Source organism: Ranitomeya variabilis, chromosome 3 (genome assembly GCF_051348905.1).
Source record: "Ranitomeya variabilis isolate aRanVar5 chromosome 3, aRanVar5.hap1, whole genome shotgun sequence".
In the NCBI taxonomy this organism is placed as follows: Eukaryota; Metazoa; Chordata; class Amphibia; order Anura; family Dendrobatidae; genus Ranitomeya; species Ranitomeya variabilis.
In genome coordinates this window covers 7,456,193-7,526,965 of record NC_135234.1, presented here as the reverse complement: position 1 = coordinate 7,526,965, position 70,773 = coordinate 7,456,193, and the positions used below count along the sequence as shown (strand labels likewise).

Genomic DNA, 70,773 nt, shown 5'->3' with positions numbered 1-70,773 from the left:
GGTTATAGGGGGCTGCCCCTGACCTATACTGAGGCCTGGGGTTATAGGGGGTCTGCCCCTGACCTATACTGAGGCCTGGGGTTATAGGGGGGCTGCTCCTGACCTATACTGAGGCCTGGGGTTATAGGGGGGCTGCCCCTGACCTGTACTGAGGCCTGGGGTTATAGGGGGGGGCTGCCCCTGACCTGTACTGAGGCCTGGGGTTATAGGGGGTCTGCTCCTGACCTGTATGAGGCCTGGGGTTATAGGGGGCTGCCCCTGACCTGTACTGAGGTCTGGGGTTATAGGGGGGCTTCCCCTGATCTGTACTGAGGCTTGGGGTTATAGGGGGCCGCCCCTGACCTGTACTGAGGTCTGGGGTTATAGGGGGGCTTCCCCTGATCTGTACTGAGGCCTGGGGTTATAGGGGGCTGCCCCTGACCTGTACTGAGGCCTGGGGTTATAGGGGGGCTGTACCTGACCTGTACTGAGGCCTGGGGTTATAGGGGGCCGCCACTGACCTGTACTGAGGCCTGGGGTTATAGGGAGCTGCCCCTGAGATCTACTCATGCCTGAGGTTATTGAGGGGCTGCCAAGGGCCTGATATTCTGCGTGGAGGCTCCCCTGTGTTGTTATAAATGTAACCCCTTAACGACCGCTGCAATACCTTTTCATGGCGGAAGTTAAGGGGCCTTTTTCCTCAGCACTGCTTTTTAACTGCGCTGAGAAATGAGGGTATAAAGCCCCCCAGCATTAGATAATCTCCAGCGTTTCAGCTATCAAGGGTAGCGGAGACCCCGGAGAACATGATCAGGATCAGTGTTTCCAGTTTCCTGTTACTTGATTGCAGTTATTCACCGAATAATGGCGATTGTGTAAAAAAAAAGTCCAATTTAAAATTACTTTCTTTGTCCTCTCACATGATATAACATATCAGAAGAGAGAGAAATGAGATCCCCCTAACCCCCATAGTACATTGTAGTGATAGGCAGTCCGGCTCTTTTTGGTGATCTGGCTCTCATGGCTCCGCTAAATGGATCACTGTTGAATACTGATCAGGCACCCAAAACCCCGCCCACCTACCGTGAAAACTCCGCCCACTTGCTAAGAACCTATTAAATTGAAGAGTGGGTGGAGTTTTGCTCAGGTGGGCGGAGTTACACCTGCCGAAGACCGGGATTTTAGTGGCTCTCACTGGGGTGCTGGGACCTATCGTTCACAGCAGGGAGCCGGCTCTTTGTTGGATCCTTCGCGAACGACACATCACTAGCATTGGTACCAGATCCACAGTCGTCCAGCTCCCTCCTTCCTCCGGCAACAGCAGGGATCTTTTATATTGGGTGATAAATTTTGATTACTGTGATAGACCCTATCAGACTGATGAAAAGCCCTGATGTTAGCAAATATGGCAGCACTTGGGCTGTTCCTCGCTTTCCTCTCGTAGTTGTTCTACAAGAGAAGAGAGATACACTACATACAAGTGCTGTCCTGTCGGAGAAAAAAAAAAGTTCTAGATCAGTTTATATAAATTCATTAGGGTCGCGTGTTAGGGTTTATTCAAAAGTAAAAAAATGTTAAAAGTTAGGTATTGGTATACTATTGTTAGATTAGGTTTATGTCTAGTAGTGTTAGGTAGGCGTATACAATCTATCCAACAGCTCGATGGTAGCGGAGTCTGTCGTCACTGCTGAAGGGTCAGAGACAGGTCCAAGTACCGCAGTCCCCTCTTCACTGTGCATTTCCCCCTCAAATTCCACCTTTTTCGGCATCCCCTGAAATATAATTAGATGCCACCAATTTGACCCCCTTGGAATTTTTCCAAATTTTCATTACCCCAGAAGTCTTATAATAAATGGTCCACCAAACCACTTTATATGCCCCACAATGTGTTTCCCAAAAACCTACTGCTTTTCATCTCCATTCCTGGATCGGTACAAATTTTCCTGAAATAAAAAAATGTTGAGCCTTCTCAATATTAGTTTATAAAGAAAAAAAAAGAAGCCACACTCTGCTCCTACCGGGCAACAGAATCTGTCCACAGCACCCCATATCTGCAGCCATCATGTCCCGAGCCCAATATCAAGCCCTAATGAGATTCCTTCATTTCGTGACAATTCCTAAGCCCCCTCCCCCAAGAAATGACCCCAACTACGAAGAACTAAAGAAATTGAGACCTCTTCCACAAGACTCATTTCTAAATTGATATACCCCAGAGCAAAATGTTGCAGTCAGAGTTTCGAGGACCGTCTGTCATTCCTCAAAGCGCCAACTACAGCGTCAAATGGTGCAAAATGCGCGAGAGCACAACAGGATAGACATCTATCTTCCTAATGTATGAAGGTAGGGACCACCAAATTATCCCCCCAAACTGCCCCCAGACAAATCTTCTTAATGTATGAAGGTAGGGACCGCCAAATTATCCCCCCAGACAAATTGTCATCCCGGGTAAAATTGTCTGGGAGCTATTGATGCCATTTTTACATCCAGTGTACACAGAAACTACTACACAAGTATTCTATACAAATACCTCTGATTTGCTGATTGTGGCCATTTGGTTCCTGATGCTAGCAGTCACTCCATTCATATATATTTAGTATGTCTGGGATAGGACGTATGCGGGTTCGCGTGTGCAACAGATTTTAAGTGCAACAGTTTAGAGTGCTTAGCAGTTAGAAAATGGCAGTTGGACAGGGCAGGAGACAGGTAAGGTGCATAAGTTCTATAAACAATCATGCTTTTTGGTCAGTCAAACTACATTTTGCATTAATCATATCTATCTGCTTCTTATTTGTTTTTACTTCTGCTTTCTCACAACTCGCCCGCCCTTTAACACATTCTGGACACCCTCTCTATATCCACCCCTCCCTTCTCCCCTCACCCATGTATAACTCTGAGGCTCTACTGACATTTCTTACCCACTCCAAACCAGCCACTACCGCCATGCAGCACTCAAAACATTCATACAAATCATCCCACCACCTGCTCTTTCTGTTTTTCCTCCTACTAGTCGCAGGTGACATCTCCCCGAACCCTGGCCCCCCCTCCACCAGCATACATTACTCCTCTCCAGCTGCATATAGAAACCCTGCTAATCTTATTAACATTCAGTGCATGCCTTCTCCTATCGCTTTCCACTGTGCTCTCTGGAATGCACGGTCTGTGTGTAACAAACTAACTTACATTCACAATCTTTTCCTCTCTAATTCCCTTAACCTTCTGGCTATTACAGAAACCTGGATCCAGGACTCAGACACCACCGTCGCTGCCGCTCTCTCGTTTGGTGGGCAGAAATTTTCACATACCACCAGACCTGAGAACAGACAGGGTGGAGGTGTTGATTTGCTCCTCTCATCACAATGTGCTTTCCAGGTCATCCCCCCGGTTCCCTCACTCACATTTCCTTCCTTTGAAGTCCACGCTGTCAGACTCTTTAAGCCCTTCTCCTTGCAAGTGGCGGTTGTTTATCTCCCTCCAGTCTCCTCCCGCCAGTTTCTAGACCACTTTGCCACCTGGCTTACTCACTTCCTATCCTGTGACATCCCCGCCCTCATCATGGGAGACTTTAACATCCCCATCAATGATCCCCTCTCCCAATCTGCCGCTCAACTTCTTTCTCTAACTTCTTCATTCGGCCTCTCAGTTTACTAATTCTCCTACGCATGAGGATGGGAATACTCTGGACCTGGTCTTCTCCCGTCCCGGCTCGCTGCACGACTTTACGAACTCCCCTCTCCCGCTCTCAGACCACAACCTTCTTTCATTCTCTGTCAAGAATTGTCTCCTCACCCGGGACACCCCCACTTACCACACTTATCGGAATACACGTACCATTAATACCCAGCAGCTTATGGACAATCTCCACACATCTCTAGCCCCCATCTCCTCCCTCTCCTGTCCAGACTTAGCATTGTCACACTTAAATAATACACTGAAGAATGCCCTAGATGAAGCAGCACCTTCTACACGCAGAAAGACACGACACAGACAACGGCAGCCCTGGCACACTATGCAAACACGCTTCCTGCAGCGTTGCTCAAGGTGTGCAGAGCGGCAGTGGAGAAAATCTCTCTTAGCAGAAGACTTCATCCACTATAAGTTTATGCTCAAAACCTACAACTCTGCCCTTTATCTGGCCAAACAATCCTACTTCACCACCCTCATCACCTCACTATTCAACAACCCAAAACGACTTTTTGAAACTTTAAACTCCCTCCTGAAACCTAAAGTGCAGGCCCCCATCACCAACCTCAGCGGTGAGGATCTGGCCACTTATTTCTTAGAAAAAATCAACCTCATCCATCAGGATATCTCAGCGCAATCTCCTCAGTGCCTGGATCCCCTTCCCTGCCGCACCTCAAGCTCACTAGACATCTTCGAGCCTGTTTCAGAAGAAGAAGTCTCCAAGCTCCTCGCTTCTGCTCGGCCTACAACCTGCAACAGTGACCCCATTCCTTCACATATCCTGCAGTCTCTCTCACCAGTGGTCACCACTCACCTGACTAAAATATTTAACCTCTCTCTTTCTTCAGGTATCTTTCCCTCCTCATTTAAACATGCCATCATAACCCCTTTACTTAAAAAGCCATCCCTGGACCAGAACTGCACTGCTAACTACAGACCTGTCTCTAACCTTTCCTTCATCTCTAAACTCCTGGAACGCTTGGTCCACTCCCGTCTAATCCGCTATCTCTCGGATAACTCTCTTCTCGACCCTTTACAATCTGGTTTCCGCTCTTTACACTCCACTGAAACTGCCCTCACTAAAGTCTCTAATGATCTAATAACAGCTAAATCCAAAGGTCATTGCTCTCTGCTGATTCTCCTGGATCTATCTGCCGCATTCGACACTGTGGATCACCAGCTCCTTCTCACTATGCTCAGCTCCATAGGCCTCAACGACACAGCCCTCTCCTGGTTCTCCTCCTACCTATCCGACCGCTCCTTCACTGTATCTTTTGCCGGCTCCTCTTCCTCTCCTTGTCTTGCCGGCTCCTCTTCCTCTCCTTGTCCCCTTACTATCGGGGTTCTGCAGGGCTCAGTCCTAGGCCCCCTCCTCTTCTCTCTTTACACGGCCCCTATTGGACAAATAATCAGCAGATTTGGGTTCCAGTATCATCTCTATGCTGATGACACCCAATTATACACTTCTTCCCCCGACATCACCCCTACCCTAATTCAAAATACCAAGGATTGTCTGTCTGCTGTCTCTAACATCATGTCCTCCCTCTACCTGAAACTAAATCTCTCCAAAACGGAACTTCTTGTGTTTCTCCCTTCTACTAACCTCACTCTACCCAACATCGAAATTACCCTGGAGGGTTCAACCATAACTCCCAAGCAGCATGCCCGCTGTCTTGGGGTCATATTTTACTCCGAACTTTCCTTTACTCCCTACATCCGATCACTCACTCGCTCTTGTCACCTGCATCTTAAAAACATCTCCAGAATCCGACCTTTTCTCACCGTTGAAACTGCTAAGACTCTTAAGGCCCCGTCTCACATAGCGAGATCGCTGCTGAGTCGCAAGTTTTGTGATGCAACAGCGACCTCAGTAGCGATCTCGCTATGTGTGACACGTACCAGCGACCAGGCCCCTGCTGCGAGATCGCTGGTCGTGTCAGAATGGCCTGGACCTTTTTTTGGTCGTTGAGGTCCCGCTGACATCGCTGAATCGGTGTGTGTGACACGGATCCAGCGATGTCTTCACTGGTAACCAGGGTAAACATCGGGTTACTAAGCGCAGGGCCGCGCTTAGTAACCCGATGTTTACCCTGGTTACCAGCGTAAATGTAAAAAAAACCAAACAGTACATACTCACCATCTGTTGCCCGTCAGGTCCCTTGGCGTCTGCTTCCTGCTCTGACTGAGCCGCCGTACAGTGAGAGCAGAGCGCAGCGGTGACGTCACTGCTGCGCTCTCACTTTCCGGCCGGATCAGTCAGAGCAGGAAGCAGACGCCAAGGGACCTGACGGGCAACAGATGGTGCGTATGTACTGTTTGTTTTTTTTTACATTTACGCTGGTAACCAGGGTAAACATCGGGTTACTAAGCGCGGCCCTGCGCTTAGTAACCCGATGTTTACCCTGGTTACCCGGGTGCTGCAGGGGGACTTCGGCATCGTTGAAGACAGTTTCAACGATGCCGAAGTCGTTCCCCTGATCGTTGGTCGCTGGAGAGAGCTGTCTGTGTGACAGCTCCACAGCGACGCTGCAGCGATCAGCATCGTTGTCTGTATCGCTGCAGCGTCGCTGTGTGAGACGGGGCCTTTACTGTCGCTCTTATTCATTCTCGTCTGGACTACTGCAACTCTCTTCTGATCGGTCTCCCTCTTACCAAACTTTCTCCTCTCCAATCCATCTTGAATGCTGCAGCCAGAGTCATATTTCTGTCCAGAAGCTTCACTGATGCCTCCATCTTGTGCCAGTCATTACACTGGCTACCCATTCGCTACAGGGTCCAGTATAAACTCATCTCTCTCACCCACAAAGCCCTCCACAGTTCTGCACCGCCTTATATCTCCTCTCTCATCTCTGTCTATCGCCCTACACGTGCCCTCCGTTCTACAAACGACCTAAGACTAGCATCCCCCATAATCCGAACTTCACACCTCCGTCTCCAAGACTTCTCTCGTGCTGCGCCAGCTCTCTGGAATGCACTTCCCCAGATGATCAGACTGATACCTAGCCCCGACCTATTCAAGCGCGCTTTAAAAACCCATCTCTTCAAACAAGCCTACCACATCAACTACTCAGTAAACTAACTTTGCCTGTTCCCTCCCTCCAAATATTACTCTGAATCTGCACCCTACTATTCATCTGTCTCCACACCCTCCATGCACACGATAACTGCACTTGATACTTGACTATTGCACTTAAACACACGGGCTGATGACCGGATCATGCAGCTTTATATGAAAATCCCTATGTATTATAATTGCCAGACCTGAAATAACAAGCACTTTTCACCTATTGTGTCCCCCCATTTCCTTGTAGATTGTAAGCTTGCGAGCAGGGACCTCACCCTTAATGTCACTGTTTAAATTGTCTTAACCTGTATTGAATTTATTGTTTGTACATGTCCTCGCTAATTGTAAAGTGCTGTGGAATATGTTGGCGCTATATAAATAAAAATTATTATTAAAATTATTATTATACCTCCACTCTGCAAATACAGGGGCTTGTGGAGCAATCACAAAAAACCGTAGGTTTTCCTTCACAGTTGGTGTCCAGACGTTTGGAGATGGCATCATTCTTCCTTGAAAGTGGCCAACTTCTTGCAGTGAAATAAAAGGACGTGTACATGCTGACCATACTGTATGCGGACGTGAGTGTCAGACGTGCACCACCAGAGACCAGCAAAACTCTGCCTGCATCACAGACTGCACAAGACTTTGGCCTGGTATTAAAAGGTAGCAGTCTACCTCATCCAAATTGCTACATATAAGGGCTCATTTCCACTTGCGAGAGAAAAAATGGTCCGTAATCTGGACTGAAAAAAAGGGATGAAAAGTATGCGATTGTCATGCAAGTTCAATGCGATTTTTTAATCAGTGATTTACAGGACCATTTACAGTGTTCTATGCAACTGAATGGTAAGGTATCCGTAAAAAACGGACATCATACGCATGGTGCGAGTGCTGTGTTTTTTTTCTCGCTCCCATTGACTTGCATTGGCGAGTCTCGTCCGAGAATCGCAGCAATACGCAGCATGCTGCGATTTTTTTCTCAGTCCGATTTCCGCTGAGAAAAAAAATCGCAAATGAAAAGACACCTATTGAATAACATTGGTCCGAGTGCAATCCAATTTTTTATCAGATTGCACTCTTCCATTTTCCTCGCAAGTGGAAATGAGCCCTAATAGTTTTGTCCTCCACAGCAAAAAATCCCAAGATCTCTTTCCTCCAGTTCCTGGAGAAAATTGTCTCATATTTGACTTGATGACATAGGAGGAAGCCTTTGAGTTGGAGGAGACTGGAGACTTGCCAAACTCCATTTTATTTGCCCTGTCCCTGCCACCCCCATCCAAAAGTATCCCCAAAACCAATGCCGGGTTTGTAGGAAGCAAGGTAGAAGGAGTGATTCCTAATAACTATTGCACCATGGGCCTATCACAACCAAACATTTGTATCTCCCCTTGTTTTGAGACCTACCACACATCTTACAATTATTAGGGTTTGTGTTTTTTCTTCAAATAATTTATATTTTCTGCTAAGTGGCTCCAGTACAATAATTTATAGAACAAGTAATGAAGAGAATATTTTCATCAGTAAATCACATTTTACCCCATTTCATAATCAATTCCAGGACTTGATCAATCACATACCAGACTACTATTAAGGCTGGAGTCACACTTTCGTATAAAACATCGGTCCGATTTTGACGGCCTAGAATAGCACAAATGTTCCTTGAACAGTGATCCGTATGTAATCCGAGGATGCGATTTCCTCGCATCTAGTAACAGTGTGGCATCGATATGCAATGCCATTTTAACATGAGCTTTTACATACAGCAGTTCTCTATGTAAAAGCTCACGTTAAAATCGCATTGTAAAACACAACTGTAAACATCGTTATAATACCAAATAATCTTCGGAACAGATAAATATATAGATTAAAAGCTGGCAAATTATCTGCCGCGTACAGAATAGAATAGGTTAGAATAGAATAGATATATACACGTAGAATAGGTATGTATATATATATATATATATATATATATATATATATATATATGTCAGTGACACATGTATATATATATATCTTTATATTTCATAGATAGAATAGCCGATAATTCATTTGTCAGCTTCTGCAAAATTATTGCAGAAGCCTACAGGATAGGAGACATGTTTTACATACAGTAAACCATTGCAGAACCGTTAGATTTTAGATGTCAGTGACTGTTAGTAGTATGTGTGTGTAAAATTTGGGACCTGTATGTATTTAATAAAAGCATCCGTGACATCAGCGCAGCTTCCCAGCCTAACCTGCGATGAACTCGGCAGCGTGGGAAAATGAACTGTCACTTTCCCACGCTCAAGAGTTCACCTCGGGTCAGACTGGGAGGCTGCGCTGAGGTCACTAATACTAACGCCGGCAACTTGTCATTCATTCCTCAGTGGTTTACAGCCAGGCCGGTAGCATTAGCACCTCTCCCGGTTGTAAACTATATATCACCCAGATATGGATTACGCCGTGGGACTGACTGTATGCCGGACAGGTATATTGTTGTTTTTTACTTATTACAAGAGTTCGAGGGCTTTGTTTGGATTGGCAGAAGAATAAAGATGGCAAAACTGTTGTCTTTCATTTCTTTAAAACACTTTATTCTGCATGTGTGTGTGTTTATTTAACCCTTTCCAAACTTTAGGATTAGTAATGGATAAGTGTGTTATTGACACCTCTCCATTACTAATCCAGCTTAACCCCTTCACCCCCGGAGCTTTTTCCGTTTTTCCATTTTCGTTTTTCGCTCCCCTCCTTCCCAGAGCCATAACTTTTTTATTTTTCCGTCAATTTGGCCATGTGAGGGCTTATTTTTTGCGGGACGAGTTGTACTTTTGAACGACATCATTGGTTTTAGCATGTCGTGTACTAGAAAACGGGAAAAAAATTCCAAGTGCAGTGAAATTGCAAAAAAAGTGCAATCCCACACTTGTTTTTTGCTTGCCTATTTTGCTAGGTTCACTAAATGCTAAAACTGACCTGCCATTATGATTCTCCAGGTCACTACGAGTTTATAGACACCTAACATGACTAGGTTATTTTTCACCTAAGTGGTGAAAAAAAATTCCAAACTTTGCAAAAAACAAAACAAAACAAAATTGCGCCATTTTCCGATACTCGTAGCGTCTCCATTTTTCGTGATCTGGGGTCAGGTGAGGGCTTATTTTTTGCGTGCCGAGCTGGCGTTTTTAATGATAGCATTTTGGTGTAGATACGTTCTTTTGATCGCCCGTTATTGCATTTTAATGCAATGTCGTGGCGACCAAAAAAACGTAAATCTGGCGTTTCGAATTTTTTTCTCATTACGCCATTTAGCGATCAGGTTAATGCTTTTTTTTTATTGATAGATCGGGCGATTCTGAACGCGGCGATACCAAATATGTGTAGGTTGGGTTTTTTTTTTATTGATTTATTTTGATTGGGGCGAAAGGGGGGTGATTTAAACTTTTATATTTTTTTTATTTTTTTCACATTTTTAAAAACTTTTTTTTTTTACTTTTGCCATGCTTCAATAGCCTCCATGGGAGGCTAGAAGCAGGCACAGCCCGATCGGCTCTGCTATGCAGCAGTGATCATAAGATCGCTGCTACACAGCAGATTTGCAGGTGTGCTGTGAGCGCCGACCACAGGGGGGCGCTCACAGCCACCGGCAATCAGTAACCATAGAGGTCTCAAGGACCTCTATGGTTACCTTCCTGACACATCGCCGACCCCCGATCATGTGACGGGGGTCGGCGATGCGCTCATATCCGGCCGCACGGCCGGATGCGGTAGTTAAATGCCGCTGTCTGCGCTTGACAGCGGCATTTAACTAGTTAATAGCGGCGGGTGATCGCGATTTCACCCGCCGCTATTGCGCGCACATGTCAGCTGTAAAAAACAGCTGACATGTCGCGACTTTGATGTGCGCTCACCGCCGGAGCGCACATCAAAGCGGGGGTCCCGACATGTGACGTACTATACCGTCACATGTCGGGAAGGGGTTAATGTCGCCTTATAATACAAAGGTGACAGTAACCCCCTATTACCCTATATGCCACCTCTACAGGGCAGTGGGAAGAGAGAGGCTAAGTGCCAGAGTGGGTGTATCTTACAGATGTGCCTTTTCTGGGGTGGCTGGGGGCAGATGTTTTTAGCCGGGGGGGGGGGGGGCAATAACCATGGTCCCTGTCTAGGCTATTAATATCTGACCTCAGTCACTGGCTTGCCACTCTAGCTGAGAAAATTGCGCGGGAGCCCACGCCAGTTTTTTCAGTGAAAACATTCTTTTATTAAATACAGGTCCCAAATTATACAAACACAGTACTAATAGTATTAGTCACTGACATCTATAAATCTAACTGTTCTGCAATGGTTTACTGTACGTAAACCATGTCTCCTATCCTGTAGGCTTCTGCAATGATTTTACAGAAGCCAACAAATGAATTACTGGCTATTCTGCTATCTATGAAATATAAAGATATAAACAGTATGTGTGTGTCACTGATGTCACCCACATTCTCTCACAGCTGAGCAGTGCTAATCCCAGATATATTCAAAGCCATGGGTCTGATACAGACTTTAGTCTGATTCAGGCATCTTTCAAATTACAGATTTCTAATTACATTACTCTGAATTAGACTTGAATTCTAGAATGCATTTGGCCAATCATCACTGCTTCAATATTATCACCATCTGTACCATCCAACTCAAGCTATTCTCCTCTTCCCACAGGTATGAACTGAATGTCCCCAGCTCTCCCTAGCTCCTAAATGTCTCTGTATAGTGCATTGATGTTCTATGGTATGAACTGAATGTCCCCAGCTCTCCTTAGCTCCTGAATGTCTGTAAATTGCATTGATGTTCTATGGTATGCTGTGCTTACCCCATGACTCTGTGTTCACAATATATTTCACTGCTCCTGTGTTTGCAGGCATATCTGAGAGGTCAGTGTAACACCCCCGCCCCCTGTTTTATGACCTTTGCTTAACTGTGAACATGTTTTCTGGCCCCACTCACCCACATTCTCTCACAGCTGAGCAGTGTTAATCCCAGATATATTCGAAACCATGGGTCTGATCCAGACTTTAGTCTGAGTCAGCCATCTTTCAAATTACATCTGATTCAGCCATCTTTCAAATTACATATTTCTAATTACATTACTCTGAATTAGATTTGAATTGGACTGGAATTTGACTTAAGGTAATGGAATATCAAACCACTACAATGTTTCGGTTCCTTTTCTCTTTCACACCTATACTACTCTATTTTTCCCTACCTCCTGTAATCCCCCCACCTAGTAAGGATCTAGTAATTTCACCCTCCATCCTCCCCAGCCATCTCACCTCCTCAGAACTGTTCCTCCACATACAATCCTTTTTCTCTGTTTCTACAGACACACGGCCGCATCATGTCCTATCCTACTCCCACCTTCTAATGCTCTGTCTGCTACTCATTGCTGGTGGTGTATCCCCAAATCCTGGCCCTCCTGAACATATCCCCACATTCATTTCTAATCCACTGCAACAATTTCCTACACGTTTTTCCAACCATGATAACCTCATACCAATTCATCCAGCCCCTGGTCCCCCTACCTGGAACACTATGGAAAGCACGCTCCGTCTGCAACAAACTGCCATTTATCCATGAACTCTTCATCACCAACAAACTCTCCTTCCTCGGCATTACTGAAACTTGGCTCATCCCCTGACTCAGCCTCAGTCTACTGAACCACCGCATGACCAGCTCTACCCTCTCCTAGTGTATCCTCTCCCATCCCCTGTAGACTGTGCGCCCTCGCTGGCAGGGTCCTCTCCTTCTGTACCTGTATGTGCCTTGTATTGCTCATGTTTATTGTGCTTGTCTATATTTGCCCCTTTTCACATGTAAAGCGCCATGGAATAAATGGCGCTATATTAATGAATAATAATAATGTATATAGATCTGTATACCTACTGTGTGCCTACTGCTATGGGGATATATAACAATTTCCTAAGGGTGAAATAAGACAATGGCCTATGGCTGGTGCACTAATGGCAATGATCAGAGAGATTTAAGTACCTATATTCACCAAAATTTGTTACGTAATGCGGTTAGTCTTGTGCAAGATCTGTGTCTAGTAATTACTGTATGTAATGCTATTTGTAATATTGTAATGTTTGAAATGCTGTTTGTAATGCTGCTGTAATACCATAATTTCCCTCGGGATCAATAAAGTGTATCGTATTGTATACAGTGTATGGTGTAGGTGTATACTTCCGTGCACGGTGTACTTATGGGGTGTATTTAGATCTGTATACAGTGTGTTCTGTAGGCGGTGCATACATGGTGTGTGTATATATATACAGTTGAAATCAGAAGTTTCCATACACTATATAGAAAGACACATCTGCAGGTTTTTCCCAATATCTGACTTTAAATCAGAATAAACCCTTCCCGTTTTAGGTCAATAAGGATTACCATAATTATTAATATTTGCCAAATGGCAGAATAATGAGAGAGAGAGAATGTTTTAAGCCATTTTTATTACTTAAACAATTCTGGACTGCCCATATGATGTCATGTGTTTGGAAGCTTCTGGTTATTTAGGGACACACCTTTGGTTTTATTTTAATGCAAACCTGAAACACACTGCTTCTTTGTGTTGCATAATGGGAAAGTCTCAGGAAATCAGCCAAGATATCAGGAAGAGAATTGTGGACTTGCACAAGTCTGACTCATCTTTGGGTACAATTTCAAGTTACCTGAAGGTGCCTCATTCAACTGTACAATTATACGCAAGTACAAACAAGAAGGGAATGTACAGCCATCATACAGCTCAGGAAGTAGATGGGTTCGGTGTCCAGAGATGAACGTGCATATCAACCCAATGACAAAAGCAAAAGACCTTGTGAAGATGACGGAAGATGGTAAGATTGTGTCAATATCCACAGTGAAGCAAGTATTGTCTCAACATGGGCTGAAAGGCCACTCTGCCAGGAAGAAGCCATTACTTTAAAAGAAACATAAAAAAGCCAGATTAATGTTTACAAATGCACACGGGAACAAATACCTTAATTTTTTCAGACATCCTGTGGTCTGATAAAACTAAAATGGAACTTTTTGGGCATAATGACCATCGTTACTGTGAAGAAACCAGATTGTATCTTAATTTCCCAGACAACCATTTTTTTGCAAAAACCAAAAGAACTGGCTTTTTATCTGTATATTGGCTTATGAATTTAAGTGTTTATGTCTGGTGGGTCAAGAAGACAGACTTGCCAACTGATATACTATCTAACATACTGTGTAAAGGTACCTTCACACTGAACGATATCGCTAGCGATCTGTGACGTTGCAGCGTCCTGGATAGCGATATCGTTGAGTTTGAAACGCAGCAGCGATCAGGATCCTGCTGTGCCATCGTTGGTCGGAGCAGAAAGTCCAGAACTTTATTTAGTCGCTGGACTCCCGCAGACATCGCTGAATCGGTGTGTGTGACGCCGATTCAGCGATGTCTTCACTGGTAACCAGGGTAAACATCGGGTTACTAAGCGCAGGGCCGCGCTTAGTAACCCGATGTTTACCCTGGTTACCAGTGCTAATGTAAAAAAAAGCAAACACTACATACTTACATTCCGGTGTCTGTCCCCCGGCGCTGTGCTTTCCTGCACTGTCAGCGCCGGCCAGCCGTAAAGCACATTACAGTGGTGACGTCACCGCTGTGCTTTCCGGCCGGCGCTCACAGTGCAGGAAAGCACAGCGCTGGGGGACAGACACCGGAATGTAAGTATGTAGTGTTTGGTTTTTTTTACATTAGCACTGGTAACCAGGGTAAACATCGGGTTACCAAGCGCGGCCCTGCGCTTAGTAACCTGATGTTTACCCGGGGACCGGCATCGTTGTCTATATCGCTGCAGCGTCGCTTAAGGTACCGTCACACTAAGCGACGCTGCAGCAATACAGACAACGATGCTGATCGCTGCAGCGTCGCTGTTTGGTCGCTGGAGAGCTGTCACACAGACCACTCTCCAGTGACCAACGATGCCGAGGTCCCTGAGTAACCAGGGTAAACATCGGGTTGCTAAGCGCAGTGCTGCGCTTAGTAACCCGATGTTTACCCTGGTTACCAGTGTAAAATGTAAAAAACCAAACCGTACATACTCACCTTCGCGTCCCCCGGCGTCCCCTTCCTGCACTGACTGAGCGCCGGCCCTAACAGCAGAGCGGTGACGTCACCGCTGTGCTGTGCTTTCACTTTAGGCCGGCGCTCAGTCAGTGCAGGAAGCGGACGGCGGGGGATGCGAAGGTGAGTATGTACTGTTTGATTTTTTTACATTTTACACTGGTAACCAGGGTAAACATCGGGTTACTAAGCGCAGCACTGCACTTAGTAACCCGATATTTACCCTGGTTACCAGTGTAAAACATCGCTGGTATCGTTGCTTTTGGTGTCAAACACAACGATACACAGCGATCTGACGACCAAATAAAGTTCTGAACTTTCAGCAACGACCAGCGACATCACAGCGGGATCCTGATCGCTGCTGCGTGTCAAACTCAACGATATCGCTATCCAGGACGCTGCTACGTCACGGATCGCTAGCGATATCGTTTAGTGTGACGGTACCTTCTATGTGACGGTACCTTAAGTCTGTAATGGTGACTGTACATTGAGTGTGTTAAGCTTTGTTTATTGATGTGTGCTTATATGCTAATAGTGCTACCTTGATCCCATCACCATTGTTTACCTTATCTTGATGTTGGACTGAAGGACCCTGGGTAATTCTAAAAATCGCTTACATGCCTTGGGTATAAAAAGACTCAGAGATCAGATCCTGGGGGAGGGAAGTAACACAGAGCTACCAGCCGGACATTCTGCAAACCACCCAACAGACAAGAGAAAGGACTGCAGCCAATTCATCATGGCACCATCATGAGGGACACTGATCTAGGATTCTATAGGAAACAACTGTGATGAGGGAACAGCCGCCATCTTGGATGGGCATACTAACACAGATTGGCGTGACTCCATTTTGTCTCCTGGTCACAGGTCTGCAGAGAGGAGTGCTCCTGGCCCCCACCTTTTCTAATGAACATAGTGCCTATTAGTATGGTAATCGGCTGAGCTCAGTGTAGATTGCAGAAGGTACTTCAAAGCTCAGGGAGGAAGCCACACCAGCAGGGGGCTTGGAAATGCCTGGGGGCTTAATTAAAGCACGCATGTCAAGTGGCCACTGGATACACATCTCTTATGGCTGTCCAGTCAAACCGTCTACAACAGGGAATCATGAATTATGGACGCATAATCCGAGGTACCGGCTCATAAAAATATTCCCCTCGTCCTAAAGAAATTGTGCATCTAATAGTGCGACTCCTGTGTCCGTGGGGGGTCTGAAACCCGAGATATAGAGATCAGCCTCCCACGGGGACCGAATGGGTCCAGGTTTGATCCCTGTCCAACCGGCAGAACAAACCACAGGCGCTGGTACTGCCCAGGTACTGATCCGATCATCCTGAGAGAAGTTATCCCATTTATTAGATATTGGAATAAATCTTGCAGGGAGGCAGAGGGGTGGAGATTGCTAAGCCCACCCAGCTACAGGGGGAGGGACACGGCAGGGTTAAGAGCTGGAACATGTGGAGAGTGGGACACACAGAAGATGACCAGCTAAGAAACAGGGCATGCCAGCCAGAGGGGAGCAAGCACACGCTTTCTGGGGGCTGCCCGACAACTAAAGTTTTGGACCTGCGGAACGCTGCGCCCCCCGGCTTCCACAAGCGACCTCTAACCTGGTAAAGTGACCTCCAGCTTTATACCTTAAGCCTTGTATCATTGTTGTTGTATTGTACTCTGACTGTAACTCTTGATATATTGTGATTGTATATTTCTTGTAATTACCTAGTGCGCCCTTAAGGCAATTAAATCATAAGTTAATTTTGGGCTGATCCTTTTACTCTGATTGCGAATCCTAGAATACCCAGTGTGGGTAACAGGGCAGTCTCCCCGGCGGCCATTTGCTCTAGGTGCAGTTCCCTTACTGACCTGAGAGACAAAGGGGGCGCCGGAGAGCTGTGCCTGTGTAGTGACGTCACGGATTGGTGACGTGGGAGGAACAGGGGCCTCCTTCACAGTGGTGGCAGCGTACGTGGGATCAGAGTAATAGTGTGCGTGGGACTCCTACTCCCAGACACTAAAGACTACCAGTGGTAACTTTCACTGCTGGGGTCTTAAGGTCAGCCCAGCACTAGACGGTCAGAGTGTAAATTGTTGTGAATTTGGATTCTGGGCTCCCCCGGTGGCTACTGGTGGAATTGAACTGGTGTCTTCATCTTCTCTGTTCACCTGTTCCCATCAAGATGTGGGAGTCGCTATATAACCTTGCTGCTCTGTTAGTTGCTTGCCGGTCAACAATGTTATCAGAAGCCTCTCTGTGCTTGTTCCTGCTCCTAGACAACTACTAGATAAGTTGGACTCTGGTCCATGTTTGTTTTTGCATTTTTGTTCCAGTTCACAGCTGTAGTTTCGTTACTGTGTCTGGAAAGCTCTTGTGAACAGGAATTGCCACTCTGGTGTTATGAGTTAATGCCAGAGTTTTAAAGTAATTTCTGGATGGTGTTTTGATAGGGTTTTCAGCTGACCATGAAAGTGTCCTTTCTGTCTTCTGCTATGTAGTAAGTGGACCTCAAATTTGCTAAACCTATTTTCATACTACGTTTGTTATTTCATCTTAATTCACCGCCAATACATGTGGGGGGCCTCTGTCTCCTTTCGGGGTATTTCTCTAGAGGTGAGCTAGGACTGATATTTTCCTCTGCTAGCATTATTTAGTCCTCCGGCTGGTGCTGGGCATCTAGAATCAACGTAGGCATGCTACCCGGCCACTGCTAGTTGTGCGTTAGGTTTAGTTCATGGTCAGCTCAGTTCCCATCTTCCAAGAGCTAGTTCCTATATATGCTTATGCTATGTTCTCTTGCCATTGAGATCATGACAGTTTGACCGGCCACTAAAGGGTTAAAATCCTTGGCTGAGAAAGGAGAGAAATAAGTAGTCTGCTGAAATTTTTTTTTTTTTTTTTTTCTCTCCTTCTAATCTTTGAATGGCTCTGTGTCCACCTGTTTGTAATGGATCTTCAGAGTGTAACTGCAGGTTTGAATAATCTCGCCACGAAGGTACAAAATTTGCAAGATTTTGTTTGTCATGCACCTGTATCTGAGCCGAGAATTCCTTTGCCGGAATTTTTCTCGGGGAATAGATCTGGGTTTCAGAATTTTCGAAATAATTGCAAATTATTTTTGTCCCTGAAATCTCGCTCTGCCGGAGACCCTGCACAGCAGGTCAGGATTGTGATTTCCTTGCTCCGGGGCGACCCTCAAGACTGGGCTTTTTCATTGACACCAGGGGATCCTGCGTTGCTCAATGTGGATGCGTTTTTTCTGGCCTTGGGGTTGCTTTATGACGAACCTCATTTGGAGCTTCAGGCAGAAAAAACTTTGATGTCCCTATCTCAGGGGCAAGATGAAGCGGAAATTTACTGCCAAAGATTCCGTAAATGGTCTGTGCTTACTCAGTGGAATGAGTGCGCCCTGGCGGCGACTTTCAGAGAGGGTCTCTCTGATGCCATTAAGGATGTTATGGTGGGGTTCCCTGTGCCTGCGGGTCTGAATGAGTCCATGACAATGGCTATTCAGATCGATAGGCGTTTGCGGGAGCGCAAACCAGTGCACCATCTGGCGGTGTCCACTGAGAAGTCGCCAGAGAGTATGCAGTGTGATAGAATTCTGTCCCGAAGCGAGCGGCAGAATTTTAGACGGAAAAATGGGTTGTGTTTCTATTGTGGTGATTCTACTCATGTTATATCAGCATGCTCTAAGCGCACTAAAAAGCTTGGTAAATCTGTTTCCATTTGCACCTTACCGTCTAAGTTTATTCTATCTGTGACCCTGATTTGCTCTTTGTCATCTATTACCACGGACGCCTATGTCGACTCTGGCGCCGCTTTGAGTCTTATGGATTGGTCCTTTGCCAAACGCTGTGGGTATGATTTAGAGCCTTTGGAGACTCCTATTCCTCTGAAGGGGATTGACTCCACCCCATTGGCTAATAATAAACCACAATACTGGACACAAGTAACTATGCGTATTAATCCGGATCACCAGGAGATTATTCGCTTTCTGGTGCTGTATAATCTACATGATGATTTGGTGCTAGGATTGCCTTGGCTGCAATCTCACAACCCAGTCCTCGACTGGAGAGCTATGTCTGTGTTGAGCTGGGGATGTAAGGGGGCTCATGGGGATGTACCTGTGGTTTCCATTTCATCATCTATTCCCTCTGAAATTCCTGAGTTCCTGTCTGACTATCGTGACGTCTTTGAAGAATCCAAGCTTGGTTCGTTACCTCCGCACCGAGAGTGCGATTGTGCCATAGATTTAATCCCGGGTAGTAAATACCCAAAGGGTCGTTTATTTAATCTGTCTGTGCCTGAACATGCTGCTATGCGAGAATATATAAAGGAGTCCTTGGAAAAGGGACATATTCGTCCATCGTCATCTCCCTTAGGAGCCGGTTTTTTCTTTGTGTCAAAAAAAAGACGGCTCTTTGAGACCATGTATTGATTATCGGCTTTTGAATAAAATCACTGTTAAATATCAATACCCATTGCCGTTGCTGACTGATTTGTTTGCTCGCATAAAGGGGGCCAAGTGGTTCTCTAAGATTGACCTTCGTGGGGCGTATAATTTGGTGCGAATCAGGCAGGGGGATGAGTGGAAAACCGCATTTAATACGCCCGAGGGCCACTTTGAGTATTTAGTGATGCCTTTTGGTCTTTCAAATGCTCCGTCAGTTTTCCAGTCCTTTATGCATGATATTTTTCGTGATTATTTGGATAAATTTATGATTGTGTATCTGGATGATATTCTGATTTTTTCGGATGACTGGGACTCTCATGTCCAGCAAGTCAGGAGGGTTTTTCAGGTTTTGCGGTCTAATTCTTTGTGTGTGAAGGGTTCTAAGTGTGTTTTTGGGGTACAGAGGATTTCCTTTTTGGGATATATTTTTTCCCCCTCTTCCATTGAAATGGATCCTGTCAAGGTTCAAGCTATTTGTGATTGGACGCAGCCCTCTTCTCTTAAGAGTCTTCAGAAATTTTTGGGCTTTGCTAACTTTTATCGTCGATTTATTGCTGGTTTTTCGGATATTGCTAAGCCATTGACCGATTTGACTAAGAAGGGTGCTGATGTTGCTGATTGGTCCCCTGATGCTGTGGAGTCCTTTCGGGAGCTTAAGCGCCGTTTTTCCTCTGCCCCTGTGTTGCGTCAGCCTGATGTTGCTCTACCTTTTCAGGTTGAGGTCGACGCTTCTGAGATCGGAGCTGGGGCAGTGTTGTCGCAGAAAAGTTCTGACTGCTCCGTGATAAGGCCTTGTGCCTTCTTTTCCCGTAAATTTTCGCCCGCTGAGCGGAATTATGATGTTGGGAATCGGGAGCTTTTGGCCATGAAGTGGGCTTTTGAGGAGTGGCGCCATTGGCTTGAGGGGGCCAGACATCAGGTGGTGGTATTGACTGACCACAAAAATTTGATTTATCTTGAGACCGCCAGGCGCCTGAATCCTAGACAGGCGCGCTGGTCATTATTTTTCTCTCGATTTAATTTTGTAGTGTCATACCTACCGGGTTCTAAGAATGTTAAGGCGGATGCCCTTTCTAGGAGTTTTGAGCCTGACTCGCCTGGTAACTCTGAGCCCACAGGTATCCTTAAGGATGGAGTGGTATTGTCAGCCGTTTCTCCAGACCTGCGGCGGGCCTTGCAGGAGTTTCAGGCGGATAGACCTGATCGTTGCCCACCTGATAAACTGTTTGTTCCTGATGATTGGACCAGTAGAGTCATCTCTGAGGTTCATTCTTCTGCGTTGGCAGGTCATCCTGGCATTTTTGGTACCAGGGATTTGGTGGCAAGGTCCTTCTGGTGGCCTTCCCTGTCACGAGATGTGCGAGGCTTTGTGCAGTCTTGTGACGTTTGTGCTCGGGCCAAGCCTTGTTGTTCTCGGGCTAGTGGATTATTGTTGCCCTTGCCTATTCCTAAGAGGCCTTGGACGCACATCTCGATGGATTTTATTTCAGATCTGCCTGTTTCTCAGAAGATGTCTGTCATCTGGGTGGTGTGTGACCGTTTCTCTAAGATGGTCCATTTGGTTCCTCTGCCCAAGTTGCCTTCTTCTTCCGAGTTGGTTCCTCTGTTTTTTCAAAATGTTGTTCGTTTGCATGGTATTCCTGAGAATATCGTTTCTGACAGAGGGACCCAATTCGTGTCTAGATTTTGGCGGGCATTCTGTGCTAGGATGGGCATAGATTTATCTTTTTCGTCCGCTTTCCATCCTCAGACGAATGGCCAGACCGAGCGGATTAATCAGACCCTGGAGACATATCTGAGGTGTTTTGTGTCTGCTGACCAGGATGATTGGGTTGCTTTTTTGCCATTGGCGGAGTTCGCTCTCAATAATCGGGCCAGCTCTGCCACTTTGGTGTCCCCGTTTTTCTGTAATTCGGGGTTTCATCCTCGATTTTCCTCTGGTCAGGTGGAATCTTCGGATTGTCCTGGAGTGGATGCTGTGGTGGAGAGATTGCATCAGATCTGGGGGCAGGTGGTGGACAATTTGAGGTTGTCCCAGGAGAAGACTCAGCTTTTTGCCAACCGCCACCGTCGTGTTGGTCCTCGGCTTTGTGTTGGGGATTTGGTGTGGTTGTCTTCTCGTTTTGTCCCTATGAGGGTCTCTTCTCCTAAGTTTAAGCCTCGGTTCATCGGCCCGTATAAGATATTGGAGATTCTTAACCCTGTTTCCTTCCGTTTGGACCTCCCTGCATCCTTTTCTATTCATAACGTTTTTCATCGGTCATTATTGCGCAGGTATGAGGTACCGGTTGTGCCTTCCGTTGAGCCTCCTGCTCCGGTGTTGGTTGAGGGTGAGTTGGAGTATGTTGTGGAGAAAATCTTGGACTCTCGTGTTTCCAGACGGAGACTCCAGTATCTGGTCAAGTGGAAGGGATACGGCCAGGAGGATAATTCTTGGGTGAATGCATCTGATGTTCATGCCTCTGATCTGGTTCGTGCCTTTCATAGGGCCCATCCTGATCGCCCTGGTGGTTCTGGTGAGGGTTCGGTGCCCCCTCCTTGAGGGGGGGGTACTGTTGTGAATTTGGATTCTGGGCTCCCCCGGTGGCTACTGGTGGAATTGAACTGGTGTCTTCATCTTCTCTGTTCACCTGTTCCCATCAAGATGTGGGAGTCGCTATATAACCTTGCTGCTCTGTTAGTTGCTTGCCGGTCAACAATGTTATCAGAAGCCTCTCTGTGCTTGTTCCTGCTCCTAGACAACTACTAGATAAGTTGGACTCTGGTCCATGTTTGTTTTTGCATTTTTGTTCCAGTTCACAGCTGTAGTTTCGTTACTGTGTCTGGAAAGCTCTTGTGAACAGGAATTGCCACTCTGGTGTTATGAGTTAATGCCAGAGTTTTAAAGTAATTTCTGGATGGTGTTTTGATAGGGTTTTCAGCTGACCATGAAAGTGTCCTTTCTGTCTTCTGCTATGTAGTAAGTGGACCTCAAATTTGCTAAACCTATTTTCATACTACGTTTGTTATTTCATCTTAATTCACCGCCAATACATGTGGGGGGCCTCTGTCTCCTTTCGGGGTATTTCTCTAGAGGTGAGCTAGGACTGATATTTTCCTCTGCTAGCATTATTTAGTCCTCCGGCTGGTGCTGGGCATCTAGAATCAACGTAGGCATGCTACCCGGCCACTGCTAGTTGTGCGTTAGGTTTAGTTCATGGTCAGCTCAGTTCCCATCTTCCAAGAGCTAGTTCCTATATATGCTTATGCTATGTTCTCTTGCCATTGAGATCATGACAGTAAATATAATAAGTTGTGTGCAAGGTCAGGGTTACAGCTGTGTCAGTAACCAGAGGTTCCAAAGATGGCAGAGGGCACCAGGAGTGCAGTGAGGGCGCAGGCCAGTGCTATGGTCGATGAGGAGGTGGTGGTGGAATTTACTGTTCAAGGCAAGGGGGAGCTCAGCCCAGACTCCCCAAGGAGCCAGCCACCCGTGCTTAGTCCGGCAAGGGACTACCCACCACCTACCGGCCCCAGCCTGTCCACATCAGAGGCCCTTGTTGCAGCGGCAGTGGCACGTCTCGAGGCGGGTAATGAAGACGCCTATATGAAACTCATGGCAGCTGCAGAGAAGGCAGCGGAGGCCGAGCGTGCAGAACGCCGTGAAGCGGCGGAGCAAGAGCGTGCAGAACGCCGTGAGGCAGCGGAGCGGGCCGAAAAAGCTGCAGAGCGGGCAGCGGAGCAAGCAGCGGCAGAGAGAGCAGCGGAGCGCCAGCACCGACTGGAGATGGCTCAACACGGGCTCCCGCTGGACGCCCCAGCACCACCAGAGTCCAGGGTTTCCAAAGTCCGGGCCGAGGACTTCCCTCTGCTTGAGAAGGATGGAGACCTGGATTCCTTCTTGCTGGCCTTTGAAAGGACCTGCCTTCAACACCATCTGGCCCCGACTCAGTGGGCAAGATACCTGACCCCCCGTTTGAGGGGTAAGTCCCTGGAAGTTTTGGGGGACTTACCTGCCGGGGCGGAGCAGGACTACAGCAGCATCAAGCGGGCCCTGATCCAACACTACAACCTCACCCCGGAGTCCTACCGCAAGAAGTTCCGGAGCCTGCAGCGGGGCCCAAAGGACACCTGGACCGACCACATGCGGGCGTTGCTGAGAGCTGCAGAGCACTGGACCTCGGGTCTAGCGCTCACCACCCGCCAGGAGGTCCAGGAACTGTTCGTCACGGAGCAGTTCTTGTGGAACTGCTCAGAGGACCTCCAGCAGTTCCTTCGTGACCGGAAACCGAAGGGGGCTTCTGCTACAGCCGCCCTGGCAGATGAGTATGCCAATAACAGGGTGCCTGAGCCGAAGAAGCCTGCCAGCAGCACCTGGAGAGGGGGTAAGCCCAATCCTGCCCCTGCTTCCCCAGCCCACAGAGTGCAAGGGGTGTACCCCCCTGCTGCCCTCTCCAGGCCAGGCGCAGAACCCAGACGTTGTCATCACTGCAATCAGCTGGGACACATCAAGTCTGCATGTCCCCAGCGTCTTAAGGCCCCATCCCTGTCCCCGAAACCGTCCACTGTTTTATGTGTGGGAGGGGGTGGTGGGAGGTCTGTTGTGAATTTGGTTTCTGGGCTCCCCCGGTGGTTACTGGTGGTACTGAACTTGTGTGCTTCATCTCCTCTGTTCACCTGTTTTCATCAGGATGTGGGAGTTTCTATTTAGCCTTGCTCCTCAGTCATTTCTATGCCGGCCAACAATGTTACCAGAAGCCTTTCTGTTGCATGTTCCTGCTCCTAGACTACTATCAGCTAAGTTGGACTTGTAGTCCTAAGATTGTTTTTGCATTTTTGTTCCAGTTCTCTGTGTTTGAATATTTCTGAGGCTGGAAGCTCTTGTGAGCTGAAATTGCCACTCTGGTGTCATGAGTTGATATTAGAGTCTTAAAGTAATTTCAGGATGGTGTTTTGAAAGGGTTTTCAGCTGACTGTGAAGTTCCCTTTTCTGTCTTCCTACTATCTAGTAAGCGGACCTCAATTTGCTAAACCTATCTTCATACTTCGTATGTCAATTTCCTCTAAAATCACCGACAATATATGTGGGGGCTACTGTCTGCCTTTTGGGGAAAATTTCTCTAGAGGTAAGCCAGGTCTGTATTTTCCTCTGCTAGGGTCAGTCAGTCCTCCGGCTGGCGCTGGGCGTCTAGGGATAAAACGTAGGCACGCTACCCGGCCACTGTTAGTTGTGCGGTAGGTTTAGCTCACAGTCAGCTCGAGTTCCCATCTTCCAAGAGCTAGTCCTTTTGTATGCTTTACTACGGTCTCTTGCCATTGAGAACCATGACAGTTTGGCCGGCCAAGGGTTAAAATAATTGGCAGAAGAAAGAGGAAGAAAAGAAGTCTGCAGAGAATTTTTTTTTTTTTTTCTGAGTTTGCTCATTAGTTGATTCACTTGCATCTCTGCTTACTGCAGCCTTCGTCTCTCTCTCCTACTAATCCTTGAATGGTTCTGATTTCACCTGATTAAAATGGATTCTCAGAGTTTAGCTACAGGTTTGAATAATCTCGCTATGAAGGTTCAAAGTTTACAGGATTTTGTAATTCATGCTCCTATATCTGAACCTAGAATTCCTTTACCTGAATTTTTCTCCGGGGATAGATCTCGCTTCCAGAATTTCAAACATAATTGTAAATTATTTTTGTCTCTGAGATCTCGCTCCGCTGGAGATCCTGCACAGCAGGTCAGGATTGTAATTTCCTTGCTCCGGGGCGACCCTCAGGATTGGGCATTTGCTTTGGCACCAGGGGATCCTGCGTTGCTCAATGTGGATGCGTTTTTCCTGGCTTTGGGGTTGCTTTATGAGGAACCTCATTTAGAGATTCAGGCTGAAAAAGCCTTGATGGCCCTGTCTCAAGGGCAAGATGAGGCTGAAATATACTGCCAAAAATTTCGTAAGTGGTCTGTGCTTACTCAGTGGAATGAGTGCGCCCTGGCGGCAAATTTCAGAGAGGGTCTCTCTGATGCCATTAAAGATGTTATGGTGGGGTTCCCTGTGCCTACAGGTCTGAATGAGTCCATGACAATGGCTATTCAGATTGATCGGCGTTTGCGGGAGCGCAAACCTGTGCACCATTTGGCGGTGTCTACTGAGAAGGCGCCAGAGATTATGCAATGTGATAGAATTCTGTCCAGAAGCGAACAACAGAATTTTAGGCGAAAAAATGGGTTATGCTTCTATTGTGGTGATTCAACTCATGTTATATCAGCATGCTCTAAACGTACTAAGAAGATTGATAAGTCTGTTTCAATTGGCACTTTACAGTCTAAGTTTATTCTATCTGTGACCCTGATTTGCTCTTTATCGTCTATTACCGCGGACGCCTATGTCGACTCTGGCGCCGCTTTGAGTCTTATGGATTGGTCCTTTGCCAAACGCTGTGGGTTTAATTTAGAGCCTCTGGAAGTTCCTATACCTCTGAAGGGTATTGACTCCACGCCATTGGCTAGTAATAAACCACAATACTGGACACAAGTAACTATGCGTATTAATCCGGATCACCAGGAGATTATTCGCTTCCTTGTGTTGTATAATCTACATGATGTGTTGGTGCTTGGATTGCCATGGCTGCAATCTCATAACCCAGTCCTCGACTGGAAAGCAATGTCTGTGTTAAGCTGGGGATGTCAGGGGACTCATGGGGACGTACCTTTGGTTTCCATTTCGTCATCTATTCCCTCTGAGATTCCGGAATTTTTATCTGATTATCGTGATGTTTTTGAGGAGCCTAAACTTGGTTCACTACCTCCGCACAGAGATTGCGATTGTACTATAGATCTGATTCCGGGCAGTAAGTTTCCAAAGGGTCGTTTATTTAATCTATCTGTGCCTGAACATGCTGCTATGCGGGAATATATTAAGGAGTCCTTGGAAAAGGGACATATTCGTCCTTCGTCATCTCCCTTAGGAGCCGTTTTTTTCTTTGTATCTAAAAAAGATGGCTCTTTGAGGCCGTGTATTGATTATCGGCTTTTGAATAAAATCACGGTTAAATATCAGTATCCTTTGCCACTGCTTACTGATTTGTTTGCTCGAATAAAGGGGGCCAAGTGGTTCTCTAAGATTGATCTTCGTGGGGCGTATAATTTAGTGCGAATTAAGCAGGGGGATGAGTGGAAAACCGCATTTAATACGCCTGAGGGCCATTTTGAGTATTTAGTAATGCCTTTTGGTCTTTCAAATGCCCCTTCAGTCTTTCAGTCTTTTATGCATGACATTTTCCGTGAATATTTGGATAAATTTATGATTGTGTATCTGGATGATATTTTGATTTTTTCGGATGACTGGGACTCTCATGTCCAACAGGTCAGGAGGGTTTTTCAGGTTTTGCGCTCTAATTCCTTGTGTGTAAAGGGTTCTAAGTGTGTTTTTGGGGTTCAAAAGATTTCGTTTTTGGGGTACATTTTTTCCCCCTCTTCCATTGAGATGGACCCTGTCAAGGTTCAGGCTATTTGTGATTGGACGCAACCCTCTTCTCTTAAGAGCCTTCAGAAGTTTTTGGGCTTTGCTAATTTTTATCGTCGATTTATAACTGGCTTTTCTGATGTTGCTAAGCCGTTGACTGATTTGACTAAGAAGGGTGCTGATGTTGCTGATTGGTCCCCTGCTGCTGTGGAGGCCTTTCGGGAGCTTAAGCGCCGCTTTTCTTCCGCCCCTGTATTGCGTCAGCCTGATGTTACTCTTCCTTTTCAGGTTGAGGTCGACGCTTCAGAAATCGGAGCTGGGGCGGTTTTGTCGCAGAAAAGTTCCGACTGCTCCGTGATGAGACCTTGCGCGTTCTTTTCTCGTAAATTTTCGCCCGCTGAGCGAAATTATGATATTGGTAATCGGGAGCTCTTGGCTATGAAGTGGGCTTTTGAGGAGTGGCGTCATTGGCTTGAGGGGGCTAGACATCAGGTGGTGGTATTCACCGACCACAAGAATTTGATTTATCTTGAGTCTGCCAGGCGCCTGAATCCTAGACAGGCGCGCTGGTCGTTATTTTTCTCTCGGTTTAATTTTGTGGTTTCTTACCTACCGGGTTCTAAAAATGTGAAGGCGGATGCCCTTTCTAGGAGTTTTGAGCCTGATTCCCCTGGTAATTCTGAACCTACAGGTATCCTTAAGGATGGAGTGATATTATCTGCTGTTTCCCCAGACTTGCGACGGGTCTTGCAGGAGTTTCAGGCGGATAGACCTGATCGTTGCCCGCCTGGTAGACTGTTTGTTCCGGATGATTGGACCAGTAGAGTCATCTCGGAGGTCCATTCTTCTGCGTTAGCTGGTCATCCTGGAATCTTTGGTACCAGGGATTTGGTGGCTAGGTCCTTCTGGTGGCCTTCCCTGTCGCGAGATGTGCGAGGTTTTGTGCAGTCTTGTGATGTTTGTGCTCGGGCCAAGCCTTGTTGTTCTCGGGCTAGTGGATTGTTGTTATCTTTGCCTATTCCGAAGAGGCCTTGGACTCACATCTCCATGGATTTTATTTCTGATCTCCCTGTTTCTCAGAAGATGTCTGTCATCTGGGTGGTGTGTGACCGTTTCTCTAAGATGGTCCATTTGGTCCCCTTGCCTAAATTGCCTTCCTCATCCGAGCTGGTTCCTCTGTTTTTTCAAAATGTGGTTCGCTTGCATGGTATTCCGGAGAATATCGTTTCTGACAGGGGAACCCAATTCGTGTCTAGATTTTGGCGAGCGTTCTGTGCTAGGATGGGCATTGATTTGTCTTTTTCGTCTGCTTTCCATCCTCAGACTAATGGCCAGACCGAGCGAACTAATCAGACCTTGGAGACTTATTTGAGGTGTTTTGTGTCTGCGGATCAGGATGATTGGGTTGCCTTTTTGCCCTTGGCGGAGTTTGCCCTCAATAACCGGGCTAGTTCTGCCACCTTGGTTTCTCCTTTCTTCTGTAATTCGGGGTTTCATCCTCGTTTCTCTTCCGGTCAGGTGGAGTCTTCGGATTGTCCTGGAGTGGATGCTGTGGTGGAGAGGTTGCATCAGATTTGGGGGCATGTGGTGGACAATTTGAAGTTGTCCCAGGAGAAGACTCAGCAGTTTGCCAACCGCCGTCGTCGTGCTGGTCCTCGTCTTTGTGTTGGGGACTTGGTGTGGTTGTCTTCTCGTTTTGTCCCTATGAAGGTTTCTTCTCCTAAGTTTAAGCCTCGGTTCATCGGCCCGTACAAGATATTGGAGATTCTTAACCCTGTGTCCTTTCGTTTGGACCTCCCTGCATCTTTTTCTATTCATAATGTCTTCCATCGGTCATTGTTGCGCAGGTATGAGGTACCGGTTGTGCCTTCCGTTGAGCCTCCTGCTCCGGTGTTGGTTGAGGGTGAGTTGGAGTACGTTGTCGAGAAGATCTTGGACTCCCGTGTTTCCAGACGGAGACTTCAGTATTTGGTCAAGTGGAAGGGCTACGGTCAGGAGGATAATTCTTGGGTGACAGCCTCTGATGTTCATGCCTCCGATTTGGTCCGTGCCTTTCATAGGGCTCATCCTGATCGCCCTGGTGGTTCTGGTGAGGGTTCGGTGCCCCCTCCTTGAGGGGGGGTACTGTTGTGAATTTGGTTTCTGGGCTCCCCCGGTGGTTACTGGTGGTACTGAACTTGTGTGCTTCATCTCCTCTGTTCACCTGTTTTCATCAGGATGTGGGAGTTTCTATTTAGCCTTGCTCCTCAGTCATTTCTATGCCGGCCAACAATGTTACCAGAAGCCTTTCTGTTGCATGTTCCTGCTCCTAGACTACTATCAGCTAAGTTGGACTTGTAGTCCTAAGATTGTTTTTGCATTTTTGTTCCAGTTCTCTTTGTTTGAATATTTCTGAGGCTGGAAGCTCTTGTGAGCTGAAATTGCCACTCTGGTGTCATGAGTTGATATTAGAGTCTTAAAGTAATTTCAGGATGGTGTTTTGAAAGGGTTTTCAGCTGACTGTGAAGTTCCCTTTTCTGTCTTCCTACTATCTAGTAAGCGGACCTCAATTTGCTAAACCTATCTTCATACTTCGTATGTCAATTTCCTCTAAAATCACCGACAATATATGTGGGGGCTACTGTCTGCCTTTTGGGGAAAATTTCTCTAGAGGTAAGCCAGGTCTGTATTTTCCTCTGCTAGGGTCAGTCAGTCCTCCGGCTGGCGCTGGGCGTCTAGGGATAAAACGTAGGCACGCTACCCGGCCACTGTTAGTTGTGCGGTAGGTTTAGCTCACAGTCAGCTCGAGTTCCCATCTTCCAAGAGCTAGTCCTTTTGTATGCTTTACTACGGTCTCTTGCCATTGAGAACCATGACAGAGGTCCCTGGACAATTACCAGCCCGTCACTATCGGCCGCACAGTGGTCATCGGACTGCGGGACACAGGCGCTGAACGAACCCTGGTACGTCCTGAGGTGGTGTCCCCTCAAGACTTTGTGCCGGGGAGAACCCTTTCCGTCTCCGGAATTGGAGGCGTGGAACCTGCGCTGCCTGTCGCAAAGGTGTTTTTGGACTGGGGTGCCGGGAGGGGAGTGCGGGAGGTGGGAGTAACGTCAAATATTCCTGCCAATGTATTACTTGGGACCGATTTGGGGCGGATAGTGTCTCGGTATGTGGCCACTGAACCCCCAAGTTCAGCTCCCCAAGAATGTCATGACTCTACTGTGAATGTTGATGTGTTGAATGTGCCTCCAACAGTGGAGGGGGGATTGAAACCTGAGGGTAATCCATGCACGGACACCACACACATAGGGCTCACAGGGAGGACAGGTGCGGAGACTGTAGGGGAGAGCTCAGAGGTGGAGGGAGGGGCTGCTATGGGCAGTGTAGGGCCCCTAAGTGAATCCAGCCTGCTGAGTCTAGGGCCCCTGCAGGAAGAGGAACAGGCCATGGGGGGAGGAGGCGTCCCGGGAGAGGAGCCACCAGGTAAGACCCCAGGGCAGGAGTTCCCCACACCCGGGATGTCAGGAGGGCAGGGAAGTCTGCCTGACCCGGCGACTTGGTCAGGAGCCGGGGGGAAGCAGGCGCTACCCATGGGCACAGCGGTCGTGGCCGCTGTCACCAGGAGTGGGAGCTCCGGAGCCCAAGGAGCCTTGCAGAGGTCCGAAGGCTTCCCCCTCTCTGACCAAGCGGCGGCCGAGTCAGACAGCGGCCAGGAGACAGATCCCGGGGAGCTGACAGCGGATGTGGCAGTGTCGTCCATTCTCGCCACATCGAGTCAGGGATTTCAGGCAGCGTTGGAAGCTGATGCTAGCCTGAAAGCTCTCAAGGAGCAGGCGGCACAGCCTCCTGGGGAGTCAGACCGCGAGCGGGTGGTCTGGGACCAGGGATGGCTGTTCCAGGTAACGGTCCAGCAGGGTTCACCGGAGGCAGTTAGGGGTACCCTATCCGCTCAGAAAGAGAGAGGGAGAGGCAGAGACAGCCTCAGAGAGAGAGGGAGAGGCAGAGACAGCCTGAGAGGGAGAGGCAGAGACAGCCTCAGAGAGAAATGGAGAGGCAGAGACATCCTCAGAGAGAGAGGGAGAGGCAGAGACAGCCTCAGAGGGAGAGGCAGAGACAGCCTCAGAGAGAGAGGGAGAGGCAGAGACAGCCTCAGAGAGGGACAGAGGAGGAGGCAGGGACAGCCTCAGAAAGAGAGAGGGAGAGGCAGAGACAGCCTCAGAGAGGGACAGAGGAGGAGGCAGGGACAGCTTCAGAGACCAAGAGGAGGGGGCAGAGACAGCCTCAGAGAGGGACAGAGGAGGAGGCAGAGACTGCCTCAGAGAGAGAGTGGAGGAGGCAGAGACAGCCTCAGGGAGAGACCGAGGAGAAGGCAGAGACCGCCTCCGAAAGAGAGAGAAGGCCGAGACAGCCTTAGAGAGAGAGGAGGGGGCAGAGACAGCCTCAGAGAGAGACAGGAGGAGGCAGAGACTGCCTCAGGGAAGGAGAAGGAGGCAGAGACGGCCTCAGGGCGAGACAGAGGAGGAGGCATGGACAGCTTCAGAGACAGAGGAGGGGGCAGGGACAGCCTCAGAGAGAGAGGAGGGGGCAGAGACAGCCTCAGAGAGAGACAGAGGAGGAGGCAGAGACAGCCTCAGACAGAGGGAGGAGACAGAGGCAGCCTCAGAGAGAGGAGGAGGAGGGGGCAGAGACAGCCTCAGACAGAGAGAGGAGGAGGCAGAGACAGCCTCAAAGAGAGACAGAGGAGGAGGCAGAGACTGCCTCAGAGAGACAGAGGAGGAGGCAGAGACAGCCTCGGAGAGAGACAGAGGAGGGGGCAGAGACCATGGTAATGCTGATGGGTTGTCCCGGCAAGGAGAAGGTGCGGAAGGGCGCACGGGGGAACACAGGAATGTGATGCCCCCTAGCGCCCTCTAAAGCAGGGAGGTGTGATGAGGGAACAGCCGCCATCTTGGACGGGCATACTAACACAGATTGGCGTGACTCCATTTTGTCTCCTGGTCACAGGTCTGCAGAGAGGAGTGCTCCTGGCCCCCACCTTTTCTAATGAACATAGTGCCTATTAGTATGGTAATCGGCTGAGCTCAGTGTAGATTGCAGAAGGTACTTCAAAGCTCAGGGAGGAAGCCACAGCAGCAGGGGGGCTTGGAAATGCCTGGGGGCTTAATTAAACCACGCATGTCAAGTGGCCACTGGATACACATCTCTTATGGCTGTCCAGTCAAACCGTCTACAACAGGGAATCATGAATTATGGACGCATAATCCGAGGTACCGGCTCATAAAAATATTCCCCTCGTCCTAAAGAAATTGTGCATCTAATAGTGCGACTCCTGTGTCCGTGGGGGGGGGTCTGAAACCCGAGATATAGAGATCAGCCTCCCACGGGGACCGAATGGGTCCAGGTTTGATCCCTGTCCAACCGGCAGAACAAACCACAGGCGCTGGTACTGCCCGGGTACTGATCCGATCATCCTGAGAGAAGTTATCCCATTTATTAGATATTGGAATAAATCTCGCAGGGAGGCAGAGGGGTGGAGATTGCTAAGCCCACCCAGCTACAGGGGGAGGGACACGGCAGGGTTAAGAGCTGGAACATGTGGAGAGTAGGACACACAGAAGATGACCAGCTAAGAAACAGGGCATGCCAGCCAGAGGGGAGCAAGCACACGCTTTCTGGGGGCTGCCCGGCAACTAAAGTTTTGGACCTGCGGAACGCTGTGCCCCCCGGCTTCCACAAGCGACCTCTAACCTGGTAAAGTGACCTCCAGCTTTATACCTTAAGCCTTGTATCATTGTTGTTGTATTGTACTCTGACTGTAACTCTTGATATATTGTGATTGTATATTTCTTGTAATTACCTAGTGCGCCCTTAAGGCAATTAAATCATAAGTTAATTTTGGGCTGATCCTTTTACTCTGATTGCGAATCCTAGAACACCCAGTGTGGGTAACAGGGCAGTCTCCCCGGCGGCCATTTGCTCTAGGTGCAGTTCCCTTACTGACCTGAGAGACAAAGGGGGCGCCGGAGAGCTGTGCCTGTGTAGTGACGTCACGGATTGGTGACGTGGGAGGAACAGGGGCCTCCTTCACAACAACCTAGGGGTTTTCGTCTCCGGTTGGAAGGACACAGATCTGATCCAGTGACCATCTCTGCACCATGGATCTGTTTGGAGAAAGCCAGGTTTAGGACCCGCTGGTCGCCTGGTTCCATGGAGATGGTCAGATAAGCCAGGTGGTGACTCTCGTGTCAACTGGCTTTGGACCTTGTATGGACTCTATGGACAGTTCTTGGTCATCTCCCTACGCTTGTCGTTACCCCTTCTCTGTGCGTGCGTCCACAGATGGAGTAGCGACCCTGGGAGCTCTGACATCATGTCATACTGGAAATACATGGAGACGCAGTGATCTTTTATATGCACCCATGTGACCAAACAATTCCAGCCATGGTGAGATTGTTCTGTTTGCTATTGTGTGTTGTGGTTCAATAAAGTATTGCCACACTGTTTTACCTTAACCCTGTGTTGTCTGTGTAGTGTATTGCCAACGGGGAGATAGAGCGGGCGTTCAGTGGTATGAGCCATGGTCCATTCAGTCTTGCTAAAGACAGCCGGGCCAGCGGACGAGAGCACCCACTGACCCCGTTTCTCCACAGTTACATTTGGAGGAAAAAGGGAGAAATGTAACACCCCATGTTCCTGGTTGTTACAGTGGCATTGCTTTCCTCACGGGGAGAGTGATATCATGCTTGGAAGCGATGAAGGATTCCTTTTATCAGGTAATCACAAACATGCAACATGTTCATTCTCCAGGCCAGAAGGGGGAGTTCTGATCCAGTTTGAGGGTGGCTTCCCTATATATATTCTGGTCTGGAGGGGAAGTTAGTTTGCCAGAGAGAGGAAGTGAGGGGCCTTGCAGCCACATGAGATGCTGCAGCTCCTGGGAAAAGAAAGTACGAGAACAGAACAGTTTGTAGAGACAGTGAAGGGGAAGTGAAGCGCAGGAGGGTGAAGAGCTGGAGAGTGAATCTGTGACTGGGCTTCCACCATGCTGAGCGCAGATACCGGTAGCCGGAAGACCGAGGTTGCGAAGTACTCTACGTCTCACAGCAGAAACCCAGCGGACAGCTGGATTGCAAGTCACCTGTTCATCTTTGACACCTAAGGACAAAGTAGCAAATAGAGCCCGGGTCGTGATAGAGATCCAGTAAAAAGGCTCGAGCTACCTGTCTTATGAGTAGTGTCCTACCTAAAGGGGGACAGAGAGAAATGTGAGGACCTTGTGAGGGGCCTAAGGCAGCAAGGGACTACACCGCAGCACTAGTAGGAAGGCTTCCAACCCCACCTGGTAAGGGGTATTCCAGATTTTCTTCCAAGCCGGCCGGACCATACCAGCACCTGTGATCTGGTACCCTGGATTGTGGATGCCTAAACCCATCAGTAAAGACACTGCAACCCTGTGTCCTCCATTTCTTTCCACAGCATCTACTACATCGGGAGCCCTGGGGACCCAGCTTCACCTGTGGGAAACCATATCATACTAGCTGCCATAACATTACCCCAGCGGAGCCCTTTAAGCAGCAACGGTCACCGACGGTCACCCCAACCGAATACCACAGGTGGTGTCATGAACAAACTTTATTCACATAACCCCTTTAAAGACATTCCCTTTTACATGGGCGCCCAGGGCCACGGACCGGGTCACCGCCGCTGTGACACATCCCTTTAAGTCCCGGACCCAGTACAGAGTACCCCATGGCCCTGGCGAGTGTTCCAGAAGCTTGGAAGCCTAAGAACACCATCACAATTGTGAAACATGGTGGTGGCAGCATCATGTGGGGTCGTTTTGCTGCAGTGGGGGCTGGTGAACTTCACAAAATAGATGGATCATGAGAAAAGAAGATGATGTGGCAATACCGAAGCAACATCTCAAGACATCAGCCAGGACGATAAAGCTTGGGTGGAAATGGGTCTTCCAAATGGACAATAACCCGAAGCACACTGTCAAGATGGTAACAAAGTGGCTTCAGGATAACAAAGTGAATATTTTGGTGACGAGGGCCAACACCGTGTCTGCGAATTGAGATACTGATTTGGCTTTTATCCTGTCATATTGCACGACTCATTAAAGGGTTGATTGTGACTTGTAGGATCGCTACTTCCAACAATAGAGTTTAAGTCCTCTTTTTCTCAGAAGAGGCAATTTGCATATTTTGGTGCAGCCATCATAAAGCCCTGATCTCAATCCTAGTTAAAATTTATGAGCAAAGCGAGCAAGGCAACCTACACACATGGATCAGTTACACCAGTGTTAAGAGGAATTGGCCCACATTCCGACCAACTATTGTGAGAAGCTTGTGGGAAGGAGATCCCAAACGTCTGACCCAAGTCATTCAGTGTAAGGGCAATGGCACCAAATACTAAGGAACTGGATGTAAACTTTTGACTTTGAGGTAAGTAATAAAAATGCCTTAAAACTTTCTCATTATTCTGGCATTTGGCAAATATTAATAATTATGGTAATCCTTAGTGTCCTAAAACGGGGAAGGTTTATTCTGATCTCATGTCCGATATTGAGAAAAACCTGCAGATGTGTCTATATATAGTGGATGGAAACTTCTGGTTTCAATTGTATATACAGTATATATATATATATATATATATATGGGCTTGTAGGCGTTGTCAGCCTATCTCTGAGATGTGGGGGCGCTGCAGGTACTCATGGAGTTGGGTGACCTCCAGCAGCAGGGCGGGGGCAGGGTAAGTTCACAGAGCCGAGGACTGGAATTCCGGGAATGTGCTCAGGATTTGGCCGTTCTGCCTGCACGGCTGCAGCACCGTCTGGTCTGTCCGGATCAGTGTGTGACCTGTGTCCAGACTCTTTACACTTCCTGGGAGTGGATTAGCAGGGTGCACTCAGTGACTGAGGCCTGGCCCAGCAGACGTCTCATCCCCTGCTCATGTCCTGTGCTCTGCAGTCTGCACCCACTGCAGTCTAGAACTGTGCCCTGCACCTAGGAGCACCTAGAACCAAACTTCTGTTCTTCACTTTTCTACTACTTCTAACCACAGACATTTCAGGAGTTGTCGGCGGGATCCATGGCGCAGGTACATTGCCCTCCGGAGGATGTGGCGACAATCAAATGCCGGTCTCGCTGTCCACAGTGCCACGACCTGTTCTCGGACCCTCGAGTCCTGCCCTGTCTACACACTCTGTGTATGCGCTGCCTCCGAAGCCTAGAACCCTTCAGCACGCTGGAGCGAGGGCAGAAGCTATTGGCCCAGCAAAGTGTCCTGTGCCCGGTGTGTGACTCCGAAGTGACCCTACCACCCGGAGGCATCAGAGACCTATTACCGGACCTGCTGGCACAGACAGAGGTGCTGCTCGAGCGGCTTCGTTGTGGTGGAGATGAGATATCATGTGATCTGTGCGGAGACGGTAAGGGAGAGAAGCGGTGCCAAGACTGCAGTGTGACCATGTGCGAGTTCTGCTTCCTGGCACACAGGTGAGAAAAGAGTGATGATGGGAAAAAGGCATGGGGTGGTCTGCAGGTTTAGGAGCAGATTCACGGTCCTGCCTGCATTTTAGACTGCACAGCTTTACAACAGACCCTCCTATGTGTGCTAGATGTCTTAGATACCGTTTACACCACTTCTTGGTTATTTTTAGACCATTTTTTTTAAACACCCTACCCCAGCCAAAAAATTACTGGTGTGTGCCATTAACAAAATGGGGAGTTTTGCAATCACACATTTTTTATAAGGCACAAAAAATGCCTAATAAAGTAGTTCCAGCACCGCTCACCACCGAAACGTACGGTATTATTTCATACTTTAGCGCTACTGCGGCTCGTGTGCAGGTTTCTACATATCTCAGACAACTGTAATAAGACATGTAATACATGGCACAAGATGAAGAAGAAAAGCGCAGGATAGGTAGAACAAAGGATAGGGCAGAGGCACAAAAAGGGGGGAGGAGATGGGTATGGGAGAGGAGCATAAAGGGAGGAGAGGAAAGATGAGAGGCACAGAGCGAAGAAGAGTATAGGATAGGGGTGGAGGGCATGATGAAATGGAGCACAGTATAGCAGCACAGCATAGAGGGAAGAGAGGAGAAGCACCAGTATAGGAGTGGAGCACAGGATGAGAGGAAGAGCTCAGTATAGGAGTGGAGCATAGAGGGAAGAGAGGAGGAGCACAGTATAGGAGTGGAGCATAGAGGGAAGAGAGGAGGAGCACAGTACAGGAATGGAGCATAGAGGGAAGAGAGGAGGAGCTCAGTATAGGAGCGGAGCATAGAGGGAAGAGAGGAGGAGCACAGTACAGGAATGGAGCATAGAGGGAAGAGAGGAGGAGCACAGTATAGCAGCTGAGCATAGAGTAAGAGAGAAGAAGCACAGTATAGCAGCAGAGCATAGAGGGAAGGGAGGAGGAGCTCAGTATAGGAGTGGAGCACAGGATGAGAGGAAGAGCTCAGTATAGGAGTGGAGCACAGTATAGGAGTGGAGCATAGAGGGAAGAGAGGAGGAACACAGTATAGGAGTGGTGCATAGGATGAGAGGAGGAACTCAGTATAGGAGCGGAGCATAGAAGGAAGAGAGGAGGAGCTCAATATAGGTGTGGAGCACAGGATGAGAGGAGGAGCTCAGTATAGGAGAGGAGCATAGAGGGAAGAGAGTAGGAACACAGTATAGGAGTGGAGCATAGAGGGAAGAGAAGATGAGCACAGTATAGGAGAAGAGCATAGAGGGAAGAGAGGAGTAGCTCAGTATAGGAGTGGAGCATAGAGGGAAGAGAGGAAGAGCATAGTATAGGAGTGGAGCACAGGATGAGAGGAGGAGCTCAGTATAGGAGAGGAGCATAGAGGGAAGAGAGGAGGAACACAGTATAGGAGTGGAGCATAGAGGGAAGAGAAGAAGAGCACAGTATAGAAGAGCATAGAGGGAAGAGAGGAGGAGCTCAGTATAGGAGTGGAGCATAGAGGGAAGAGAGGAAGAGCACAGTATAGGAGTGGAGCACAGGATGAGAGGAGGAGCTCAGTATAGGAGAGGAGCATAGAGGGAAGAGAAGAGCACAGTATAGAAGAGCATAGAGGGAAGAGAGGAGGAGCTCAGTATAGGAGTGGAGCATAGAGGGAAGAGAGCTCAGTATAGGCATGTAGCATATAAGAGGAGGAGCTTAGTATAGGAGTGAAGCATGGAAGGAGGAAAAGAGCACAGTATATTAGCAGAGCAAAGAGGGAAGAGAGGAGGAGCTCAGTATAGTAGCGGAGCATAGAGGGAAGAGAGGAAGAGCACAGTATAGGATCTAGTGCAGCGGCAGCACACTATGCAGTGATAAGGCAGTGACCCAGCAAAGTTCAAAACAAAAGTATCTTTAATGTTTAATTCGCAGCAAAACACAGTACATGATATCATCCAGATCACAGCCAGGAACCATATCCTCCAGTTTGCAGCCGATAAACATGCCAGTCCACCTCCGAGACAGGTTGCCATGGGCGACTGCTCCGCTGTGTATGCTGTGGGTGCCTGACCTCTCAGCTCCCATTGCTGTTTGGCTCCTCTTGCCTGTGTTGCCTCACAGAGGTGGAGCTCTACAGAGCAGACTGCTCTGTACTCCTCCAAACACCAGACTGACACTGAACCTGACACACCCAAACTCTATACTGCAGGGTTTTTATCTGGAATCTGTGGCCTTTAGCCACATGGAAAACTCAACCAGGAATGAAATGGACTGCACGACTACCATTCTGTAGCTTTCAAAACACAAAAGCCCAGCAGGTTTTCTTAAATGTGCCCTGGGCTAACACTTACTTTTTATTTTGCTTTGCAATCACAGCTACGCCTGTGACTGCAATGCACTCCCATGACCTCAAAACACTTCTGAGCACATCCTGGGGGACACATAGTGACCCCTACCTGTGACACCGGTCACTGCCTCACAAGGAGCAGAGAATAGAGGAAAGAGGAGGAGCACAGTATAGGAGTGGAGCATAGAGGGAAGAGAGGAGGAGTATAGTATAGGAGCAGAGCATAGAGGGAAGAGAGAAGCACAGTATATTAGCACAGCATAGAGAGAAGAGAGGAGGATCTCCATATGGGAGAGGAGCATAAGATGAGAGGAAGAGCTCAGTATAGGAGTGGAGCATAGAGGGAAGAAAGGAGTAGCACAGTATGGGAGTGGAGCACAGGATGAGAGGAGGAGGTCAGTATAGGAGTGGAGCACAGGATGAGAGGAAGAGCTCAGTATAGGAGCCGAGAATAGAGGGAAAAGAGAAAAGATGATAGGCACAGAGCGAAGAGAAGAGTATAGGATAGGAATGGGGGGCATGATGAAAAGGAGCACAGTATAGGAGAGGAGCACAGGATGAGAGGAAGAGCTCAGTATAGGAGCGGAGCATAGAGGCAAGAAAGGATAGGTGAGAGGCAAAGAGCAGAGGATAGATGAGGAGCACATGATGAGATGAGCACAGGATAGAGAAGAACAGAATAGGTAAAAGGGCAGTAAGATATGCTGAAAAAGAGTACAGGATGAGAGGGGCAGTATAAAATAAAAAGATGATAGGTGAGAAGCACAGAACAAAAAGCACAGGTGGCTATACATGCATCTGAACTGGTTGGCTCTGCTTTGCTTTCCAGTTGTGCAGATTTTTCTTGCTCTGTTGTTGCAAGGGTTGAGCAGTTTGCCTCCTAGAGCTCTCCATCCAGAGTTATCTCAGCTGTTCTGAGTTCTCCACACCCCTCTGGTATAAGTACTCGCCTCTTAGCTTGAGTAGTTGCCAGTGATAGCTTGCTATAACCTGGTTTGGAGCTGGAGGGGTGAGCTGTGTGAAGGGAGATCATTAAGGAGTTGTCTCTGGAGATGTTTGGAAGTTTGAGTGTTTTTTTTACATTATCTCATTTTTTCCTTCCCCTTTTCCCTTTCTGTAGTCTGGGAATACTTTGAGTGATTGCTGCTTTTATCCTTGTTTCTCTTTTTTGTCTTTATGTTAGAGCAGGTCTAGTATTCCTGCTGCACGATGCACTAGTCACGGTCTTTCTCAGGGAAGGAAGGGATAGAAGTGTGATCATTGCATGGGGTGAAAGAACCCATCTGGGGAGCTTAGGGTAGCGAAGGGCATATGTAATCTTTTCCTAGTGGCAGTGCTCCCCTTCCCTTCGGTTTCGCCATGTGTTGTCTTGCTTCTGACAGAAGTGTGACATTAGGATGGGGAGTAGCATAGAGTGATAAGAGGATAGGTGAGAAGCACAGAGCGAAGAGCATAGGATGAGAAGAGGAGCAAGGGATACTGGAGAGGCACAGGATAAGGTGGGGGGGATAAAGCAGGAACACAGGATGGGGAAGAGCAGACAAGGGGGGCTGCTTAGTATAGGTGAGAAGCATAGAGTGAAGAGCATAGAGCAGAGCAGCAGCACAGACTAAAGGGTGTAGCTTAGGAGAGGAGCACCTGATGAAAGGAGCAGGCGATAGAGAAAGGGTTGATGGGGAGGAGTGCTCAGTATACATGAGGAGAGTAGAGTGGAGAGGATAGGTGAGAGGCACAGAGCGAAGAAAAGCACAGAAGAGAGATGAAGCACATGATGAGAAGAGGAATACAGTTTAAATCTTAAACCATACTTGCGTCATCGCCCATACCAGTGACGCCATTTTCCCCTGCAAGAGAATTAAAATAATAAACAATAGTCCTCACCTGTCCACTTAGAAGATAATAATCCATTTGGTCTAGCTCTGCTACATCTAGATGGCAGGCTGCATGGCTGCATGATGTGACCATACAGCCTGCCATCCAGCAGAGACACTGAGCAGCATCTACTACTGCTGCTCAGTCTCTCACGTCCCGTTGATTTATGTGGGGTTCGAGATCAAGTTCTGGTACCCGAACCGAACTTTGCAGTAAATTTCAGCTGAACCCTCCAAACCTGAACTTCCACGGCTCTGCTCATCCCCAGACAGGACCAGTCAGGTGTCAGGATTTGCTTTGGGAACAAACGGCATTATACTGTAGATGAACCATCAAGACAATAATCTGACTGCAGACTTAACCAGTTCAGCACCAGAGTGGAGGCCGTGTGGTACAGAACACGGGTCGTTATAGACATCAGAGGCAGGCGCAGATTATATGGCGGTGATATTTCATCAACTGGAACCCTATTAATATTTTGGACTTTTTTTAGAGTTTATTTTTTAATTATCAGTTTTTTAGGGGTTAAGTGTAGAATAACGTCAGTAATGTCCTGCAGGAAATCGCCGTCAGAGGAGACGTGTCGCATGATAGGAGCTGTTCAGCTCAGCAAGGTCGGTGTAAAACGTGGCGAAGAGAGGGTCGCTGTAACCATGTAGCTGCCAGAGCGGGGGCAGGGCGGCCTCGATCCCTACACAATCCCTACTCGATCCCTACACAATCCCTACTCGATCATTACACGATCCCTACTCGACCCTTCCACGATCCCTACACCTCTATCTTGGGCTGTGTCTCTGGGTGCTCCGTCCGCCAGCGCTCGGGGCGCGGGGAATTTTGGGATTATTATTAGCAGGTGTTATTTTTTGGAGTTCCCCAGTGATCCCCGCAGGGCGCTCCCCACCCGGTTACTTCACTCCCCACATTTCTCAATCTTTTCGATACTTTTCACTTGTTTCATTTCTGCTTTCTCGTGCACATTTCCTTATCACATATGTCTCTGCCCGCAGCTGATGGTGGGGGGCCGGGGGGATCCCGATCACTGGCCCCGGTCTGATATTGGCAGCTGCACTCAGGTCCAGAATCTCGGGGCCCCTCGTGGGCTCGATGCCCTCCGCTGAGTAATTCCATGATACATCTTTATGGGGGCCAAGAATGGCTTATAGTGAATGGGATTTCTGATTCCATGTATCGCCCCCCATAGACAACTCCGGGTGCAACCGAGCAGCAAGTCCCATAGAAGTGCATCTAATCCTCTCCTGTGTGATACTGACTGCTGAGCTGTGTATCTAATCCTCTCCTGTGTGATACTGACTGCTGAGCTGTGTATCTAATCCTCTCCTGTGTGATACTGACTGCTGAGCTGTGTATCTAATCCTCTCCTGTGTGATACTGACTGCTGAGCCGTGTATCTAATCCTCTCCTGTGTGATACTGACTGCTGAGCCGTGTATCTAGTCCTATCCTGTGTGATACTGACTGCTGAGCCGTGTATCTAATCCTCTCCTGTGTGATACTGACTGCTGAGCCGTGTATCTAGTCCTATCCTGTGTGATACTGTCTGCTGAGCCGTGTATCTAATCCTCTCCTGTGTGATACTGACTGCTGAGCCGTGTATCTAATCCTCTCCTGTGTGATACTGACTGCTGAGCCGTGTATCTAATCCTCTCCTGTGTGATACTGACTGCTGAGCTGTGTATCTAATCCTATCCTGTGTGATACTGTCTGCTGAGCCGTGTATCTAATCCTCTCCTGTGTGATACTGACTGCTGAGCTGTGTATCTACTCCTCTCCTGTGTGATACTGACTGCTGAGCCGTGTATCTAATCCTCTCCTGTGTGATACTGTCTGCTGAGCTGTGTATCTAATCCTCTCCTGTGTGATACTGACTGCTGAGCCGTGTATCTAATCCTCTCCTGTGTGATACTGACTGCTGAGCTGTGTATCTAATGCTATCCTGTGTGATACTGACTGCTGAGCCGTGTATCTAATCCTCTCCTGTGTGATACTGACTGCTGAGCTGTGTATCTAATGCTATCCTGTGTGATACTGTCTGCTGAGCCGTGTATCTAATCCTCTCCTGTGTGATACTGACTGCTGAGCTGTGTATCTAATCCTCTCCTGTGTGATACTGACTGCTGAGCCGTGTATCTAATCCTCTCCTGTGTGATACTGACTGCTGAGCTGTGTATCTAATGCTATCCTGTGTGATACTGTCTGCTGAGCCGTGTATCTAATCCTCTCCTGTGTGATACTGACTGCTGAGCCGTGTATCTAATCCTGTCCTGTGTGATACTGACTGCTGAGCCGTGTATCTAATCCTCTCCTGTGTGATACTGTCAGCTGAGCCGTGTATCTAATCCTCTCCTGTGTGATACTGACTGCTGAGCCGTGTATCTAATCCTCTCCTGTGTGATACTGTCTGCTGAGCTGTGTATCTAATCCTCTCCTGTGTGATACTGTCTGCTGAGCCGTGTATCTAATCCTCTCCTGTGTGATACTGTCTGCTGAGCCGTGTATCTAATCCTGTCCTGTGTGATACTGACTGCTGAGCCGTGTATCTAATCCTCTCCTGTGTGATACTGACTGCTGAGCCGTGTATCTAATCCTCTCCTGTGTGATACTGACTGCTGAGCCGTGTATCTAATCCTATCCTGTGTGATACTGTCTGCTGAGCCGTGTATCTAATCCTCTCCTGTGTGATACTGACTGCTGAGCCGTGTATCTAATCCTCTCCTGTGTGATACTGACTGCTGAGCTGTGTATCTAATCCTATCCTGTGTGATACTGACTGCTGAGCCGTGTATCTAATCCTCTCCTGTGTGATACTGACTGCTGAGCTGTGTATCTAATCCTATCCTGTGTGATACTGACTGCTGAGCCGTGTATCTAATCCTCTCCTGTGTGATACTGACTGCTGAGCTGTGTATCTAATCCTCTCCTGTGTGATACTGACTGCTGAGCTGTGTATCTAATCCTATCCTGTGTGATACTGACTGCTGAGCTGTGTATCTAATCCTATCCTGTGTGATACTGACTGCTGAGCCGTGTATCTAATCCTCTCCTGTGTGACACTGACTGCTGAGCTGTGTATCTAATCCTACCCTGTGTGATACTGTCTGCTGAGCTGTGTATCTAATCCTCTCCTGTGTGATACTGTCTGCTGAGCCGTGTATCTAATCCTCTCCTGTGTGATACTGTCTGCTGAGCCGTGTATCTAATCCTATCCTGTGTGATACTGTCTGCTGAGCCGTGTATCTAATCCTATCCTGTGTGATACTGTCTGCTGAGCTGTGTATCTAATCCTCTCCTGTGTGATACTGACTGCTGAGCCGTGTATCTAATCCTCTCCTGTGTGATACTGACTGCTGAGCTGTGTATCTAATCCTATCCTGTGTGATACTGACTGCTGAGCCGTGTATCTAATGCTATCCTGTGTGATACTGTCTGCTGAGCCGTGTATCTAATCCTCTCCTGTGTGATACTGACTGCTGAGCCGTGTATCTAATCCTGTCCTGTGTGATACTGACTGCTGAGCCGTGTATCTAATCCTCTCCTGTGTGATACTGTCTGCTGAGCCGTGTATCTAATCCTCTCCTGTGTGATACTGTCTGCTGAGCTGTGTATCTAATCCTCTCCTGTGTGATACTGTCTGCTGAGCCGTGTATCTAATCCTCTCCTGTGTGATACTGTCTGCTGAGCCGTGTATCTAATCCTCTCCTGTGTGATACTGACTGCTGAGCCGTGTATCTAATCCTGTCCTGTGTGATACTGACTGCTGAGCCGTGTATCTAATCCTCTCCTGTGTGATACTGTCTGCTGAGCCGTGTATCTAATCCTCTCCTGTGTGATACTGACTGCTGAGCCGTGTATCTAATCCTCTCCTGTGTGATACTGACTGCTGAGCCGTGTATCTAATCCTCTCCTGTGTGATACTGTCTGCTGAGCCGTGTATCTAATCCTCTCCTGTGTGATACTGTCTGCTGAGCCGTGTATCTAATCCTCTCCTGTGTGATACTGACTGCTGAGCCGTGTATCTAATCCTGTCCTGTGTGATACTGACTGCTGAGCCGTGTATCTAATCCTCTCCTGTGTGATACTGACTGCTGAGCCGTGTATCTAATTCTCTCCTGTGTGATACTGACTGCTGAGCCGTGTATCTAATCCTATCCTGTGTGATACTGTCTGCTGAGCCGTGTATCTAATCCTCTCCTGTGTGATACTGTCTGCTGAGCCGTGCATCTATTCCTCTCCTGTGTAATACTGTCTGCTGAGCCGTGTATCTAATCCTGTCCTGTGTGATACTGACTGCTGAGCCGTGTATCTAATCCTCTCCTGTGTGATACTGACTGCTGAGCCGTGTATCTAATCCTATCCTGTGTGATACTGACTGCTGAGCCGTGTATCTAATCCTCTCCTGTGTGATACTGACTGCTGAGCCGTGTATCTAATCCTGTCCTGTGTGATACTGACTGCTGAGCTGTGTATCTAATCCTCTCCTGTGTGATACTGTCTGCTGAGCCGTGTATCTAATCCTATCCTGTGTGATACTGTCTGCTGAGCCGTGTATCTAATCCTCTCCTGTGTGATACTGACTGCTGAGCCGTGTATCTAATCCTCTCCTGTGTGATACTGTCTGCTGAGCCGTGTATCTAATCCTCTCCTGTGTGATACTGACTGCTGAGCCGTGTATCTAATCCTCTCCTGTGTGATACTGACTGCTGAGCCGTGTATCTAATCCTCTCCTGTGTGATACTGTCTGCTGAGCCGTGTATCTAATCCTATCCTGTGTGATACTGACTGCTGAGCCGTGTATCTAATCCTATCCTGTGTGATACTGTCTGCTGAGCCGTGTATCTAATCCTCTCCTGTGTGATACTGACTGCTGAGCCGTGTATCTACTCCTGTCCTTTGTGATACCGTCTGCTGAGCTGTGTATCTAATCCTCTCCTGTGTGATACCGACTGCTGAGCCGTGTATCTAATCCTCTCCTGTGTGATACTGTCTGCTGAGCCGTGTATCTAATCCTCTCCTGTGTGATACTGACTGCTGAGCCGTGTATCTAATCCTCTCCTGTGTGATACTGTCTGCTGAGCCGTGTATCTAATCCTCTCCTGTGTGATACTGACTGCTGAGCCGTGTATCTAATCCTCTCCTGTGTGATACTGACTGCTGAGCTGTGTATCTAATCCTATCCTGTGTGATACTGTCTGCTGAGCCGTGTATCTAATCCTCTCCTGTGTGATACTGACTGCTGAGCCGTGTATCTAATCCTCTCCTGTGTGATACTGACTGCTGAGCCGTGTATCTAATCCTATCCTGTGTGATACTGTCTGCTGAGCCATGTATCTAATCCTCTCCTGTGTGATACTGACTGCTGAGCCGTGTATCTAATCCTCTCCTGTGTGATACTGTCTGCTGAGCTGTGTATCTAATCCTCTCCTGTGTGATACTGTCTGCTGAGCCGTGTATCTAATCCTCTCCTGTGTGATACTGTCTGCTGAGCCGTGTATCTAATCCTCTCCTGTGTGATACTGACTGCTGAGCCGTGTATCTAATCCTGTCCTGTGTGATACTGACTGCTGAGCCGTGTATCTAATCCTCTCCTGTGTGATACTGTCTGCTGAGCCGTGTATCTAATCCTCTCCTGTGTGATACTGACTGCTGAGCCGTGTATCTAATCCTCTCCTGTGTGATACTGACTGCTGAGCCGTGTATCTAATCCTCTCCTGTGTGATACTGTCTGCTGAGCCGTGTATCTAATCCTATCCTGTGTGATACTGACTGCTGAGCCGTGTATCTAATCCTCTCCTGTGTGATACTGTCTGCTGAGCCGTGTATCTAATCCTATCCTGTGTGATACTGACTGCTGAGCCGTGTATCTAATCCTATCCTGTGTGATACTGACTGCTGAGCCGTGTATCTAATCCTCTCCTGTGTGATACTGTCTGCTGAGCTGTGTATCTAATCCTATCCTGTGTGATACTGACTGCTGAGCTGTGTATCTAATCCTATCCTGTGTGATACTGACTGCTGAGCTGTGTATCTAATCCTCTCCTGTGTGATACTGACTGCTGAACCGTGTATCTAATCCTCTCCTGTGTGATACTGACTGCTGAGCCGTGTATCTAATGCTATCCTGTGTGATACTGACTGCTGAGCTGTGTATCTAATCCTCTCCTGTGTGATACTATCTGCTGAGCTGTGTATCTAATCCTCTCCTGTGTGAAACTGACTGCTGAGCCGTGTATCTAATCCTCTCCTGTGTGATACTGACTGCTGAGCTGTGTATCTAATCCTCTCCTGTGTGATACTGACTGCTGAGCCGTGTATCTAATCCTCTCCTGTGTGATACTGTCTGCTGAGCCGTGTATCTAATTTTCTCCTGTGTGATACTGACTGCTGAGCCGTGTATCTAATCCTATGACGTGATACATTTCCTGGCCATCTCCTAATAGATCTGTCCTGTGTTTTTGTACAGGCGGCAGAAGCGGACGTGCGGTCACTCAGTGCTGCCCCTGCGGGACCTCCCTCCCGGCTCCTCTCTGTCTCCGGCGCCCGCCTGCGCGCTGCATCCTCTGGAGGAGCTGCGCCTGTTCTGTGCGTCCTGCGCTCTTCCCTCCTGTCGGGACTGCGCTCTGGTGCAGCATTCAGGACACGATATCCGTGCAGTCTCGGAGGTTGCAGGGAGGCATCGCGCGCAGCTGCAGGACACTTTAGTGCAGTGTGGCCCTCAGCTGCAGGCACTGGACGCTGCACTCCACACTGTACAAGAAGCTGGAGAGGAGCTAACGAAAAGTGCAGACCTGGCGCGGAAGGAAGTGGTGGCCTTCACAGACGGATACATACGCGCCATTCAAGAGCACAGGGTCCGGCTTCTCCAGGACATAGAGGAGGAAATGCGCCATAAAGACCAAGCCCTGAGCCTGCAGCGAGCTCGAATACGGCAGCAGCTGACCGACTTAGGTACAGCCACCGCGTTCACCCAAGACCTGCTGGATCATGGGCCAGACCTCCATGTTGTTCGCTCTAAGGCCCTGGTAATTGCCCGCTTGAAGGAACTAAACAGCGGAGACTGCAGCCAAGTGGACCAAGCAGAGTCCAACAGAATTGAATTCAGTGCCAAGGAAGAGGCCAGCCTGTGCCAGGGGTACCAGGTATACGGCACGGTACAACGCGGGGGCGTGGATCCTAGGAGCTGCCAGGTCAGTGGACAAGGTGAGCTCTTCATACACTTCCACATTCCCAACAGTGATAGAACCACATTTATAAGGTTTCCTGACCTTGTGTCCTCCATGACTGCACCCAGGTCTCCGGCCCGTCCAGCCGGGACAGCTCTGCAGCTTCACCCTCACCTGTAACACCAAATCTGGAGATCAGCAGGAACATAAAGGGGCACCACCAAGAGTCACCATCCTGCACAAAGAATCCGGCAGGTCAGTCGCTCTCCATGGATCATTTAATGCTGGGCAGTAAATTGGGTCTCCTGAGTGTTGGGTTTGGTCTCCTCTGCCCAATATGGATGTCAGGATGGTTGGATGGGTCTCCTCACTCCAGAATAGATCCTTGGGCCTGGGTTTGGTCTCTTCAAGATTGATGCCTGGGCAGTGTGATGGGTCTTCTATCCCCAGAATAGACACTGTGTAATCGAATGAGTAGTTGGTTCTTCTATCTGATGAGATGATGCTTGAGTGAATGGTGGGTCACGTCCTCTCAAGAGAATAGATGCTCAGGTGGTGCACTGGGTCTTCTCTTAGAATATAGATGCCGGGTGATGGGTTCTGTCTCCTCTCTCCAGAATAGATGCAGGATTGTGCATTGGGTATCCTCTCTCCCGAATAGATGTCTGGTGATATATTGGGTGTCCACTCTCCAGAATAGATGCAGGGTGGTGTATTGGGTCTTCTCTCTCCAGAATAGATGCCAGGTGGTGTATTGGGTCTCCTCTCTCAAGAATAGATGTAGGGTGGTGTATTGGGTCTCCTCTCTCCAAAATCCAAAATAGTTGCCCAGGTTGTGTATTGGATTTCCTCTCTCCAGAATAGATGCCAGGTGGTGTATTGGGTCTTCTCTCTCCAGAATAGATGCCAGGTGGTGTATTGGGTCTCCTCTCCCAAGAATAGATGTAGGATGGGGTATTGGGTCTCCTTTCTCCAAATAGATGTTCAGGTGGTGCATTGGGTCTCCTCTCTCCAGAATAGATGCCTGGTGGTGTCCTGGATCTCCTCTCTCCAGAATAGATGCCGGGCTGTCTATTTGGTCTGTTCTCTTCAGAATAGATGCAGGGTGGTGTATTGGGCCTCCTCTCTTCAGAATATAGTCAGGGTGGTGTATTGGGTCTTCTCTCTCCAGAATAGATGCCAGGTGGTGTATTGGGTCTCCTCTATCCAGAATAGATGCCAAGCGGTGTATTGGGTCTCCTCTCTCAAGAATAGATGTTGGGTGGTGTATTGGGTCTCCTTTCTCCAAATAGATGCAAAGGGGTGTATTGGGTCTCCTCTCTCCAGAATAGATGTAGGGTGGTGTATTGGGTCTCCTCTCTCCAGAATAGTTGCCCAGGTTGTGTATTGCATTTCCTCTATCCATAATAGATGCCAGGTGGTGTATTGGATCTCCTCTCTCCAGAATAGATACAGGGTGGTGTATTAGGTCTTTTCTCTCCAGAATAGATGCAAGGTGGTGTGGTGGGTCTCCTCTCTCCCAAATAGATGTCTGGTGGTGTATTGGGTATCCTCTCTCCAGAATAGATGCAGGGTGGTGTATTGGTTCTCCTCTCTCCAGAATAGATGTCCGGTGGTGTGCTGGGTCTCGTGTTTCACGAGCAGATGCCCGGTGGTGTGCGCTGGGTCTCATCTCTCCGAGTAGCTGCCCAGTGGTGCGCTAGGTCTCTTCTCTCCTGAATAGTTCTCTGGTGGTGCGCTGGGTCTCAAAGTAAATGACCAATGGTGCGCTGGGTCTTCTCTTTCCATAATAGATGCCCGGTGGTGCATGTGGTCTCGTCTCTCTCGAGTAGATGCCTGGTGGTGTGCTGGGTCTCATCTCTCTCGAGTAGATGCCCGTGGTATACTGGGTCTCCTCTATCCAGAATTGATGCCCGGTGGTGCGCTGGGTCTCATCTCTCTTGAGTAGATGCTTGGTGATGCGCTGGGTCTCGTCTCACTCGAGTAGATGCCCGGTGGTGTGCTGGGTCTCATCTCTCTCAAGTAGATGCCTGGTGATATGCTGGGTCTCATCTCTCTCTAGTAGATGCCCGGTGGTGCGCTGGGTCTCGTCTCACTCGAGTAGATGCCTGGTGATGTGCCGCAACTCGTCTCTCTTGAGTAGTGCGCTGGTTCTCGTCTCTGTCAAGTAGATGCCCGGTGGTGTGCTGGTCTTTTCTTTCCAGCACGTGGTGTTGTGCTGGGTCTAACGTCTAGATAATTCCTTTATGACTGTGGCTTCAGTATTGATCATTGATTAGATCTACGTGGTCACTCAGTGAGCGCTGGCTATTATTCAATACCATGTTTATAGAATAAGTCCCAACAACATTCTTGTTTCATAGGTTGTCCAAATTACCTTAAGTACGTAATGATGTGTAAGAGGATTACTATACTCATCGATCGCCGTCTTCTCCGGTTTCCAGCGCAGTTCAGGTCCCACTTGATGGCTCCTCTTCTTTGCTGACTCACAGAGGGACCATTGTGTGGGGCAGAGATACTTGCTGAAAATGGAAATCTATGGAACATCAGATGGAGGCGCAGAGCGAGACTCCATAGACTTAGGCTGCCGTCACACTAGCAGTATTTGGTCAGTATTTTACATCAGTATTTGTAGCCAAAACCAGGAGTGGGTGATAAATGCAGAAGTGGTGCATATGTTTCTGTTAGACTTTTCCTCTAATTGTTCCGCTCCTGGTTTTGGCTTACAAATATTGATGTAAAATACTGACCAAAAACTGCTGTGTGATGGCATTCTTACACAGAGAATTCGGTTGCCGGCTCACATGTAAGCCCCCGTGTCAGCCACTTAGCCTGTTTGCAGGTCTCATGGGTAAGAAGAGCACTGGAGCAGCACTCAAGGTGCCAGCCACACAGCACCTCTAATATCAGTGCCAGCTGCACAGTGCCCCTCATATCAGTGCCAGCCACACAGCACCTCTAATATCAGTGCCAGCTGCACAGTACCCCTCATATCAGTGCCAGCCACACAGTGCCCCTCATATCAGTGCCAGCCGCACAGTGCCCCTCATATCAGTGCCAGCCACACAGCACCTCTAATATCAGTGCCAGCTGCACAGTGCCCCTTATATCAGTGCCAGCCACACAGCACCTCTAATATCAGTGCCAGCCGCACAGTGCCCCTTATATCAGTGCCAGCCACACAGCACCTCTAATATCAGTGCCAGCCACACAGCACCTCTAATATCAGTGCCATCTGCACAGTGCCCCTCATATCAGTGCCAGCCACACAGCACCTCTAATATCAGTGCCAGCCACACAGCACCTCTAATATCAGTGCCAGCTGCACAGTGCTGTTATGGTTCTCAATGGCAAGAGAACATAGCCCAGCAAACATAAGTACTAGCTCTTGGAAGGATGGAAACTAAACTGACCATGAACTAAACCTGCCGCACAACTAACAGTAGCCGGGTAGCGTTGCCTACGTTTTTTATCCCTAGACGCCCAGCGCCGGCCGGAGGACTAACTAATCCTGACAGAGGAAAATATCAGTCCTAGCTCACCTCTAGAGAAATACCCCGAAAGGAGACAGAGGCCCCCCACATGTATTGGCGGTGATTTTAGATGAAATGACAAACGTAGTATCAAAATAGGTTTAGCAAAATTGAGGTCCGCTTACTAGATAGCAGGAAGACAGAAAGGGCACTTTCATGGTCAGCTGAAAACCCTATCAAAATACCATCCTGAAATTACTTTAAGACTCTAGTATTAACTCATAACATCAGAGTGGCAATTTCAGATCACAAGAGCTTTCCAGACACAGAAACGAAACTACAGCTGTGAACTGGAACAAAATGCAAAAACAAACGAGGACTAAAGTCCAACTTAGCTGGGAGTTGTCTAGCAGCAGGAACATGCACAGAAAGGCTTCTGATTACAATGTTGACCGGCATGGAAGTGACAGAGGAGCAAGGTTAAATAGCGACTCCCACATCCTGATGGAAACAGGTGAACAGAGGGGATGATGCACACCAGTTCAATTCCACCAGTGGCCACCGGGGGAGCCCAAAATCCAATTTCACAACACAGTGCCCCTCATATCAGTGCCAGCCACACAGCACCTCTAATAGTGCCAGCTGCACAGTGCCCCTCATATCAGTGCCAGCCACACAGCACCTCTAATATCAGTGCCAGCTGCACAGTACCCCTCATATCAGTGCCAGCCGCACAGTGCCCCTCATATCAGTGCCAGCTGCACAGTGCCCCTCATATCAGTGCCAGCCACACAGCACCTCTAATATCAGTGCCAGCCACACAGCACCTCTAATATCAGTGCCAGCCACACAGCACCTCTAATATCATTGCCAGCCGCACAGTGCCCCTTATATCAGTGCCAGCCACACAGCACCTCTAATATCAGTGCCAGCCGCTCAGTGCCCCTCATATCAGTGCCAGCCGCACAGTGCCCCTCATATCAGTGCTAGCCACACAGTGCCCCTCATATCAGTGCCAGCCACACAGCATCTCTAATATCAGTGCCAGCCACACAGCACCTCTAATATCAGTGCCAGCTGCACAGTGCCCCTCATATCAGTGCCAGCCACACAGTGCCCCTCATATCAGTGCCAGTTGCACAGTGCCCCTCATATCAGTGCCAGTTGCACAGTGCCCCTCATATCAGTGCTAGCCGCACAGTGCCCCTCATATAAGTGCCAGTCGCACAATGCCAGTCATGCAGTGCCCCTCATATCAGTGCCAGTGGCCCTCATAACAGTGCCAGTTGGCTTTAAGGTCTTATTGAAGTGCTCTACCAGGCTGTCGGTCTGCGTAGGGTAAACTGAAGTTTGCAGCTTGGCAATCTGGAGGACCTTACATAGCTCTCTCATCACTTTGCTCATGAAGGGGGTTCTCTGGTCCATCAAAATCTCCTTTGGCAGGCCCATCCTAGCAAAGATATGGACAAGCTCCCAGGCAATACTCTTGGCCTAAGAGTTCCTTACTGGTACCACTTCAGGGTACCACATCGCATAGTCCAGGACCACTAGGATATACTGATGCCCCCGTTGCGGACTTAACTAGGGGACCTACTAGGTCCATGGAAATCCTCTCAAATTGGACCTCTATTACAGGTAACGGGACTAAGGGACTTCAGAAGTGAGAAACGGGAGCAGTTATCTGGCAGATGGGACAGTACATACAATAATGCAGGATCTTCCAGTAACATATTGGCAAATACAACCTCTCAAAAACAGTCAGAAAAGCTTCCACATCATCCCCTGAGGTCATCTTCTGTATGGCTCGTCTTACTGCTTTCAGGATGTATGAGTCATCACCTGCAGTTAGGGAGGAGACTGGTGGCCTCCCACAAACGACTGCTGTGAGGAGTTACATCTGCCGCATTAGTGCCTTCCGTTGCGGTCACTGCTGTTGGAGTTGCTAGTTGCTGCTGCTGTTGGACCTGGACCAGATGTTTGACAAGCTCCTCCATGTTGACGGATGTCTCACCCTGGATGGCGGATTTTACCCAGGACATGCAGTTCGTCCATAGCCGCTATGCGTGTTCCCGGATCATTGCCCGCATTCTCCAGCAACTGTGAGGGGTTGACTCGGTTAAGTGCTTCAGAGGTATACACAGGAACGCTTCTTAGTTAAGTCACTTGCTGGTTTATTATGGGACAGCATAAACCATGGCAGGGTTTAGCACAATAAACATGGCCTTTCTGACAAAATGGCAAAACAAAAGATAAATCACAGCAAAGTCCTTATCTCTGAGGAGTTCGCCTGCTCAGACCCCCATTTATCTTCAGCTCCTCCTGGAGTCATGTCTGGAGACTTTCCTCTCAAAACACACAACACATAGAAAAAAAACCGTGACTGCACATTTAACTTTCCACCCTTGAGGTGAAGATATGGTGAGTAGGCATACCGCCCATCTCTCACCTACTGATTAAAAACCCTTGTAATGGCTGGTAAACCCCTTCAGCACATAGCATGCTGGGAAGAAATGTATAGATTTGACATCACGGAAGCAAGCAATCTTTCTAATACATATCTTCCCTCACATACAGTGACAGTGACCTTGTCACATATCCCCCCCTTCTGCCCAAAGATGGGGGTTTTGGCACATTCAGGCACCAAACGGGTTTCTGGAGAGAGCATCCTCATTACCATATAACTTGCCTGGTCTATGCTCTGTGTGGAACCTGAAGTCTTGGAGGGTTAAGAAACACTTACATACCTGGGCATTCTTACCCTTCTTTTCACTTGACCATCTCACAGGGGCATGATCTGACATTAGCTTAAACCTATGACCTAGTAGGTAATATTTCAGTGTATTTTCGGCCCATTTTATGGCTAAGCACTCCTTCTAGACAATGGCATATTTTTTTTCGCAGGAAGAGAGTTTCTGGCTCAGACACAGGATGGGATGCTTTTCCCCATTTATTTCCTGAGAGAGCAGGGCTCCCAACCCAACTTCCGAACTATCTGTCTGGACCACGAATACTTTACTAAAGTCCGGTGCTACCAGAACCAGATGTTTACACAGAGTCCACTTTAGCACCTGAAATGTCATCTCTGCTCACCATGGTCGACTTTGTGCCCTTAAGGACATCTGTTAATAGTGCAGCAATTATGGCAAAACTTGGGATAAACCACCAGTAATGTCCCACAATTCCAAGAAATGCCCTCACTTACTTGTTGGAAAGCGGTTGCGGCCACTTCTGAATCGCCTCGACCTTGGTTATCTGTGGCTTGATTTCGCCTCTCCCGATGACATAGCCTAAAGGTACCTTCACACTAAACGACTTTACAACGATAACGAGAGCGATCCGTGACGTTGCAGCGTCCTGGCTAGCGATATTGTTGTGTTTGACACGCAGCAGCGATCAGGATCCTGCTGTGATATCGCTGGTCGTTGCTGAAAGTCCAGAACTTTATTTGGTCGTTAGGTCGGTGTGTATCGTCGTGTTTGACAGCAAACGCAACGATGCCAGCGATGTTTTACAATGGTAACCAGGGTAAATCTCGGGTTACTAAGCGCAGGGCCGCGCTTAGTAACCCGATATTTACCCTGGTTACCATTGTAAAAGTGAAAAAAAACAGTACATACTCACCCTCTGATGTCTGTCACGTCCCCCGCCGTCCGCGCTGCTGCTCAGAGCTTCCTGCACTGAATGTGTCAGTGCCGGCCGTAAAGCAAAGCACAGCGGTGACGTCACCGCTGTGCCCTGCTACTGCCGGCGCTTACACAGTGCAGGGAAGCGGACGCCGGGGGACGCGAATGTAAGTATGTAGTGTTTGTTTTTTTACATTTAACACTGGTAACCAGGGTAAACATCGGGTTACTAAGCGCGGCCCTGCGCTTAGCAACCCGATGTTTACCCTGGTTACCAGGGAACTTCGCATAGTTGGTCGCTGGAGAGCTGTCTGTGTGACAGCTCTCCAGCGACCAAACAGCAACGCTGCAGCGATCGGCATCGTTGTCGATATCGCTGCAGCGTCGCTTAGTGTGAAGGTACCTTTAGTACTTGGCCTCTTCCTTCCCTATGGCACACTTTTTCGGATTCACAGTGAATCTGGCTTTTCTCAATGCATCCAGGATCGCTCGTACCTTTGGTAGATGATTACTCCAGTCAGGGCTGAAGACCACAATGTCATCAAAGTAGGCTGCAGCATATTTGTTTTGTGGGGCCAAGACCTGATCCATAGCCCTCTAGAAGGTAGCTGGAGCCCCCTGCAGTATGAAGGGCAGTCTGGGGTATTGGAAACAGCCTTCAGGCCCCAAGAAGGCCATCTTCTCCTTGGCACTCTGGGACATGGGGATCTACCGTAGCCCTTCATCAGGTCAGGAGTTGTAATGTACAGTACCTTGCAGGTCCAAGTCTCTCAATGAGTTTGTCTATGCAGGGCATCGGATATGCATCAAAACTGGACACCTCCTTCAGCCTGCGGTAGTTGTTACAAACCCGCCACTCACGATGGGACTCGACCATCCACTTTTTGACTCCTCTATCACACCAAGGTCTAGCGTTCTTCCACCACCTGTGTATGCCCTGGCAACTCCGAGAATAGGTTACAGTTCCTCTGCCGCAGTTCACGACACTGTTGCTTCTGAGCCGGCGTTTGAGTCTCTGCAATTGTGACCTCCTCCACTTTTGCTTTGGGACGGGCTCCCAGGTAAGCAGTTTCCAGCAATTCCCAATCTTGCCATGGCTTGAGCAAGTTCATATGATATACTCGGTGTAGTTTCCTTCCTCGTATGGGCCTCGCTACTTGGCTAGGAACTTGATCTCCATCGTGGGGATAAGCACTAGCACGGAGCACCCAGGCTGAAACTGCCTCAGTCTTGCTGATTGGTTATATACCTTTTCCTGTGCCTCCTGTGCCTGGAAAAGATGCTCCTTCATGATAGGCATTACTTTCGCAATCCTCTCCTGCAACTGGGCGACATGCTCTATGGCACTCTGATGTGGCATGACCTCAGCTTCCCAGATTTCCTTGGCGATGTCCAGGAGCCCTTGCGGATGTCGACCCTACAGGAGTTCGATCAGTGAAAAGACAGTGAAGGCTTTAGAAACTTCTCTCAAGAGCAGAAACAGAAGCAGATAGTCCCAGTCTCGACCGTCCTTCTCAATGACCTTCTTGAGCATCGCCTTTAAGGTCTTATTAAAGCGTTCTACTAGGCCGTCTGTTTGTGGATGGTAAACTGAGGTTTGCAGCTGGGCAATCTGGAGGACCTTACACAGCTGGCCCATCAAAATCTCCTTTGGCAGGCCCATCCTAACAAAGATATGGATAAGCTCCCAGGCAATACATAACATAAATTGTTTCTGTAGTGATTTATCCCACTTTGCATTTTTTGGGCTGGAAAGAGTACTATGTCCCAAACGTGGTGGAAACTGGAAGAGAGAACTTGCACACTGAGAAGCATATTGGATACTACGATTAAGTACTAATTTTCCTAATGTTATCAACTACACGCAGTGTTCCCCAACTCCGGTCCTCAAGAGCCACAACAGGTCATGTCTTCAGGATTTCCTTAGTATTGCACAGGTGATAATTGCATCACCTGGATAACCAAGCATTCAATCACCTGTGCAATACTAAGGAAATCCTGAAGACATGACCTGTTGTGGCTCTTGAGGACCGGAGTTGGGGAACACTGATACAGAAACGTTATATCTATTGATTTGAATCTAATTTTCCGTGTGTTGTTCCTGCCGTCCAATGGTTTCTAGTCTCACCTGTTTGCACTTGTCACCTAATCACTGGTTATCCAGGATTGGTCAATGTTCCTGATATTTATCCGTGCTTATTCTTTGTTCACTATCCAATGACTAAGGGCTCTTTTCTGTGCCAGAAACATATCAGTTAATTTTAAGTAGTTTTTTTTCGTTGAATCTAATAAATGTTACCATTTAATCAGGATGCGAGTGCCGAGATGATCCTTCCCCTTCTTCCTGTACGTGGCTGGACCGGCACGCTCTGTGATTATCACACCACCCTGCTAAACTTCTTGCTACGCTGGCAGCTCCTGGAACCTCTCCTCCTTCGATAGATAGATGTAGACATGCCATAATATCAAAAAGGAGGCACCAGATCCAAAATAGTAAAAAAATAAGGATTCTTTATTCACCAACAGCAGCAACGGTTCAGCTCTCTCTATGGACCCTTTCTCCTGTAGAGCCCTTCTCCTGCAGAGCCCTTCTCCTGCAGAGCCTTTCTCCAGAGGAGCCATTCTCCTGCAGACCCTTTCTCCAGCTGAGCCTTTCTCCTGCAGACCCTTTCTCCAGCAGACCCTTTCTCCAGTAGAGCCATTCTCCAGAGGAGCCTTTCTCCAGCAGAGCCTTTCTCCAGAGGAGCCTTTCTCCTGCAGACCCTTTCTCCAGAGGAGCCTTTCTCCAGAGGAGCCTTTCTCCTGCAGATCCTTTTTCCAGCTGAGCCTTTCTCCTGCAGACCCTTTCTCCAGCAGAGCCTTTCTCCAGTAGAGCCATTCTCCAGAGGAGCCTTTCTCCAACAGAGCCTTTCTCCTGCAGATGTTTTCTCCTGCAGAGCCTTTCTCCTGCAGAGCCTTTTTCTCCTACAGACCCTTTGTCCTACAGATGTTTTCTCCTGCAGAGCCTTTCTCCAGCAGAGCCTTTCTCCAGCAGACTTTCTCCTGCAGACCCTTTTTCCAGCTGAGCCTTTCTCCAGCAGAGCCTTTCTCCAGTAGAGCCATTCTCCAGAGGAGCCTTTCTCCAGCAGAGCCTTTCTCCTGCAGATGTTTTCTCCTGCAGATGTTTTCTCCTGCAGATGTTTTCTCCTGCAGATGTTTTCTCCTGCAGAGCCTTTCTCCCAGCAGAGCCTTTTTCTCCTACAGACCCTTTGTCCTACAGATGTTTTCTCCTGCAGAGCCTTTCTCCAGCAGAGCCTTTCTCCAGTAGACTTTCTCCTGCAGAGCCTTTCTCCAGCAGAGCCTCTCTGTTTGCAGTGCTCCATAGAAAGCTGAACCGTAGCTGCTGTTGGTGAATAAATGATCCTTCCTTATCTTTCCATTATTTTTGATCTGTTGCCTCCTTTTTGGACTTTTATGTCTTTGATAGGAAGCTGGAGCATTGCCAGTTTCTTATGGGGAGCATTACTAGGACCTCAGACACCCCCAAACCAGAGATAGCTGGGTACAACACACCAGTGTCCTCTAACCTACCGCATGAGACCCTGTTCACATTATGGTTTATGTTTAGCATCTATTCTGAGAAATGTCCCTACACCGTGCATTATCGGGCTCTATCAGACGTGTACACACACCCATTAACGTCTATGGGGCTGCTCACACGTCCATGTCTTTTTGTGGACTGAGTGAGCCACAGAAATACAGAAAGACATCCATTTTTTATTGGAGTAATGGATCAAAATAACCAATAAAAGTGTATGGGTGTGTGACAGTCCCATGCAGCACACGGACAGCATTAGTGAGTAGTGCGTGTGCCGTCCATGTGCCGTCCGTGTGCCGTCCATGTGCCGTCCGTGTGCCGTCCGTGATTAACATTGGAGAGGAGAATCTTCGTCATTTATGTATTTTTTCTTATTTGAAAATCACTAATGAAGAACTGATGGTAAAAAGTGACACTGAACAAAAATTGGAAAAACACAGATGACACTTGATCAAAAAAATCACTGACATCTGAAGGAGGCCTTCTTCACACGTCCGTTTTATAAGGATGCAAATACGGACCCATGCACCCATTGTATTCAATGGTGGTGCGCACATGTCAGATTTTTCACACAGACCGTGTGTCCATGTGAAAATCCCTCAGACATGTCAGGATTTTTTGCGCAGCACAGTCAGAATGCGTGCTGCACACGTACCGAAGCCTGGGAAGAAGCCGTACAGTTGGTGCTGATCCCAGGCGCCAGCTGCTGAAGGCAACTCTCATCATTGTTGCTTGGTGTCCCTGAGATCAGTGCGACCAGGAGACAATGATGGGAGTTGTATTCAGCACCTGCTGTGTACATTCTGTCTATAATAAAGAATTAAATATAAATGACGGCGCGGGCTCTCGTATAATTTTCATAACCAGCAGAGGGAAAGCTGACAACTGTGGACTGATGTTACTAATCTGGAAAAGGGAACAGTATCCCAAAAGGTTCCCAGGCTATTAATAACAGCTCACAGCTGTCTGCTTTGCCTTTACTGGTTTTGTTTTTTTACAGGCGCTAAGGACTTCAATGGACTTGGATTGAGGTGAGTATAACATTTTTATTTTTAAAATGTCCCTTGTCCCAAATTATTAACATCTGTCCCCAGCTGTCAGCTTTCCCTCTTCTGGTTCTGAAAATTACGCGTCTTGTGTATTTATTTCTTTATTTTACACAGAAGGGACACAAGGCGGCTGAATACAACTCCCATCATTGTCGCCTGGTTGCGCTGATCTCAGGGACACCCAGCGACAATGCTGAGAGCTGCTTTCAGCAGCCAGCGCCTGGGATCAGTGCGAGCTGTACTGCTTCTTCTCAAGCACCAATACATGTCACATAGACACACGGATATCACATACGTTCATACAGATGTCACACGGACACAGACCATGGATCTCATCAGTACTGTTTTTTCCTGTACAGGAATCAACAGGACATGTGACGGAGCCTTAGTCAGAGGGGAGATAAAACTTTTCACCTCCAGTTGTCTCGTACACTTCAGTAAATCATAAAATATACCTGGAATCCACCAATGCAGCATCACAACCCGATCTCCACACAGTGCAGCTATCACCATTCTGTTGTCGGGTGACCCGGGACCAGGGGCTCCTTTCCTGTCCTTAACACTACGGGTGCCCTAGCTTTCTGTTCCCCGGGTAACTTCTGAAAGTGAAGATGCCAGGGCCACATACCTTGCCTTAGCTCCTGAGTCCACCCTCAGCCTGTACCCTTCCCCCACGCAGGGAAGAGGGGAGTAGTATTCTATCGTAGTACACCAACCAGACGAACAAGGCAACACGTACATGGGAAACAGAATATACCAGGCATACATAATAATAATAATAATAATTTTTATTTATATAGCGCCAACATATTCCGCAGCGCTTTACAACTTATAGAGGGGACTTGTACAGACAATAGACATTACAGCATAACAATAATCACAGTTCAAAACAGATACCAGGAGGAATGAGGGCCCTGCTGCTCGCAAGCTACAAACTATGAGGAAAAGGGGAGACACGAGAGGTGGATGGATACATATACTCACCCAGATATAACAGAGGAAAGCAGCGGGGAATGGGAACAGCAGCAGCTCAGTAATGCCGCCGGAGCAAGTAGCTGATTGGTGGTGGTACCAGGTCTTGGACCCCAGTTGTTAGAATCTGTTTTGTTTTTGACCATCCGCCATCTTGTTGTGGTTTTCTGGCTGCTGGTCTTTTCCCCTGGTTCCTGGGTTGTCTTAGGTCAGGTGATTGTATCCCCCTTTATTACCCAGATCTTGCCTCCCATTTCTTGCTGGACAACAGTGTTAATCCGCTAGAGTTCTGGCTAGGTGCTTTTACAGCTTTCTGTGTTTGATATTGTGCGGTTCTGGGATCTCTGGTTCTGCTATCTTTTGTTTCTGTTTTCAGTTTGTTTCTGCAGCCTTCTCTGTGTTTCCTATCAGGAGGTGACCTGTTTTTTATACCTAGTCCTTAGATCTTTTAGGGACCTCCTTCCCCTTATCTATAGGTCTTCGCTGAGTTTAGACTAAGATCGTCGGTGGGTCTATTCGCAAGAAATGGGTCTCCCACTCCATCGTAGGGTATCAGCCTAGTCTTAGTGCAGGGTCAGCTTTCCCCGTTCTCTCCTAGTTCTGTGCTGCAGTTCCGTAACACCAGTGATCTTCTACTGATGAGCTATCCTGTAGATGGGTCATCAATACTGTATGTCACAACAAATCCTTAGATCTCTTATTGGGTTTTCTGGTCGCAGAAGAAAAGTCTGCAGTTACTCTCGAAGAAAAGTCTGCAGTTATGCGGTGCCCCAGGGTCCTGGTCGTCACAGTGGTATTGCTTTCCTCTTGGGGAGAGTGATGCTACGTTCGGAGACAAAGAAGGATAACTGCATCCAGGTATCACAAACATGCAACACATTCACACTCCAGGCCACCAGGGGGAGCTCCTGCTCCTATTTATTAGGTCACTCCCCATATATATATAACTGGTAGTCTGTAGGGAAAGTTAGTCAGTTCCTGGCAGAGCTCCAGACAGGAGTTCTGTTAGTTCCAGACCAGAGTCTGAGGAGGACAGTGGGTCCACGGAGCTGTGCATGCCCTCAGAGGTGCAGAAAGAGACATTGAAAGGCAGAATTATATTGCAGCGATCAGGAAGGAAGTCGAAGCAAAGGAGAGGATACCAGAAGGGGACCAGCCCCACTCAGGCTGCCTCCTTCTGAGGCGCAGAACACCGGTAGCCGGAACACCGAGGGAGTAAGGACCTCTACGCCTTATCTCAGAGACCGGCAGGACAGCTAATTGCAGGTTACCTGTCCACACCTAAACCCAGGAGGCACGGTGACACCTACAGAGCCGGGTTATCTATGAGACCCTATAAACAGGCTCAAGTCACCAATCATACGGGTATTGTCCTATCCTATATGGGGGACAGAGAGCGAAACACCACATCTGTGAGGACCTTATGTGAAGCCATAGGCAGTAAGGGACTACACCACTGCAGCGCAAGGGAAGGCTACTGATTTCCACCTGGATAAGGGGACTCTGGACTTGCCTCCAAACCGGCCGGACTCTGCCTGCCCTGTGATCTGGTGCTCAGGACTGTGGATGCTGAAGTCTTCAGTAAAGGTAAAGAGACTGCAACCTTGTGTCCTCGTTCTTCTCTGCGCCTCACACCATCACCATCTACACACCGGGAGCCCTGGGGACACACTTCACCTGTGGGAAGGTATACCATCTAGCTGCCATAACATCACCCCAGCAGACCCCTTAAAGCAGCGTCGGTCACCCTGACCGAATACCACAAGTGGCGTCATGAAAATAAACTATATCCCTTTAAAGACCTTTCCCCTTTTACACGGACGTCCTAGGGCCACGGACTGGGTCGCAGCCACCGTGACATCCCCCTGTGAACCGCAGGACCCGGTACCGAGAACCCCCCCGGCCTTACGGGGCGCTCCAGTTACTCTCGAAGAAAAGTCTGCAGTAGCTCTCGATGAAAAGACTGCAGTTTCTCCCAATGACAGCTTAATTCTGTGCCCAGACCTCCCTTTATAAGACATATATCCTACCATTCTACTACGGCGTTGTTACACGTGTCTATTCTTTACATTGTGATAGATTGGCTCACTTTGCTGCACATAGAAGTAGACTATCAATATTAAGGTAGAACACTGTCTCTTTAAATCTTCCACTGGTTTATTAAGAGTACTGTATAAACCAGTGCAATATTAGCAAAACAAACCCAGCCTTCCTGGCTCTTTACTGTAAGAGCAGTGAGACTATGGAACTCTCTGCCGTATGATGTTGTAATGAGTGATTCATTAATTAAATTTAAGAGGGGACTGGATGCCTTTCTGGAAAAGTATAATGTTACAGGGTATATACACTAGATTCCTTGATAAGGCGTTGATCCAGGGAACTAGTCTGATTGCCGTATGTGGAGTCGGGAAGGAATTTTTTTCCCCATGGTGGAGTTACTCTTTGCCACATGGTTTTTTTGCCTTCCCCTGGATCAACATGTTAGGGCATGTTAGGTTAGGCTATGGGTTGAACTAGATGGACTTACAGTCTTCCTTCAACCTTAATAACTATGTAACTATGTAACTATGTAACAAAAACATAACGTATGGCACAGTCTGTGTTGCCACGGCAATCCATCCGCTTCAGGAACAAACAACTAAAGGTTTAGCTTTTCTTAACTTGAAAAACACAGCTCCAGAGCTTTGTACCTCCAAGCCCACCCCACACTGAATGCTCTAGATGGCTGAGTATTTATCCTCTGAACCCCTCCCAATCTACAGCTGTTCAATTAACCTAGCACAAAACATTTCTGATTAACCCCTTTCAGCACTTAGTGTGCTGGATCATTTCCTAGGTTGCTATCACTGAAGCCAACACCCTTAGTGAAACATACCCTCCCTCCAGTACTTTGCCAGTGACTTTGTCACATATCCCCCTCCCCCTGCCAAACTCCATGGGTTTTGGCATCTTCAGTCACCAAACAGGGAAGTCTAAACAGGCTATCAGCGTTGCTGTGCAGCTTCCCAGGCCTTTGTCCCGCATGAAATTTGAAGTCTTGTAGCCCTGAGTTTCAACTCTTGGACCGCCATCTCTGTTTCAAGAGACCATTTTGCCATCAACATCTTTGTGACCTTAAGAAGGTCAGTCAGGGCTGCGGCTATCATGGTGAAATTTGGGATAACCTGCTGATAACATCCCACCATTCCCAGAAATGCCTGAACCTGTTTCTTGGAGACCGCTTGAGGTCAATTTTGGATTGCTTCAACCTTATTCATTTCCTTCTTTATTTTGCCTTTTCCGACAATGTAGCCCAAGTATTCTCCCTTCCTGTTCTCCATGGCACACTTCTTTGGTTTATGGTAAACACCCCTTCCTCAGAGAACCTAGCACTGCCTGTACCTTCTGCAGATGACTTCCCTGATACTCCAGGCTGGATATCATAATATCATTGTGCTAAGCTGTGGCATACTTTTTATGAAGGGCTAAGTCCATGGCTCTCCAGAATGTAGCTAGGGCTCCTCACAGCCTAAACAGAATTCTGGTTTACTGGCAATAATCATCAGGTGGAGAAGAAGCCATCTTCTCCTTTGCGCTGTGAGAGAGAAGGATTTGCCAGTAACCGTTTGTTAGGTCGAGGGTGATGATGTATCTGGCTGAACCTAGCTTCTCTATGAGATCATCTACGTGGAGCATCGGATTCGCATCACATTTAGACACATTTAGTTTCCTGTGGTTTTGCAGATACTCCCCTTCTGTACAAGGACAGTGGGGCTGGACCCGCAGCTTTTTTGACTCCTTGGCAACGCCTAGGCTCATCATTTTCTTCACCTACTTTGAAATCACCTCGTGCTGGGCTTCGAGGATTCTATACGGCTTGTGGTTCCATCAGGATTTCATAGGATCATAGAATCTAGAATGCTAGAGTTGGTAGGGGCCTCCTGGGTCATCATATACAAGCCTCTGCTCAGTGCAGGAGTCACTAAACCATCTCACACAGGTGTCTGTCCGGCCTCTGTGTGAAGACTTCCATGGAAGGAGAACTCACCACCTCTCATGGCCGCCTGTTCCACTCATTGATCACCCTCACTGTCAAAAAGTTTTTTATATTATCTGTATCTTCTCCCATTCAGTTTCATCCCATTGCTTCTCATGTTTCCATGTACAAATGAGAATAACGATGATCCTTCTACACTGTGACAGCCCTTCAGATATTTGTAGACAGCTATTAAGTCTCCTCTTAGGCTTCATTTTTGCAGCTAAACATTCCCAGATGCTTTAACCGTTTCTCATAGGACATACTTTGCAGTCCACTCACCATCTGGGTTGCGGTTAGCAGTGGGGTACCACAGGGGTCAGTATTGGGCCCTCTTCTTTTTAACATATTTATTAATGACCTTGTAGGGGGCATTCAGAGTAGAATTTCAATATTTGCAGATGACACTAAACTCTGCAGGGTAATCAATACAGGGGAGGACAATTTTATATTACAGGATGATTTATGTAAACTAGAAGCTTTGGCTGATAAATGGCAAATGCGCTTTAATGGGGATAAATGTAAGGTCATGCACTTGGGTAGAAGTAATAAGATGTATAACTATGTGCTTAATTCTAAAACTCTGGGCAAAACCGTCAATGAAAAAGACCTGGGTGTATGGGTGGATGACAAACTCATATTCAGTGGCCAGTGTCAGGCAGCTGCTACAAAGGCAAATAAAATAATGGGATGCAGTAAAAGAGGCATAGATGCTCATGAGGAGAACATAATTTTACCTCTATACAAGTCACTAGTGCGACCACACTTAGAATACTGTGCACAGTTCTGGTCTCCGGTGTATAAGAAAGACATAGCTGAACTGGAGCGGGTGCAGAGAAGAGCGACCAAGGTTATTAGAGGACTGGGGGGTCTGCAATACCAAGATAGGTTATTACACTTGGGGCTGTTTAGTTTGGAAAAACGAAGACTAAGGGGTGATCTTATGTTAATGTATAAATATATGAGGGGACAGTACAAAGACCTTTCTGATGATCTTTTTAATCATAGACCTGAGACAGGGACAAGGGGGCATCCTCTACGTCTGGAGGAAAGAAGGTTTAAGCATAATAACAGACGCGGATTCTTTACTGTAAGAGCAGTGAGACTATGGAACTCTCTGCCGTATGATGTTGTAATGAGTGATTCATTAATTAAATTTAAGAGGGGACTGGATACCTTTCTGGAAAAGTATAATGTTACAGGGTATATACACTAGATTCCTTGATAAGGCGTTGATCCAGGGAACTAGTCTGATTGCCGTATGTGGAGTCGGGAAGGAATTTTTTTCCCCAATGTGGAGCTTACTCTTTGCCACATGGGTTTTTTTTGCCTTCCTCTGGATCAACATGTTAGGGCATGTTAGGTTAGGCTATGGGTTGGACTAGATGGACTTACAGTCTTCCTTCAACCTTAATAACTACTATTAACTATTAATCCCGGTTGCTCTTCTCTGAACTTGCTCCAGCTTTTCAATGTCTTTTGTATAATGTGGAGCCCAAAACTGGACACAGTATTCCAGATGAGGCCTGACCAAGGAGGAGTAGAGGAGATAATAATGACTTCACGTGATCTAGACTGTATGCTTCATGCCTCATTATAGTGCCGGGCGCTCAGTGTCCCTCATTATAGTGCCGGGCGCTCAGTGCCCCTCATTATAGTGCCGGGCGCTCAGTGCCCCTCATTATAGTGCCGGGCGCTCAGTGCCCCTCATTATAGTGCTGGGTGCTCAGTGCCCCTCATTATAGTGCTGGACACTCAGTGCCCCTCATACCTTTGCCGTAGACTCCATGCCCCTCATTATAGTGCTGGGTGCTCAGTGCCCCTCATTATAGTGCTGGGCGCTCAGTGTCCCTCATTATAGTGCTGGGCGCTCAGTGCCCCTCATTATAGTGCCGGGCACTCAGTGTCCCTCATTATAGTGCTGGGTGCTCAGTGCCCCTCATTATAGTGCTGGGCGCTCAGTGCCCCTCATTATAGTGCCGGGCGCTCAGTGCCCCTCATTATAGTGCCGGGCGCTCAGTGTCCCTCATTATAGTGCTGGGTGCTCAGCACCCCTCATTATAGTGCCGGGCGCTCAGTGCCCCTCATTATAGTGCTGGGTGCTCAGCACCCCTCATTATAGTGCCGGGCGCTCAGCGCCCCTCATTATAGTGCTGGGCGCTCAGTGCCCCTCATTATAGTGCTTGACACTCAGTGCCCCTTATTATAGTGCCGGGCGCTCAGTGCCCCTCATTATAGTGCCGGGCGCTCAGTGCCCCTCATACCATTGCCGTAGACTCCGTGCCCCTCATTATAGTGCCGGGCGCTCAGTGCCCCTCATTATAGTACCGGGCGCTCAGTGCCCCTCATTATAGTGCCAGCGCTCAGTGCCCCTCATTATAGTGCCAGGCACTCAGTGCCCCTCATTATAGTGCCGGGCGCTCAGTGCCCCTCATACCTTTGCCGTAGACTCCATGCCAATAGCATCGGTGACACATCATGGCCGTGTCCTGATAATTCGGGGCCACACTTTTCAGCGCTGCAGGTCGTGTTATGAATATTGATCTTCCCTCCGGTCGTTGCACAGCAGCAGATAATGGCCGCTCGTAGGCCGTGGAGCTACTCGTTATGTCACTCATGTCATTCTTGACGTCTTTTCATGTCACACAGGTCTGTGCCGGCCTCCATTCAGGATAGCCATGATGGGACATATCAGATATCCTACACGCCAGCAGAGCCGGGCCAGATCTCCATAAGTGTGTGCATAAAAGGTCACCATATCCAGGTAAGAGGTAGCGACACACGGGCACGGTGCCAGCACGTTATGTTGGAGTCTCACTCCAGACATCCACGTTTTCTCCACAGGATTCCCCGTTTACTGTGTTTGTGAGGAGATCACTGCGCCCGCACTGCGGCATCTACCACTGCTGCACATTCTGCTCCAGTGGTGGCCAGAAGGACGCCCGCTGCGGCTGTGGTGGGACAATGCCAGGTACGTGCCGCTCTGCTGATACTGACTACTGTCCTTATCTTCTGTACATAACAATTGTCATCCTCTATAGGTGGCTTCCGGGGCTGTGGCCACGGCCACAAAGGTCATCCCGGCAAGTCTCACTGGTCATGTTGTGGATCCACCTCCGAGACATCAGACTGTGTCGGTGTGAAGGACTTAGCTCCTCGCCGCAAGCTGCCCCAGACTGTGGCGCTATAATGGCAGAAGATGTGTGTAATGCTGGAGGAACATTCTGCAACGTTATAGGAAGAACACACAGTGGCAGCACTGGAGGAACAAACCGCAGCTACACTGGAAAAACATACTACAGCATCACCTGAGGAACATACCGCAGAGTTATCGGAGGAACACACGGCACCATCACTGGAGGAACATCTGCAATGTTATCGGAAGAACACACAGTGGCAGCACTGGAGGAACATATCACAGCTACACTGGAAAAACATACTACAGCATCACCTGAGGAACATACCGCAGAGTTATCGGAGGAACACACGGCACCATCACTGGAGGAACATCTGCAATGTTATCGGAAGAACACACAGTGGCAGCACTGGAGGAACATATCACAGCTACACTGGAAAAACATACTACAGCATCACCTGAGGAACATACTGCAGAGTTATCGGAGGAACACACGGCACCATCACCGGAGGAACATCTGCAATGTTATCTGAAGAACACACAGTGGCAGCACTGGAGGAACATATCACAGCTACACTGGAAAAACATACTACAGCATCACCTGAGGAACATACCGCAGAGTTATCGGAGGAACACACGGCACCATCACCGGAGGAACATCTGCAATGTTATCGGAAGAACACACAGCGGCAGTACTGGAGGAATATACTGCAGCAACACTGGAAAAACATACTACAGCATCACCTGAGGAACATACCGCAACAACACCGGAAAAACATACTATAGCATCACCTGAGGAACATACCGCAGAGTTATCGGAGGAACACACGGCACCATCACTGGAGGAACATTCTGCACCGTTATTTGAAGAACACACAGCGGTAGCACTGGAGGAACATAGCGCAGGGTCACCAGAGAAACACACTGCAGCATTACCAGAGGAACAAACATAGAACATACCGCAGCAACACAGGAAAAACATGCTACAGCATCACCTGAGGAACATACCGCAGCGTCACCAGAGAAACATACTGCAGCATTACCAGAGGAACACATTGCACCATCACCGGAGGAACATTCTGCAGCGTTATTGGAAGAACACACAGTAGCAGCACAAAAGGAATATACCGCAGCGTCACCAGAGAAACATACTGCAGCATTATCAGAGGAACATACTGCAGAGTTATCGGAGGAACACACTGCAACATCACCGGAGGAACATTCTGTAGCGTTGTTTGAAGAACACACAGCAGCACCAGAGGAACATATTGCAGCATTACCGGAGGAATATACTGCAGAATTAACGGAGCAACATACTGCAGCGTTATCGGAGGAACACAAGGCAGCATCACCAGAGGAACATACTGCAGCGTTACCAGAGGAACATACAGCATAGTTATCAGAGTAATATACTGCGATGTTATTGGAGGAACATACAGCAGTGTTACCGGAGGAACTTACCACGGTGTTATCCGAGTAGTATACTGCGGCATTACCGGAGGAACTTACCACGGCATTATGAAGGAATATACTACGGCGTTATTGGAGGAACATACAGCAGCGTTACCAGAGGAACGTACCACGGTGTTATCCGAGCAGTATACTGCAGCATTACCGGAGGAACTTTCCACGGCATTATGAAGGAATATACTACGGCGTTACCAGAGTAGCATACAGCGAAGTTACCGGTGGAATATATCACCGCGGTGTCACCGGAGAATTATACAGAGGTGTCATTGGAGGAATATACCACCGCAGCATTGCGGAAGGGACATTTTATGGCCAACTGCTGAAAATATATATCTCACCTGCCAAAAAGACAAGACAACTTTGAAAAGTGCCTTATAGTTTGTGGACTATTCATCCATTCCACAAACTCCTGAGCCGCCCCCCAAAAGGGGCCCCGAGGAGCCGCCACTGGAGATCTGTGCTGGAAGCTACATAACGCATATGAATAAATATCTTATTCTTGCCATTTATGTCTCATATTCTCGTAACCTTGGTCATTACGACTGCATCCATCTAAAACCTGTGGCTTTTATAGGGAAGGAAGATGGATGTCTTCTAGTCTCAGACACGCCCCCGAGGAACAGGCCGACAACTGACATTGTCCAGGAGCTCTCCGCTGCTTTCCTGTTGGGTTCATAGCCTCTGAGATGCCCGCGTATCCTTCCTTCTTTGTTAATCTTGAAAATATGAAGCACAATAGACCAACAAGGCTGAAGGCGAATGGGATTGGATGGTTGGTGCAGAGAGTAACAGACACATGGTCTGCATCAGCATATGGAGGGGAAAAAAACATAACACGTTGTTAGGCAATCTGAACTTCTTGCTTCCAGTTCTCAGATAATATGAACATAGAACAGCCCGGCAAGGTGCCGTCGTCCAAGAAAGGATGGTGTTATACTCAAATAAAACAGCTACATGAAAGTAACACGTGGAACGCCAGTCCTTGTCTGACGTTTCGCCTGATGGCTTCTTCTGTGCGCATACTGTTTATTCTCTATGGCCTTTTATCCTCTAATCAATATCCAACTATCTTCTATAGGTCATCATTAAAACAACGTATACAGAGCAAAAATGACAAAAAGTAAATATGGTATAAATTCACTGTGCATTTATTTTCTTCTTCTACACACGAACCATCCTCATCCGTCTCCACTGGCATGCATCCCGAAATAAAACCTTTATTCTGTGAAGGATCACCAGCCAGAGGTCCTCTCCGGGCGTTGGGTCATTTAGTTATGTGCAAAATAACAGCAGTGTGGTTCAAACAAGTGATAAAAAGCTGAGTCCCCATTGTGAGGGCAGGATTCATCTATCCGGACTCCATTTTGGTTATTCTTCGTGCATCTCTTTGCTTTCTAAAATGGAGTCTGTGTATATTTTGAGATAAGGAGTCTCAGGAATCTGCCTAATGGGACTTAGAGATATTATAGCAAAATGAAAGTAAGAGGAGCCGCACCTAAACTCTCCAGCTGGGTGTAGACAGGACTAACGTTAGATGTGTATAAGCCAATGGCAGAACTTCTGTAGAGAGGAGCGGAGACAATGAGATGGTTACAATGTCGTCACCACATATTGTGGGACCTCCCGAGACGTTGTGCCTGCTAAGAATTAAATAGTAAAGTCCAAGTAGACGTAGAAGATGAGAGAACCCCGCGCTTCGGATCAGAACAGAACTCGTTCTATGACACCATTGGTCTTTCTCTGGACGTACAGTGGAACAATATCATATGTGCAGGCATCCATACTTCTCGTTGGCTAACACTATCGACACCCAGCTTTAGGGTCTAGGTGCGGCTCTACTCTCTTTCACTTTGCTATATTATCTCCAAGTCCATTAGATAAAGGAATTTCTGAGACTTATCTCAAA

At 48.0% G+C, this 70,773-nt stretch overlaps 1 protein-coding gene across 1 annotated transcript; it reads left to right on the top strand.

Annotated features, from left to right (window-relative positions):
• Positions 1–35,467: 35,467 nt before the first annotated feature.
• On the top strand, positions 35,468–69,823 carry TRIM45 (tripartite motif containing 45). The gene is made up of 6 exons (XM_077293590.1): positions 35,468–36,200; positions 46,853–47,589; positions 47,681–47,807; positions 66,911–67,025; positions 67,106–67,232; positions 67,303–69,823. Exons 1-6 carry the CDS (start codon positions 35,794–35,796, stop codon positions 67,449–67,451), a joined length of 1,662 nt encoding a protein of 553 aa, XP_077149705.1. The 5' UTR covers positions 35,468–35,793; the 3' UTR covers positions 67,452–69,823.
• Positions 69,824–70,773: the final 950 nt, after the last annotated feature.

Bases quoted from the DNA above. Each gene is read 5' to 3' on its own strand.
- TRIM45 (XM_077293590.1), top strand. From the start codon at position 35,794: ATGGCGCAGGTACATTGCCCTCCGGAGGATGTGGCGACAATCAAATGC. The intron at 67,026-67,105 runs GTAAGAGGTAGC...TTTTCTCCACAG, and splicing joins TAAAAGGTCACCATATCCAG to GATTCCCCGTTTACTGTGTT. The intron at 67,233-67,302 runs GTACGTGCCGCT...CATCCTCTATAG, and splicing joins CTGTGGTGGGACAATGCCAG to GTGGCTTCCGGGGCTGTGGC.